This window comes from Hydractinia symbiolongicarpus, chromosome 2 (assembly GCF_029227915.1).
Source record: "Hydractinia symbiolongicarpus strain clone_291-10 chromosome 2, HSymV2.1, whole genome shotgun sequence".
NCBI classification, from domain to species: Eukaryota; Metazoa; Cnidaria; class Hydrozoa; order Anthoathecata; family Hydractiniidae; genus Hydractinia; species Hydractinia symbiolongicarpus.
The window spans coordinates 20,760,127-20,821,598 of record NC_079876.1 but is presented as its reverse complement, the minus strand read 5'-3'; the positions used below and the strand labels follow the sequence as shown (position 1 = coordinate 20,821,598).

Sequence of the window (61,472 nt, the reverse complement as noted above, 5' to 3'; positions counted from 1 at the left end):
TCTTCTTGTATTTTGTTTAGCTTAGCAGCTTGTCGGGCTGTAATCTTACCTTTTGGTATGTCAAAGCCTAAATTACGCAGCCTTCTCTTGCCTAATATATCTGATATCGTACCGGTGGCCCTTAGTCTTCCATTGTTTGTCAAAGGTTCGTTTTTACCTCTGTAGTATAATTCACCATCCTTAATTTCAAAAAGGTCTGTATGTAGCACCTCAGGTTTTGACAGGGATCCTTCAAATAATCTATCATACAACACGTCAACCATTTCCCACAAAACTCTGGTACGTTGAGTGGAACCTCCTCCGAATGATGTTTCTTCTTCACCCGGTGTGTTTATTTGTACTCGAGTACGGTCCCCGGTGGGTATGAGTGGAAAAGTTTCATCGGTACCTTCATCCGGTCTCCCATGGTCTCCAAAAGGGTCAATGTCTGCCATTTTTTATTATTTAGAGAATAGTTTTTCTTTTTAATAAGATAATAACTAAAATGGCCGAGCTTAATATTTATCCAACTCACGATTATTTGAGTGATCAAGAAGCTATTTAATTCTCAACTTGAAGATTTGATAAAATTACGAAATAAATTTGACAGCAAGTTGTATAAATACAACAAAGCACTAGACCGATTAACGATTGCACTCAGCATCTTGGAAAACTTGGTTGTTACCACCGGTATTGGTACGATAGTCCAGAGCGCTACCATTATTAGAATTCCCATTTATATAGGATTTTCCGGTATAGGGCCATCCAGCTCTGTTTCCCGTGAAATTATCTTGAATTCTGAACCGTTATCACATTGGAAAGTTTTCGGATAAGTTAATGGTCCTGCCTTGTAGATGTCCTCAATCATAGCGGCAACCTCTTTGGCTTTCTTACTCCTCAAAGGTCGGGCTACTTTGTATCTGGAGGCAGCATCGATTCCTGACAAAATGTACTTATATTTATTACCATACAGTATGTCACCAGGCATGTACAATAAATCGAATTGATGTAAATCATTAGGGGTGGTAACTTCATAATGTGGTCTTTCAACATGTTTTGGGGCGGGTAAATGTACTTGCCAAAATGCTTGTTTTGATAGCCACTTCTTAATCTCCTTTGGCTTGAAACCGAATCCTCTTAAATTCTGAACGGCCTTTTGTCCTTTCCATAAATTTTGAGGTTGATAGTAAGTCTCTTGAAGTTTTGACATGTTTTATTTATGCACACCTTTATTTATCTCCTTTTTGTTATTATGTAGCACGATAAAAGTTCTTAAAAGTATTTTTACTGATTATATATAAAGATGTCTGACGTGGCTACTTAAACTGATCTACATTGTGATACCACCAATGGTGGTGTACCCGACTACAAATTAATGAAACTCAAAGAGTTAAGGGAAGTGGCTAAATCCCGTGGGATTAAGTATATTTATGGAATGAATAAAGCTAAATTGCGTGAGGTGATTGCGAGGAATGATATTGATCCATCCTACACCATCGACCTAGATAGCAAAAAAGAATGGTATGGATACTGTTCCGAATGGAGGGTAAACAACAGAGAAGCATATCTAAGATCTCAAAAACGTTATAACGATAAGAGATCTTCCAAAAGGTGATTGGACCTAGAACGGATTTTGTTACTCGCTCGGGTAACAAATGTTATGAAGGTGATGCTCTCGCGTCCCGATTTTTTTTCCTAGGGGAGTACCCACCCGCATTTCCCTAGGGAAACGATCCATGGTGGCGCGATGTTGGTATCATAAACCGCGGTTTACCACCACCTACCCTGTGGAAAATTCCTGTGACCACCATGGTGGTTATGCGAAAGAAGCCCCTCGCGATCCTCGTCCGGTTTCACGATTATAAAACTATCTTAAAAGTTCATAAATCGTATATCACAAACCAATATGACTTCTCCGAGACCCACTAGACCCGTACCAGCGCCGGTTGAGATTGATGAGGGTGATGACTGGGACTTCATCCATCCGATGGGCAATGGATGGTCACCGGTTGAGATTTATGACGAGGACTCGGGATTATTCCATCCGATGGAAAATGGACCCGTACCAGCGCCTAGACCCGTTCCGGATCCAATCGAGCCGCATCAGCCGGCTATCCTAGACTATGACATTGATACCTTGGATGAATCGGAAAAATGTATAATTTGCTATTCGCAACGAAAGGAAGCGACAATTGTTCATGGGAACACCGGGCATTTTTGCTGCTGTCTATCATGTGCATATATACTGAAAGAGAGGAGATATAAATGCCCCATATGTCGCGCATCCATCGATCTTGTCATTAAACAATATAATTGATTTGTTGGGGGTCAGATTGTTTTTTTGTTACTCACGCGAGTAACAAAACCTGACGGTGGGGGGTTATCCGAGCTCGGATCTCGAAAAATTGAAAAAAAAAGATCTTAAAGGTCTATAAATCGTATATCACAAACCAATATGACTTTACAAAATACCGTTGTTGAATTGAGAGCTCTCGTTAGAGAAAGCGGCCTACATGGCTACTCAAGACTTAGAAAGGCTGAGCTGATCGAATTATTGACACCCACTACCGTGTCAGCACCGGTACCCGTGCTGAGACCCACCAGACCAGTACCGGCGCCGAGACCCACTAGACCCGTACCGGTGCTTAGACCCGTACCAGCGCCTAGACCCACTAGACCTGTGCCAACTCTTAGAAACGCACTTCTCCAAGGTCTTATTAATAGTGGAAAAGTTGTTCAAAATGTGGTAACCAACACTTTCAAGCGTGTGGTAAGCTCTTCTAAGACGGGAAAGAGAATGGTTTCTAATTTTATCGACTCGGGGAAAAAGTTTACAAAAGCTTTACCTAAAAATATTCCTGATGGACTTCAATCTGTGAAAAAAGGTGTCAATAAAATTATAAACTTGTTCCAATCAAACAAAAAAGAACTAGAAGGTGTAATCGATGAAGAACAGAAAAGACGCTATAATAATGTTTTGAAGGAACTAAATGAAAAACAGAAGAAGAGTGATGAGGAAAACCCATATACCCCTATTGAGGAAGCGTTTGTAGGTTCATACAAACGCTTCAAGATAAACTCGGATGGTAAGAAGAATGTCAGGGTATTTTTGAAAAAAGGTTCATCCTATCGTCAAGAGGTTGATGGGTGACGTGCTCGGGCAGAAGAAGTCATTGAAGACTCAGGCGACCTTGTGAGTGAGGTGGGTAAGGGATGATTTATCCAATGAGGATTTATCTAATCCTGAATCCATAGTAATGTATGTCGATAAAGCTTTCAACAGCTATATGGAGATGCTGCACGCCCACGATGACATTTCAGATGTTTTCTATCGGATGTGTAATAAGATAATCGAGCAGATTGAAACCCTTCTCTACCCACCAGCGGGTTCACAATCGAAAGGATCCTACATATGCATGTGAACTTTCATAAACTGAAATTAACCAGAGGTAGTTCTTACTTGCCGCTACCCAAGAATTTCAGTGGAAAGCGATCTGTGATTAACCCTCATAACGAGGATGATAATGAATGTTTCAGATGGGCTATTATCGCTACGCTTAACCACAATCTGATCAATAATCATCCTGAGCGTATCTCAATTCTTAAGAAGCATGACAAGTATAATTGGGATGGTCTAACTTTCCCAATGGCACTAAACAAGATAGATTTGTTTGAGAGGAGGAACCCTGACGTTGCCGTGCACGTCCTGACAAAGGATGGGAAAGAAGGTATCTACATGTGTCGCAAGTCGAAGCATCTGGATCGTAAGGAGACGGTTGTTTTGTTTTTACTGTGTGAGGGGGATAAGAGACATTATATCGCTGTTAAGAACTTGAGCGGTGTCCTGAGCAAGGCCAACTCGAAGCACAAAAATAGGGAGTATTATTGCTTGAATTGTCTAAATGGATTCTTAAGCGAACAGAAAAGGGATGAGCACTTTGAATATTGCAAGAATAACGATGCCGCTGAGATTCAACTCCCTGAGGAGGGTAGCACCTTAACCTTCACTGATGGTAAGTTTCAGCTCAAAGCTCCATTTATCATGTATGCCGCTTTCGAAGCTTTCACAAAAGAGTTGCCCGAAGAAGAGAGAAAATGTGGATCATCTACCGAGAAAGTTGGTAAACATGTTCCCACTGGTTTCTGTTGTTATAGCAAATATGCTCATGGTGAAGTGCCAGACCCTCTGAAGCTTTACCGAGGTGAGGACTGTGTTCCGCGCTTTGTTGATCATGTAGTTTCTGAGTCTAAAAGGTTATATAACATGTTTCCTCAGAAAGTAATGGATCCACTGACGGAGGAGGAGCGTGACAGTTTCAAGAGAGCCAGGGTGTGCCACATTTGCATGGAAGAATTTGATGACAAGGATGACATCAAGGTTAGGGATCACTGCCATTTCACCGGTAAGTTTCGCGGGGCTGCCCATCGAGAATGTAATATCCGATACAAAGTGCCTAATTATATTCCGGTTGTCTTCCATAACCTGAGTGGATATGACGCACATCTATTCATCAAAGAGCTTGCTAAACAGCGTGGAGAGGAAGATATAAGCGTCATTGCCGAAAATAAGGAGAAATATATCTCTTTCTCGACGGATGTTAAGGTTGGTGAATACATTGACAAAAATAGAGAGACTAAAGCCAAAAAGATAAAATTAAGATTCATCGATTCGGTTCGTTTCATGGCTAGTAGCCTGGAAAAGTTGGTAAACAATCTCTCTGATGATCAGTGTAAAAATCTTCGAAAATTCTTTAATGATGATGAGCAATTCAAAATAATGAGAAGAAAGGGTGTATACCCATATGAATATGTTGATTCATTCGATAGGTTTAATGAAACTAAGCTTCCGTTGAAAGATGACTTTTATAGCAAGTTGAACATGAATGGTATCAGTGATGCCGATTATGCGCATGCCCAGAAGGTGTGGAAGGACATGGAAGTTGAAAATATGGGTGCTTATCATGATATCTATCTCAAGACAGACGTTCTATTGCTTTCTGATGTTTTTGAGACTTTTAGGGAAACATGCTTGACAAACTATAAACTGGATCCTTCACATTTTTACACGGCTCCGGGATTAGCCTGGCAGGCCTGTCTGAAAAAGACAGATGTTGAGCTAGATTTGTTGTCCGATATGGATATGTTACTCTTCATAGAGAGGGGTATTAGGGGCGGTCTCTGTCAGGCTGTTCATAGACACGCCAAGGCCAATAACAAATATATGGGCGCTAGATATAAGGTGGATGAAGAGGACAGCTATCTACAATACCTAGATGCTAACAATCTGTATGGATGGGCTATGATTCAGAAGCTGCCGACAGGAGGGTTCAAGTGGATTGATGCTAGTAAATTTACTGTTAAACTCATTTCAAAGTTAGCTGCGGAAAATGGTGAAGAGGGTTACTTCCTTGAGGTTGATGCAAGATATCCACGGGAGCTTCATGACACACATAACGATCTTCCTTTCATGCCTGAGAGGAAGGTGATTAATGGCGTCGAAAAGCTGACACCGTGTCTTTCAGACAAGAAGAACTATGTCATTGATATCCGTGCGCTTGATCAAGCGTTGAAGCATGGTCTTGTTCTTGAGAAGGTTCATAGGGTACTGAGGTTTAAGCAAAGCGCATGGTTAAAGTCGTACATAGATTTTAATACCGATCTGCGTACCAAATCAACGAATGACTTCGAAAAGGACTTTTTCAAGCTGATGAACAATTCAGTCTTTGGTAAAACTATGGAGAATCAACGTAGACACAAAGACATACGCTTGGCTACCAAGAAAGAACAATATGAGAAGCTGGTGATGAAGCCCAACTTCAAGGCTGCTATCTGTTTCTCAGAAACACTGATGGGTGTTGAAATGCAGAGAATAAAAGTCGTACTGAACAAGCCAATCTACCTAGGACCGGCGATCCTCCATCTATCGAAGATGGTTATGTATGAGTTTCACTATGATTACATGAGACCTAAATATGGTGGGGATGTAAAGCTTTGCTACATGGATACAGATTCATTCGTGTACCACATCAAAACCAACTACTTCTACAGAGATATCGCTAATGATGTGTCGACTAGATTTGACACTTCAGGGTACGATAAAAAAAATGGTAGACCTCTACCATTGGGTTTGAATAAAAAGATCATAGGTCTGATGAAGGACGAGTTAGGTGGCAAGGTGATGACGGAGTTTGTCGCTCTTAGAGCGAAGAATTATGCTTATAAACAGCTATGTGGTAGGGAGGATAAGAGGTGCAAAGGAGTCAAGAAATGTGTGGTGAAGAAGACCATAGGGTTTGATGATTATAAGAGATGCTTGTTCGATGGTGTGAATATTTACAGAGAACAGATTACATTTCGATCCATTAAGCATGATATTCACACGGTAAAAACAAATAAACTCGCACTCAATGCAGATGATGACAAAAGAATAATAGTGGATGGTATTACTACGTACGCTAGAGGCCATTATAGACACAGTTGAATCCTATCACTGTAATGGGGGGGACACGGCAGGGTTGGGGGGTGGGGGATAGTAACCTGCGCATAGACCAATGGTAACATGCGCAGACACGTCGAACCACGTGAATTACGTGTAAAGCCTTTATTAGGCGGCAAGAGGCCATATAACGGCCTTTAGAGGGCTGTACACGTTGTTGACGGTGTTGTAAGACTATGGCGCATTGAAAAACGATTTGGGACGTCGTAGTCCAATGAGTGTGGAAGGAATAGACCGATGGTAACATGCGCTAACGCATGAAAGCACGTGTTTTACGTGTAAGGCCTTTATTAGGCCGCAAAAGGCCATAAAGCAGCAATTAGAGGTCTGTTGACAGTATTCTAAAGTCATGGATCGATGAAAAACGAATTGGGACGTCGTAGTACATTGAGAGTGGAAGTACTAGACCCATCGTAACGTGCGCGGGCACGTGGAACTATGTTATTTACATGTAAGACCTTCACTAGGCATCAAAGGCCATATAACAAACAGCCTTTGGAGGCCTGTGCACGCAGTTGACGGTTTTGTAAGGCTATGGCGCAATGAAAAACGACTTTGGACGACTTAGACCATTGAGAGTGGAAGGACTAGACCGATGGTAACCTGCCCTAACGCATGGAAGCACGTGTTTTACGTGTAAGGACTTTATTGGGCGGCAAAAGGCCATGTAACAGCCTTTAGAGGCCTGTACATGCAGTTGACGGTGTTGCAAGGGCATGGCTCGATGGAAAACGACTTGGGACGACGTAGTCCATTGAGGGTGGAAGGACTACACATCGTTCAACGTGCGCGGGCACGTGGAACTACGTGATTCACATGTAAGATTTTTATTAAGCATCAATAGGCCATACAACAGCCTTTAGAGGCCTGTGCACGCATTTGACGGTTTTGTAAGGCTATAGCGCAATGACAAAGGACTTTGGAGGTCGTAGTCTATTGAGTGTAGAAGAAATAGACCGATGGTTGTCTGTGCGAACTCATGCAACTACGTGTTTAACGTATAAGGCCTTTATTGGGCGGAAAAGTCAATATAACAGCATTTAGAAGCCTGTACACGTAGTTGACAGTGTTGTAATGCCATGACTTGATGGAGTACGACTTTGGACGAGGTAGACCATTGAGAGTGTGGAAGGAATAGACCGATGGTAACCTGCGCAGGCACGTGCAACTACTTGATTTACGTGTAAGACCTTTTTAGGCGTCAAAAGGCCTTATAACGGCCTTTGGAGGCCTGTACACGTTGTTGACGGTGTTGTAAGTCTATGGCCCATTGAAAAACGATTTGAGACGTCGTAGTCCAATGAGTTTGGAAGGAATAGACCGATGGTAACACGCGCTAACGCATAAAGGCACGTGTTTTACGTGTATGGCCTTTATTGAGAGGCAAAAGGCCATATAACAGCATTTAGTGGCCTGTACACGTAGTTGAGGGTGTTGTAAGGCCATGGCTCGATGGAAAAAGACTTTGGACGACGTAGACCTTTGAGAGTGGAAGGAATAGACCGATGGTAACCTGCGCAGGCACGTGCAACAACTTGATTTACGTGTAAGACCTTCTTTAAGCGTGAAAAGGCCATATAACAGCCTTTAGAGGCCTGTGCACGCAGTTGACGCTTTTGTAAGGCTATTGCGCAATGAAAAAGGACTTGGGACGTCCTAGTCCATTGAGTGTGGGAGGAATAGGCCGATGGTAACCTGCGCTAACGCATGGAAGCACGTGTTTTACGTGCAAGGATTTTATTGTGTAGGAAAAGGCCATGTAACAGCCTTTAGAGGCCTGTACATGCAGTTGACGGTGTTGCAAGGGCATGGCTCGATGGAAAACGACTTGGGACGACGTAGTCCATTGAGGGTGGAAGGACTACACATCGTTCAACGTGCGCAGGCACGTGGAACTACGTGATTCACATGTAAGATCTTTATTAGGCATCAAAAGGCGATATAACAGCCTTTAGAGGCCTGTGCACGCAGTTGACGGCTTTTAAGGCTATAGCGCAATGAAAAACGACTTTGGACGACGTAGACCATTGAGAGTGGAAGGAATTGACCGATGGTAACCTGCGCAGGCACGTGCAACTATGTGATTCACATGTAAGACCTTTACTAAGCATTAAAAGGCCATATAACAGCCTTTAGAGGCCTGTGCACGCAGTTGACGGTTTTGTAAGGCTGTACCACAATGAAAAACTATTTTGGACAACGTAGACTATTTAGTGTGGAAGGAATTGACCGATGGGTGTCTGTGCTAACTCATGCAACCACGTGTTTAACGTATAAGGCCTTTATTGGGAGGGAAAAGTCCCTATAACAGCATTGAGAGACCTGTACACGTAGTTGACGGTGTTGTAACGCCATTGGTCGATGTAAAATGACTTTGGACGACGTAGACAATTGAGAGTGGACGGAATAGACCGATGGTTGTCTGTGCTAACACATGCAACCACGTGTTTAACGTATAAGGCCTTTATTGGGCGGCAAAAGGCCATAAAGCAGCATTCAGTGGTCTGTACACGTATTTGACAGTGTTCTAACGTCATGGCTCGATGGAAAATGACTTTGGACGACGTAGACCATTGAGAGTGGAAGGAATTGACCGATGGTAACCTGCGCAGGCACGTGCTACTATGTGATTCACATGTAAGACCTTTACTAAGCATCAAAAGGCCAAATAACAGCCTTTAGAGGCCTGTGCACGCAGTTGACGGTGTTGTAAGTCTATGGCGCAATAAAAAACGACTTTGGACGACGTAGACCAATGAGAGTGGAAGGACTAGACCGATGGTAACCTGTGCTAACTCATGCAACCAGGTGTTTAACGTATAAGGCCTTTATTGGGCGGGAAAAGTCTATATAACAGCATTGAGAGACCTGTACACGTTGTTGAGGGTGTTGTAAGGCCATGGCTCGATGGAAAATGACTTTGGACGACGTAGACCATTGAGAGTAGACGGAATAGACTGGTGGTACCCTGCGCAGGCACATGGAACCACTTGATTTACGTGTTAGACATTTTTTAGGCGTCAAAAGGCCATATAACGGCCTTTAGAGGCCTATGCACGCAGTTGACGGTTTTGTAAGGCTATTACGCAATGAAAAAGGACTTGGGACGTCCTAGTCCATTGAGTGTGGGCGGAATAGGCCGATAGTAACCTGCGCAGGCACGTAGAGCCACTTGATTTACGTGTGAGACCCTTTTTAGGCGTCAAGAGGCCACATAACGGCCTTTAGAGGCCTGTACACGTAGATGACGGTGTTGTAAGACTATGTCGCAATGAAAAACGACTTTGGACGTCGTAGTCCAATGAGTGTGGAAGGAATAGACCGATGGCAACATGCGCTAACGCATGAAAGCACGTGTTTTACGTGTATTGCCTTTATTGAGAGGCAAAAGGCCATATAACAGCATTTAGAGACCTGTACACGTAGTTGACGGTGTTCTAAAGTCATGGCTCGATGGAAAAAGACTTTGGACGACGTAGACCATTGAGAGTGGAAGAACTAGACCGATGGTAACCTGCGCTAACTCATGCAACCAGGTGTTTAACGTATAAGGCCTTTATTGGGCGGGAAAAGTCTATATAACAGCATTGAGAGACCTGTACACGTTGTTGAGGGTGTTGTAAGGCCATGGCTCGATGGAAAATGACTTTGGACGACGTAGACCATTGAGAGTGGAAGGAATAGACCGATGGTAACCTGCGCAGGCACGTGCAACTATGTGATTCACATGTAAGACCTTTTTAGGCGTCAAAAGGACATATACCGGCCTTTAGAGGCCTGTACACGTTGTTGGCGGTGTTGTAAGTCTATGGCGCATTGAAAAACGATTTGGGACGTCGTAGTCCAATGAGTGTGGAAGGAATAGACCGATGGTAACCTGCGCTAACGCATGGAAGCACGTGTTTTATGTGTAAGGCGTTTATTAGGCCGCAAAGGCCATATAACAGCCTTTAGAGGCCTGTACACGTAGTTGACGGTGTTGCAAGGGCATGGCTCGATGGAAAACGACTTTGGACGACGTAGACCATTTAGAGTGAACGGAATAGACAGGTGGTAACCTGCGCAGGCACATGGAACCACTTGATTTACGTGTTAGACCTTTTTTAGGCGTCAAAAGGCCATATAACGGCCTTTAGAGGCCTGTGCACGCAGTTGACGGTTTTGTAAGGCTATTGCGCAATGAAAAAGGACTTGGGACGTCCTAGTCCATTGAGTGTGGGAGGAATAGGCCGATAGTAACCTGCGCAGGCACGTAGAGCCACTTGATTTACGTGTGAGACCCTTTTTAGGCGTCAAGAGGCCACATAACAGCCTTTAGAGGCCTGTACACGTAGATGACGGTGTTGTAAGACTATGTCGCAATGAAAAACGACTTTGGACGTCGTAGTCCAATGAGTGTGGAAGGAATAGACCGATGGCAACATGCGCTAACGCATGAAAGCACGTGTTTTACGTGTATTGCCTTTATTGAGAGGCAAAAGGCCATATAACAGCATTTAGAGACCTGTACACGTAGTTGACGGTGTTCTAAAGTCATGGCTCGATGGAAAAAGACTTTGGACGACGTAGACCATTGAGAGTGGAAGAACTAGACCGATGGTAACCTGCGCTAACTCATGCAACCAGGTGTTTAACGTATAAGGCCTTTATTGGGCGGGAAAAGTCTATATAACAGCATTGAGAGACCTGTACACGTTGTTGAGGGTGTTGTAAGGCCATGGCTCGATGGAAAATGACTTTGGACGACGTAGACCATTGAGAGTGGAAGGAATAGACCGATGGTAACCTGCGCAGGCACGTGCAACTATGTGATTCACATGTAAGACCTTTTTAGGCGTCAAAAGGACATATACCGGCCTTTAGAGGCCTGTACACGTTGTTGGCGGTGTTGTAAGTCTATGGCGCATTGAAAAACGATTTGGGACGTCGTAGTCCAATGAGTGTGGAAGGAATAGACCGATGGTAACCTGCGCTAACGCATGGAAGCACGTGTTTTATGTGTAAGGCGTTTATTAGGCCGCAAAGGCCATATAACAGCCTTTAGAGGCCTGTACACGTAGTTGACGGTGTTGCAAGGGCATGGCTCGATGGAAAACGACTTTGGACGACGTAGACCATTTAGAGTGAACGGAATAGACAGGTGGTAACCTGCGCAGGCACATGGAACCACTTGATTTACGTGTTAGACCTTTTTTAGGCGTCAAAAGGCCATATAACGGCCTTTAGAGGCCTGTGCACGCAGTTGACGGTTTTGTAAGGCTATTGCGCAATGAAAAAGGACTTGGGACGTCCTAGTCCATTGAGTGTGGGAGGAATAGGCCGATAGTAACCTGCGCAGGCACGTAGAGCCACTTGATTTACGTGTGAGACCCTTTTTAGGCGTCAAGAGGCCACATAACAGCCTTTAGAGGCCTGTACACGTAGATGACGGTGTTGTAAGACTATGTCGCAATGAAAAACGACTTTGGACGTCGTAGTCCAATGAGTGTGGAAGGAATAGACCGATGGCAACATGCGCTAACGCATGAAAGCACGTGTTTTACGTGTATGGCCTTTATTGAGAGGCAAAAGGCCATATAACAGCATTTAGAGACCTGTACACGTAGTTGACGGTGTTCTAAAGTCATGGCTCGATGGAAAAAGACTTTGGACGACGTAGACCATTGAGAGTGGAAGAACTAGACCGATGGTAACCTGTGCTAACGCATGGAAGCACGTGTTTTACGTGCAAGGCCTTTATTGGTCGGCAAAAGCCCATATAACAGCATTTAGTGGCCTGTACACGTAGTTGAGGGTGTTGTAAGGCCATGGCTCGATGGAAAAAGACTTTGGACGACGTAGACCATTGAGAGTGGAAGGAATAGACCGATGGTAACCTGCGCAGGCACGTGCAACAACTTGATTTACGTGTAAGACCTTTTTTAGGCGTCAAAAGGCCATATAACGGTCTTTAGAGGCGTGTACAGGTAGTTGACGGTGTTGTAAGTCTATGGCGCAATGCAAAACTACTTTGGACAACGTAGACTATTAAGTGTGGAAGGAATTGACCGACGGTAACCTGCGCACACGCATGGAAGCACGTGTTTTACGTGCAAGGCCTTTATTGGTCGACAAAATCCCATATACCAGCATTTAGAGACCTGTACACGTAGTTGACGGTGTTGTAATTCTATGGCACATTGAAAAACGACTTTGGACGACGTAGACCATTGAGAGTGGAAGGACTAGACCGATGGTAACCTGCGCTAACGCATGGAAGCACGTGTTTTACGTGTAAGGCGTTTATTAGGCCGCAAAAGGCCATATAACAGCCTTTAGAGGCCTGTACACGTAGTTGACGGTGTTGCAAGGGCATGGCTCGATGGAAAACGACTTTGGACGACGTTGACCAATTAGAGTGGACGGAATAGACAGGTGGTAACTTGCGCAGGCACATGGAACCACTTGATTTACGTGTAAGACCTTTTTAGGCGTCAAAAGGCCATATACCGGCCTTTAGAGGCCTGTACACGTTGTTGACGGTGTTGTAAGTCTATGGCGCATTGAAAAACGATTTGGGACGTCGTAGTCCAATGAGTGTGGAAGGAATAGACCGATGGTTGTCTGTGCGAACTCATGCAACTACGTGTTTCACGTATAAGGCCTTTATTGGGCGGGAAAAGTCCATATAACAGCATTTAGAGATCTGTACACGTAGTTGATGATGTTGTAAGGCCATGGCTCGATGGAAAACGACTTTGGACGACGTAGACCATTGAGAGTGGACGGAATAGACAGGTGGTAACCTGCGCAGGCACGTGGAACCACTTGATTTACGTGTAAGACCTTTTCTAGGCGTCAAAAGGCCATATAACGGCCTTTAGAGGCCTGTACACGTAGTTGCCGGTGTTGTAAGTCTATGGCGCTTTGGATAACGACTTTGGACGACGTAGACCATTGAGAGTGGAAGAACTAGACCGATGGTAACCTGTGCTAACGCATGGAAGCACGTGTTTTACGTGCAAGGCCTTTATTGGTCGGCAAAAGCCCATATAACAGCATTTAGTGGCCTGTACACGTAGTTGAGGGTGTTGTAAGGCCATGGCTCGATGGAAAAAGACTTTGGACGACGTAGACCATTGAGAGTGGAAGGAATAGACCGATGGTAACCTGCGCAGGCACGTGCAACAACTTGATTTACGTGTAAGACCTTTTTTAGGCGTCAAAAGGCCATATAACGGTCTTTAGAGGCGTGTACAGGTAGTTGACGGTGTTGTAAGTCTATGGCGCAATGCAAAACTACTTTGGACAACGTAGACTATTAAGTGTGGAAGGAATTGACCGACGGTAACCTGCGCAGACGCATGGGAGCACGTGTTTTACGTGCAAGGCCTTTATTGGTCGACAAAAGCCCATATACCAGCATTTAGAGACCTGTACTCGTAGTTGACGGTGTTGTAAGTCTATGGCGCATTGAAAAACGACTTTGGACGACATAGACCATTAAGAGTGGAAGGACTAGACCGATGGTATTCTGCGCAGGCACGTGCAACAACTTGATTTACGTGTAAGACCTTTTTTAGGCGTCAAAAGGCCATATAACGGTCTTTAGAGGCGTGTACAGGTAGTTGACGGTGTTGTAAGTCTATGGCGCAATGCAAAACTACTTTGGACAACGTAGACTATTAAGTGTGGAAGGAATTGACCGACGGTAACCTGCGCAGACGCATGGAAGCACGTGTTTTACGTGCAAGGCCTTTATTGGTCGACAAAAGCCCATATACCAGCATTTAGAGACCTGTACTCGTAGTTGACGGTGTTGTAAGTCTATGGCGCATTGAAAAACGACTTTGGACGACATAGACCATTAAGAGTGGAAGGACTAGACCGATGGTATTCTGCGCAGGCACGTGCAACAACTTGATTTACGTGTAAGACCTTTTTTAGGCGTCAAAAGGCCATATAACAGCCTTTAGAGGCTGGTACACCTTGTTGACGGTGTTGTAAGACTATGTCGCAATGAAAAACGACTTTGGACGACGTAGACCATTGCGTGTGGAAGGAATGGACCGACGGCAACCTGCGCTAACGCATGGAAGCACGTGTTTTACGTGTAAGGCGTTTATTAGGCCGCAAAAGGCCATATAACAGCCTTTAGAGGCCTGTACACGTAGTTGACGGTGTTGCAAGGGCATGGCTCGATGGAAAACGACTTTGGACGACGTAGTCCATTGAGAGTGGACGGAATAGAAAGGTGGTAACCTGCGCAGGCACGTGGAACCACTTGATTTACGTGTAAGACCTTTTCTAGGCGTCAGAAGGCCATATAACGGCCTTTAGAGGCCTGTACACGCATTTGACGGTTTGGTAAGGCTATAGCGCAATGAGAAAGGACTTTGAACGTCGTAGTCTATTGAGTGTAGAAGAAATAGACCGATGGTTGTCTGTGCGAACTCATGCAACTACGTGTTCAACGTATAAGGCCTTTATTGTGCGGGAAAAGTCCATATAACAGCATTTAGAAGCCTGTACATGTAGTTGACAGTGTTGCAATGCCATGACTCGATGGAGTACGACTTTGGACGAGGTAGACCATTGAGAGTGTGGAAGGAATAGACCGATGGTAACCTGTGCAGGCACGTGCAACTATGTGATTCACATGTAAGACCTTTACTAAGCATCAAAAGGCCAAATAACAGCCTTTAGAGGCCTGTGCACGCAGTTGACGGTGTTGTAAGTCTATGGCGCAATGAAAAACGACTTTGGACGACGTAGACCAATGAGAGTGGAAGGACTAGACCGATGGTAACCTGTGCTAACTCATGCAACCAGGTGTTTAACGTATAAGGCCTTTATTGGGCGGGAAAAGTCTATATAACAGCATTGAGAGACCTGTACACGTTGTTGAGGGTGTTGTAAGGCCATGGCTCGATGGAAAATGACTTTGGACGACGTAGACCATTGAGAGTAGACGGAATAGACCGGTGGTACCCTGCGCAGGCACATGGAACCACTTGATTTACGTGTTAGACCTTTTTTAGGCGTCAAAAGGCCATATAACGGCCTTTAGAGGCCTGTGCACGCAGTTGACGGTTTTGTAAGGCTATTGCGCAATGAAAAAGGACTTGGGACGTCCTAGTCCATTGAGTGTGGGAGGAATAGGCCGATAGTAACCTGCGCAGGCACGTAGAGCCACTTGATTTACGTGTGAGACCCTTTTTAGGCGTCAAGAGGCCACATAACGGCCATTAGAGGCCTGTACACGTAGATGACGGTGTTGTAAGACTATGTCGCAATGAAAAACGACTTTGGACGTCGTAGTCCAATGAGTGTGAAAGGAATAGACCGATGGTAACATGCGCTAACGCATGAATGCACGTGTTTTACGTGTAAGGCGTTTATTAGGCCGCAAAGGCCATATAACAGCCTTTAGAGGCCTGTACACGTAGTTGACGGTGTTGCAAGGGCATGGCTCGATGGAAAACGACTTTGGACGACGTAGACCATTTAGAGTGGACGGAATAGACAGGTGGTAACCTGCGCAGGCACGTGGAACCACTTGATTTACGTGTAAGACCTTTTCTAGGCGTCAAAAGGCCATATAACGGCCTTTAGAGGCCTGTACACGTAGTTGCCGGTGTTGAAAGTCTATGGCGCTTTGGATAACGACTTTGGACGACGTAGACCATTGAGAGTGGAAGAACTAGACCGATGGTAACCTGCGCTAACGCATGGAAGCACGTGTTTTACGTGCAAGGCCTTTATTGGTCGGCAAAAGCCCATATAACAGCATTTAGTGGCCTGTACACGTAGTTGATGGTGTTGTAAGGCCATGGCTCGATGTAAAAAGAGTTTGCACGACGTAGACCATTGAGAGTGGAAGGAATAGACCGATGGTAATCTGCGCAGGCACGTGCAACAACTTGATTTACGTGTAAGACCTTTTTTAGGCGTCAAAAGGCCATATAATGGCCTTTAGAGGCGTGTACAGGTAGTTGACGGTGTTGTAAGTCTGTGGCGCAATGAAAAACTACTTTGGACAACGTAGACTATTGAGTGTGGAAGGAATTGACCGACGGTAACCTGCGCACACGCATGGGAGCACGTGTTTTACGTGCAAGGCCTTTATTGGTCGACAAAATCCCATATACCAGCATTTAGAGACCTGTACACGTAGTTGACGGTGTTGTAATTCTATGGCACATTGAAAAACGACTTTGGACGACGTAGACCATTGAGAGTGGAAGGACTAGACCGATGGTAACCTGCGTTAACGCATGGAAGCACGTGTTTTACGTGTAAGGCGTTTATTAGGCCGCAAAAGGCCATATAACAGCCTTTAGAGGCCTGTACACGTAGTTGACGGTGTTGCAAGGGCACGGCTCGATGGAAAACGACTTTGGACGACGTTGACCAATTAGAGTGGACGGAATAGACAGGTGGTAACTTGCGCAGGCACGTGGAACCACTTGATTTACGTGTAAGACCTTTTTAGGCGTCAAAAGGCCATATACCGGCCTTTAGAGGCCTGTACACGTTGTTGACGGTGTTGTAAGTCTATGGCGCATTGAAAAACGATTTGGGACGTCGTAGTCCAATGAGTGTGGAAGGAATAGACCGATGGTTGTCTGTGCGAACTCATGCAACTACGTGTTTAACGTATAAGGCCTTTATTGGGCGGGAAAAGTCCATATAACAGCATTTAGAGATCTGTACACGTAGTTGATGATGTTGTAAGGCCATGGCTCGATGGAAAACGACTTTGGACGACGTAGACCATTGAGAGTGGACGGAATAGACAGGTGGTAACCTGCGCAGGCACGTGGAACCACTTGATTTACGTGTAAGACCTTTTCTAGGCGTCAAAAGGTCATATAACGGCCTTTAGAGGCCTGTACACGTAGTTGCCGGTGTTGTAAGTCTATGGCGCTTTGGATAACGACTTTGGACGACGTAGACCATTGAGAGTGGAAGAACTAGACCGATGGTAACCTGCGCTAACGCATGGAAGCACGTGTTTTACGTGCAAGGCCTTTATTGGTCGGCAAAAGCCCATATAACAGCATTTAGTGGCCTGTACACGTAGTTGAGGGTGTTGTAAGGCCATGGCTCGATGGAAAAAGACTTTGGACGACGTAGACCATTGAGAGTGGAAGGAATAGACCGATGGTAACCTGCGCAGGCACGTGCAACAACTTGATTTACGTGTAAGACCTTTTTTAGGCGTCAAAAGGCCATATAACGGTCTTTAGAGGCGTGTACAGGTAGTTGACGGTGTTGTAAGTCTATGGCGCAATGCAAAACTACTTTGGACAACGTAGACTATTAAGTGTGGAAGGAATTGACCGACGGTAACCTGCGCAGACGCATGGGAGCACGTGTTTTACGTGCAAGGCCTTTATTGGTCGACAAAAGCCCATATACCAGCATTTAGAGACCTGTACTCGTAGTTGACGGTGTTGTAAGTCTATGGCGCATTGAAAAACGACTTTGGACGACATAGACCATTAAGAGTGGAAGGACTAGACCGATGGTATTCTGCGCAGGCACGTGCAACAACTTGATTTACGTGTAAGACCTTTTTTAGGCGTCAAAAGGCCATATAACAGCCTTTAGAGGCTGGTACACCTTGTTGACGGTGTTGTAAGACTATGTCGCAATGAAAAACGACTTTGGACGACGTAGACCATTGCGTGTGGAAGGAATGGACCGACGCAACCTGCGCTAACGCATGGGAGCACGTGTTTTACGTGCAAGGCCTTTATTGGTCGGCAAAAGCCCATATAACAGCATTTAGAGACCTGTACACGTAGTTGACGGTGTTCTAAAGTCATGGCTCGATGGAAAAAGACTTTGGACGACGTAGACCATTGAGAGTTGAAGGAATAGACCGATGGTAACCTGCGCTAACGCATGGAAGCACGTGTTTTACGTGCAAGGCCTTTATTGGTCGGAAAAAGCCCATATAACAGCATTTAGTGGCCTGTACACGTAGTTGATGGTGTTGTAAGGCCATGGCTCGATGGAAAAAGACTTTGGACGACGTAGACCATTGAGAGTGGAAGGAATAGACCGATGGTAACCTGCGCAGGCACGTGCAACAACTTGATTTACGTGTAAGACCTTTTTTAGGCGTCAAAAGGCCATATAACGGTCTTTAGAGGCGTGTACAGGTAGTTGACGGTGTTGTAAGTCTATGGCGCAATGCAAAACTACTTTGGACAACGTAGACTATTAAGTGTGGAAGGAATTGACCGACGGTAACCTGCGCAGACGCATGGGAGCACGTGTTTTACGTGCAAGGCCTTTATTGGTCGACAAAAGCCCATATACCAGCATTTAGAGACCTGTACTCGTAGTTGACGGTGTTGTAAGTCTATGGCGCATTGAAAAACGACTTTGGACGACATAGACCATTAAGAGTGGAAGGACTAGACCGATGGTATTCTGCGCAGGCACGTGCAACAACTTGATTTACGTGTAAGACCTTTTTTAGGCGTCAAAAGGCCATATAACAGCCTTTAGAGGCTGGTACACCTTGTTGACGGTGTTGTAAGACTATGTCGCAATGAAAAACGACTTTGGACGACGTAGACCATTGCGTGTGGAAGGAATGGACCGACGCAACCTGCGCTAACGCATGGGAGCACGTGTTTTACGTGCAAGGCCTTTATTGGTCGGCAAAAGCCCATATAACAGCATTTAGAGACCTGTACACGTAGTTGACGGTGTTCTAAAGTCATGGCTCGATGGAAAAAGACTTTGGACGACGTAGACCATTGAGAGTTGAAGGAATAGACCGATGGTAACCTGCGCATGCACGTGCAACTATGTGATTCACATGTAAGACCTTTTTAGGCGTCAAAAGGCCATATACCGGCCTTTAGAGGCCTGTACACGTTGTTGACGTTGTTGTAAGTCTATGGCGCATTAAAAAACAATTTGGGACGTCGTAGTCCAATGAGTGTGGAAGGAATAGACCGATGCTAACCTGCGCTAACGCATGGAAGCACGTGTTTTACGTGTAAGGCGTTTATTAGGCCGCAAAAGGCCATATAACAGCCTTTAGAGGCCTGTACACGTAGTTGACGGTGTTGCAAGGGCATGGCTCGATGGAAAACGACTTTGGACGACGTAGTCCATTGAGAGTGGACGGAATAGACATGTGGTAACCTGCGCAGGCACGTGGAACTATGTGATTCACATGTAAGACCTTTACTAAGCATCAAAAGGCCTTATAACGGCCTTTTAGAGGCCTGTACACGTTGTTGACGGTGTTGTAAGTCTATGGCCCATTGAAAAACGATTTGAGACGTCGTAGTCCAATGAGTTTGGAAGGAATAGACCGATGGTAACACGCGCTAACGCATAAAGGCACGTGTTTTACGTGTATGGCCTTTATTGAGAGGCAAAAGGCCATATAACAGCATTTAGTGGCCTGTACACGTAGTTGAGGGTGTTGTAAGGCCATGGCTCGATGGAAAAAGACTTTGGACGACGTAGACCATTGAGAGTGGAAGGAATAGACCGATGGTAACCTGCGCAGGCACGTGCAACAACTTGATTTACGTGTAAGACCTTTTTTAGGCGTCAAAAGGCCATATAACAGCCTTTAGAGGCCTGTGCACGCAGTTGACGGTTTTGTAAGGCTATAGCACAATGAAAAAGTACTTTGGACAACGTAGACTATTTAGTGTGGACGGAATTGACCGATGGTTGTCTGTGCTAACTCATGCAACCACGTGTTTAACGTATAAGGCCTTTATTGGGCGGGAAAAGTCTATATAACAGCATTGAGAGACCTGTACACGTAGTTGCGGGTGTTGTAAGGCCATGGCTCGATAAAAAATGACTTTGGACGACGTAGACCATTGAGAGTGGACGGAATAGACCGGTGGTACCCTGCGCAGGCACGTGGAACCACTTGATTTACGTGTTAGACCTTTTTTAGGCGTCAAAAGGCCATATAATGGCCTTTAGAGGCCTGTGCTCGCAGTTGACGGTTTTGTAAGGCTATTGCGCAATGAAAAAGGACTTTGGACAACGTAGACTATTTAGTGTGGACGGAATTGACCGATGGTTGTCTGTGCTAACTCATGCAACCACGTGTTTAACGTATAAGGCCTTTATTGGGCGGGAAAAGTCTATATAACAGCATTGAGAGACCTGTACACGTAGTTGCGGGTGTTGTAAGGCCATGGCTCGATAAAAAATGACTTTGGACGACGTAGACCATTGAGAGTGGACGGAATAGACCGGTGGTACCCTGCGCAGGCACGTGGAACCACTTGATTTACGTGTTAGACCTTTTTTAGGCGTCAAAAGGCCATATAATGGCCTTTAGAGGCCTGTGCTCGCAGTTGACGGTTTTGTAAGGCTATTGCGCAATGAAAAAGGACTTGGGACGTCCTAGTCCATTGAGTGTGGGAGGAATAGGCCGATGGTAACCTGCGCTAACGCATGGAAGCACGTGTTTTACGTGCAAGGATTTTATTGTGTAGGAAAAGGCCATGTAACAGCCTTTAGAGGCCTGTACATGCAGTTGACGGTGTTGCAAGGGCATGGCTCGATGGAAAACGACTTGGGACGACGTAGTCCATTGAGGGTGGAAGGACTACACATCGTTCAACGTGCGCAGGCACGTGGAACTACGTGATTCACATGTAAGATCTTTATTAGGCATCAAAAGGCGATATAACAGCCTTTAGAGGCCTGTGCACGCAGTTGACGGCTTTTAAGGCTATAGCGCAATGAAAAACGACTTTGGACGACGTAGACCATTGAGAGTGGAAGGAATTGACTGATGGTAACCTGTGCAGGCACGTGCAACTATGTGATTCACATGTAAGACCTTTACTAAGCATTAAAAGGCCATATAACAGCCTTTAGAGGCCTGTGCACGCAGTTGACAGTTTTGTAAGGCTGTACCACAATGAAAAACTACTTTGGACAACGTAGACTATTTAGTGTGGAACGGAATAGACCGATGGTTGTCTGTGCTAACTCATGCAACCACGTGTTTAACGTATAAGGCCTTTATTGGGCGGCAAAAGGCCATAAAGCAGCATTCAGTGGTCTGTACACGTATTTGACAGTGTTCTAACGTCATGGCTCGATGGAAAACCAATTGGGACGTCGTAATACAATGAGAGTGGAAAGACTAGACCCATCGTAACGTGCGCGGGCACGTGGAACTATGTGATTCACCTGTAAGACCTTTACTAGGCATCAAAAGGCCATATAACAGCCTTTAGAGGCCTGTGCACGCAGTTGACGGTGTTGTAAGTCTATGGCGCAATAAAAAACGACTTTGGACGACGTAGACCATTGAGAGTGGAAGGACTAGGCCGATGGTAACCTGTGCTAACTCATGCAACTAGGTGTTTAACGTATAAGGCCTTTATTGGGCGGGAAAAGTCTATATAACAGCATTGAGAGACCTGTACACGTAGTTGAGGGTGTTGTAAGGCCATGGCTTGATGGAAAATGACTTTGGACGACGTAGACCATTGAGAGTAGACGGAATAGACCGGTGGTACCCTGCGCAGGCACATGGAACCACTTGATTTACGTGTTAGACCTTTTTTAGGCGTCAAAAGGTCATATAACGGCCTTTAGAGGCCTGTGCACGCAGTTGACGGTTTTGTAAGGCTATTGCGCAATGAAAAAGGACTTGGGACGTCCTAGTCCATTGAGTGTGGGAGGAATAGGCCGATGGTAACCTGCGCAGGCACGTAGAGCCACTTGATTTACGTGTGAGACCCTTTTTAGGCGTCAAGAGGCCACATAACGGCCTTTAGAGGCCTGTACACGTAGATGACGGTGTTGTAAGACTATGTCGCAATGAAAAACGACTTTGGACGTCGTAGTCCAATGAGTGTGGAAGGAATATACCGATGGTAACATGCGCTAACGCATGAAAGCACGTGTTTTACGTGTATGGCCTTTATTGAGAGGCAAAAGGCCATATAACAGCATTTAGAGACCTGTACACGTAGTTGACGGTGTTCTAAAGTCATGGCTCGATGGAAAAAGACTTTGGACGACGTAGACCATTGAGAGTGGAAGGAATAGACCGATGGTAACCTGCGCAGGCACGTGCAACTATGTGATTCACATGTAAGACCTTTTTAGGCGTCAAAAGGACATATACCGGCATTTAGAGGCCTGTACACGTTGTTGGCGGTGTTGTAAGTCTATGGCGCATTGAAAAACGATTTGGGACGTCGTAGTCCAATGAGTGTGGAAGGAATAGACCGATGGTAACCTGCGCTAACGCATGGAAGCACGTGTTTTACGTGTAAGGCGTTTATTAGGCCGCAAAGGCCATATAACAGCCTTTAGAGGCCTGTACACGTAGTTGACGGTGTTGCAAGGGCATGGCTCGATGGAAAACGACTTTGGACGACGTAGACCATTTAGAGTGGACGGAATAGACAGGTGGTAACCTGCGCAGGCACGTCGAACCACTTGATTTACGTGTAAGACCTTTTCTAGGCGTCAAAAGGCCATATAACGGCCTTTAGAGGCCTGTACACGTAGTTGCCGGTGTTGAAAGTCTATGGCGCTTTGGATAACGACTTTGGACGACGTAGACCATTGAGAGTGGAAGAACTAGACCGATGGTAACCTGCGCTAACGCATGGAAGCACGTGTTTTACGTGCAAGGCCTTTATTGGTCGGCAAAAGCCCATATAACAGCATTTAGTGGCCTGTACACGTAGTTAAGGGTGTTGTAAAGTCATGGCTCGATGGAAAAAGACTTTGGACGACGTAGACTATTGAGAGTGGAAGGAATAGACCGATGGTAACCTGCGCAGGCACGTGCAACTATGTGATTCACATGTAAGACCTTTTTAGGCGTCAAAAGGACATATACCGGCCTTTAGAGGCCTGTACACGTTGTTGGCGGTGTTGTAAGTCTATGGCGCATTGAAAAACGATTTGGGACGTCGTAGTCCAATGAGTGTGGAAGGAATAGACCGATGGTAACCTGCGCTAACGCATGGAAGCACGTGTTTTACGTGTAAGGCGTTTATTAGGCCGCAAAGGCCATATAACAGCCTTTAGAGGCCTGTACACGTAGTTGACGGTGTTGCAAGGGCATGGCTCGATGGAAAACGACTTTGGACGACGTAGACCATTTAGAGTGGACGGAATAGACAGGTGGTAACCTGCGCAGGCACGTTGAACCACTTGATTTACGTGTAAGACCTTTTCTAGGCGTCAAAAGGCCATATAACGGCCTTTAGAGGCTTGTACACGTAGTTGCCGGTGTTGTAAGTCTATGGCGCTTTGGATAACGACTTTGGACGACGTAGACCATTGAGAGTGGAAGAACTAGACCGATGGTAACCTGCGCGAACGCATGGAAGCACGTGTTTTACGTGCAAGGCCTTTATTGGTCGGCAAAAGCCCATATAACAGCATTTAGTGGCCTGTACACGTAGTTGACGGTGTTGCAAGGGCATGGCTCGATGGAAAACGACTTTGGACGACGTAGACCATTGAGAGTGTGGACGGAATAGACCGGTGGTACCCTGCGCAGGCACGTGGAACCACTTGATTTACGTGTTAGACCTTTTTTAGGCGTCAAAAGGATATATAACGGCCTTTAGAGGCCTGTGCACGCAGTTGACGGTTTTGTAAGGCTATTGCGCAATGAAAAAGGACTTGGGACGTCCTAGTCCATTGAGTGTGGGAGGAATAGGCCAATGGTAACCTGCGCTAACGCATGGAAGCACGTGTTTTACGTGCAAGGATTTTATTGTGTGGGAAAAGGCCATGTAACAGCCTTTAGAGGCCTGTACATGCAGTTGACGGTGTTGCAAGGGCATGGCTCGATGGAAAACGACTTGGGACGACGTAGTCCATTGAGGGTGGAAGGACTACACATCGTTCAACGTGCGCGGGCACGTGGAACTACGTGATTTACATGTAAGATCTTTATTAGGCATCAAAAGGCGATATAACAGCCTTTAGAGGCCTGTGCACGCAGTTGACGGCTTTTAAGGCTATAGCGCAATGAAAAACGACTTTGGACGACGTAGACCATTGAGAGTGGAAGGAATTGACCGATGGTAACCTGCGCAGGCACGTGCAACTATGTGATTCACATGTAAGACCTTTACTAAGCATTAAAAGGCCATATAACAGCCTTTAGAGGCCTGTGCGCGCAGTTGACGGTTTTGTAAGGCTGTAGCACAATGAAAAACTACTTTGGACAACGTAGACTATTTAGTGTGGAAGGAATTGACCGATGGTTGTCTGTGCTAACTCATGCATCCACGTGTTTAACGTATAAGGTCTTTATTGGGCGGGAAAAGTCCATATAACCGCATTGAGAGACCTGTACTCGTAGTTGACGGTGTTGTAAGGCCATGGCTCGATGTAAAATGACTTTTGACGACGTAAACCATTGAGAGTGGACGGACTAGACCGATGGTAACCTGCACCAACGCATGGAAGCACGTGTTTTACGTGTAAGGACTTTATTGGGCGGCTAAAGGCCATAAAGCAGCATTCAGTGGTCTGTACACGTATTTGACAGTGTTCTAACGTCATGGCTCGATGGAAAACCAATTGGGACGTCGTAATACAATGAGAGTGGCAAGACTAGACCCATCGTAACGTGCGCGGGCACGTGGAACTATGTGATTCACCTGTGAGACCTTTACTAGGCATCAAAAGGCCATATAACAGCCTTTAGAGGCCTGTGCACGCAGTTGACGGTGTTGTAAGTCTATGGCGCAATGAAAAACGACTTTGGACGACGTAGACCATTGAGAGTGGAAGGACTAGACCGATGGTAACCTGTGCTAACTCATGCAACCAGGTGTTTAACGTATAAGGCCTTTATTGGGCGGGAAAAGTCTATATAACAGCATTGAGAAACCTGTACACGTAGTTGAGGGTGTTGTAAGGCCATGGCTCGATGGAAAATGACTTTGGACGACGTAGACCATTGAGAGTGGAAGGAATAGACCGATGGTAACCTGCGCAGGCACGCGCAACTATGTGATTCACATGTAAGACCTTTACTAAGCATCAAAAGGCCATATAACAGCCTTTAGAGGCCTGTGCACGCAGTTGTCGGTTTTGTAAGGCATATAGCACAATGAAAAAGTACTTTGGACAACGTAGACTATTTAGTGTGGACGGAATTGACCGATGGTTGTCTGTGCTAACTCATGCAACCACGTGTTTAACGTGTATGGCCTTTATTGAGAGGCAAAAGGCCATATAACAGCATTTAGAGATCTGTACACGTAGTTGATGGTGTTGTAAGGCCATGGCTCAATGGAAAACGACTTTGGGCGACGTAGACCATTGAGAGTGGACGGAATAGACAGGTGGTAACCTGCGCAGGCACGTGGAACCACTTGATTTACGTGTAAGACCTTTTCTAGGCGTCAAAAGGCCATATAACGGCCTTTAGAGGCCTGTACACGTACTTGCCGGTGTTGTAAGTCAATGGCGCTTTGGATAACGACTTTGGACGACGTAGACCATTGAGAGTGGAAGAACTAGACCGATGGTAACCTGCCCTAACGCATGGAAGCACGTGTTTTACGTGCAAGGCCTTTATTGGTCGGCAAAAGCTCATATAACAGCATTTAGTGGCCTGTACACGTAGTTGAGGGTGTTGTAAGGCCATGGCTCGATGGAAAATGACTTTGGACGACGTAGACCATTGAGAGTGGAAGGAATAGACCGATGGTAACCTGCGCAGGCACGCGCAACTATGTGATTCACATGAAAGACCTTTACTAAGCATCAAAAGGCCATATAACAGCCTTTAGAGGCCTGTGCACGCAGTTGTCGGTTTTGTAAGGCATATAGCACAATGAAAAAGGACTTGGGACGTCCTATTTCATTGAGTGTGGGAGGAATAGACCGATGGTAACCTGCGCTAACGCATGGAAGGACGTGTTTAACGTGCAAGGACTTTATTGAACGGCAATAGGCCATAAAGCAGCATTTAGAGATCTGTACACGTAGTTGATGGTGTTGTAAGGCCATGGCTCAATGGAAAACGACTTTGGGCGACGTAGACCATTGAGAGTGGACGGAATAGACAGGTGGTAACCTGCGCAGGCACGTGGAACCACTTGATTTACGTGTAAGACCTTTTCTAGGCGTCAAAAGGCCATATAACGGCCTTTAGAGGCCTGTACACGTAGTTGCCGGTGTTGTAAGTCAATGGCGCTTTGGATAACGACTTTGGACGACGTAGACCATTGAGAGTGTGGACGGAATAGACCGGTGGTACCCTGCGCAGGCACGTGGAACCACTTGATTTACGTGTTAGACCTTTTTTAGGCGTCAAAAGGATATATAACGGCCTTTAGAGGCCTGTGCACGCAGTTGACGGTTTTGTAAGGCTATTGCGCAATGAAAAAGGACTTGGGACGTCCTAGTCCATTGAGTGTGGGAGGAATAGGCCGATGGTAACCTGCGCTAACGCATGGAAGCACGTGTTTTACGTGCAAGGATTTTATTGTGTGGGAAAAGGCCATGTAACAGCCTTTAGAGGCCTGTACATGCAGTTGACGGTGTTGCAAGGGCATGGCTCGATGGAAAACGACTTGGGACGACGTAGTCCATTGAGGGTGGAAGGACTACACATCGTTCAACGTGCGCGGGCACGTGGAACTACGTGATTTACATGTAAGATCTTTATTAGGCATCAAAAGGCGATATAACAGCCTTTAGAGGCCTGTGCACGCAGTTGACGGCTTTTAAGGCTATAGCGCAATGAAAAACGACTTTGGACGACGTAGACCATTGAGAGTGGAAGGAATTGACCGATGGTAACCTGCGCAGGCACGTGCAACTATGTGATTCACATGTAAGACCTTTACTAAGCATTAAAAGGCCATATAACAGCCTTTAGAGGCCTGTGCGCGCAGTTGACGGTTTTGTAAGGCTGTAGCACAATGAAAAACTACTTTGGACAACGTAGACTATTTAGTGTGGAAGGAATTGACCGATGGTTGTCTGTGCTAACTCATGCATCCACGTGTTTAACGTATAAGGTCTTTATTGGGCGGGAAAAGTCCATATAACCGCATTGAGAGACCTGTACTCGTAGTTGACGGTGTTGTAAGGCCATGGCTCGATGTAAAATGACTTTTGACGACGTAAACCATTGAGAGTGGACGGACTAGACCGATGGTAACCTGCACCAACGCATGGAAGCACGTGTTTTACGTGTAAGGACTTTATTGGGCGGCAAAAGGCCATAAAGCAGCATTCAGTGGTCTGTACACGTATTTGACAGTGTTCTAACGTCATGGCTCGATGGAAAACCAATTGGGACGTCGTAATACAATGAGAGTGGCAAGACTAGACCCATCGTAACGTGCGCGGGCACGTGGAACTATGTGATTCACCTGTGAGACCTTTACTAGGCATCAAAAGGCCATATAACAGCCTTTAGAGGCCTGTGCACGCAGTTGACGGTGTTGTAAGTCTATGGCGCAATGAAAAACGACTTTGGACGACGTAGACCATTGAGAGTGGAAGGACTAGACCGATGGTAACCTGTGCTAACTCATGCAACCAGGTGTTTAACGTATGAGGCCTTTATTGGGCGGGAAAAGTCTATATAACAGCATTGAGAAACCTGTACACGTAGTTGAGGGTGTTGTAAGGCCATGGCTCGATGGAAAATGACTTTGGACGACGTAGACCATTGAGAGTGGAAGGAATAGACCGATGGTAACCTGCGCAGGCACGCGCAACTATGTGATTCACATGTAAGACCTTTACTAAGCATCAAAAGGCCATATAACAGCCTTTAGAGGCCTGTGCACGCAGTTGTCGGTTTTGTAAGGCATATAGCACAATGAAAAAGTACTTTGGACAACGTAGACTATTTAGTGTGGACGGAATTGACCGATGGTTGTCTGTGCTAACTCATGCAACCACGTGTTTAACGTGTATGGCCTTTATTGAGAGGCAAAAGGCCATATAACAGCATTTAGAGATCTGTACACGTAGTTGATGGTGTTGTAAGGCCATGGCTCAATGGAAAACGACTTTGGGCGACGTAGACCATTGAGAGTGGACGGAATAGACAGGTGGTAACCTGCGCAGGCACGTGGAACCACTTGATTTACGTGTAAGACCTTTTCTAGGCGTCAAAAGGCCATATAACGGCCTTTAGAGGCCTGTACACGTACTTGCCGGTGTTGTAAGTCAATGGCGCTTTGGATAACGACTTTGGACGACGTAGACCATTGAGAGTGGAAGAACTAGACCGATGGTAACCTGCCCTAACGCATGGAAGCACGTGTTTTACGTGCAAGGCCTTTATTGGTCGGCAAAAGCTCATATAACAGCATTTAGTGGCCTGTACACGTAGTTGAGGGTGTTGTAAGGCCATGGCTCGATGGAAAATGACTTTGGACGACGTAGACCATTGAGAGTGGAAGGAATAGACCGATGGTAACCTGCGCAGGCACGCGCAACTATGTGATTCACATGAAAGACCTTTACTAAGCATCAAAAGGCCATATAACAGCCTTTAGAGGCCTGTGCACGCAGTTGTCGGTTTTGTAAGGCATATAGCACAATGAAAAAGGACTTGGGACGTCCTATTTCATTGAGTGTGGGAGGAATAGACCGATGGTAACCTGCGCTAACGCATGGAAGGACGTGTTTAACGTGCAAGGACTTTATTGAACGGCAATAGGCCATAAAGCAGCATTTAGAGATCTGTACACGTAGTTGATGGTGTTGTAAGGCCATGGCTCAATGGAAAACGACTTTGGGCGACGTAGACCATTGAGAGTGGACGGAATAGACAGGTGGTAACCTGCGCAGGCACGTGGAACCACTTGATTTACGTGTAAGACCTTTTCTAGGCGTCAAAAGGCCATATAACGGCCTTTAGAGGCCTGTACACGTAGTTGCCGGTGTTGTAAGTCAATGGCGCTTTGGATAACGACTTTGGACGACGTAGACCATTGAGAGTGTGGACGGAATAGACCGGTGGTACCCTGCGCAGGCACGTGGAACCACTTGATTTACGTGTTAGACCTTTTTTAGGCGTCAAAAGGATATATAACGGCCTTTAGAGGCCTGTGCACGCAGTTGACGGTTTTGTAAGGCTATTGCGCAATGAAAAAGGACTTGGGACGTCCTAGTCCATTGAGTGTGGGAGGAATAGGCCGATGGTAACCTGCGCTAACGCATGGAAGCACGTGTTTTACGTGCAAGGATTTTATTGTGTGGGAAAAGGCCATGTAACAGCCTTTAGAGGCCTGTACATGCAGTTGACGGTGTTGCAAGGGCATGGCTCGATGGAAAACGACTTGGGACGACGTAGTCCATTGAGGGTGGAAGGACTACACATCGTTCAACGTGCGCGGGCACGTGGAACTACGTGATTTACATGTAAGATCTTTATTAGGCATCAAAAGGCGATATAACAGCCTTTAGAGGCCTGTGCACGCAGTTGACGGCTTTTAAGGCTATAGCGCAATGAAAAACGACTTTGGACGACGTAGACCATTGAGAGTGGAAGGAATTGACCGATGGTAACCTGCGCAGGCACGTGCAACTATGTGATTCACATGTAAGACCTTTACTAAGCATTAAAAGGCCATATAACAGCCTTTAGAGGCCTGTGCGCGCAGTTGACGGTTTTGTAAGGCTGTAGCACAATGAAAAACTACTTTGGACAACGTAGACTATTTAGTGTGGAAGGAATTGACCGATGGTTGTCTGTGCTAACTCATGCATCCACGTGTTTAACGTATAAGGTCTTTATTGGGCGGGAAAAGTCCATATAACCGCATTGAGAGACCTGTACTCGTAGTTGACGGTGTTGTAAGGCCATGGCTCGATGTAAAATGACTTTTGACGACGTAAACCATTGAGAGTGGACGGACTAGACCGATGGTAACCTGCACCAACGCATGGAAGCACGTGTTTTACGTGTAAGGACTTTATTGGGCGGCAAAAGGCCATAAAGCAGCATTCAGTGGTCTGTACACGTATTTGACAGTGTTCTAACGTCATGGCTCGATGGAAAACCAATTGGGACGTCGTAATACAATGAGAGTGGCAAGACTAGACCCATCGTAACGTGCGCGGGCACGTGGAACTATGTGATTCACCTGTGAGACCTTTACTAGGCATCAAAAGGCCATATAACAGCCTTTAGAGGCCTGTGCACGCAGTTGTCGGTTTTGTAAGGCATATAGCACAATGAAAAAGTACTTTGGACAACGTAGACTATTTAGTGTGGACGGAATTGACCGATGGTTGTCTGTGCTAACTCATGCAACCACGTGTTTAACGTGTATGGCCTTTATTGAGAGGCAAAAGGCCATATAACAGCATTTAGAGATCTGTACACGTAGTTGATGGTGTTGTAAGGCCATGGCTCAATGGAAAACGACTTTGGGCGACGTAGACCATTGAGAGTGGACGGAATAGACAGGTGGTAACCTGCGCAGGCACGTGGAACCACTTGATTTACGTGTAAGACCTTTTCTAGGCGTCAAAAGGCCATATAACGGCCTTTAGAGGCCTGTACACGTACTTGCCGGTGTTGTAAGTCAATGGCGCTTTGGATAACGACTTTGGACGACGTAGACCATTGAGAGTGGAAGAACTAGACCGATGGTAACCTGCCCTAACGCATGGAAGCACGTGTTTTACGTGCAAGGCCTTTATTGGTCGGCAAAAGCTCATATAACAGCATTTAGTGGCCTGTACACGTAGTTGAGGGTGTTGTAAGGCCATGGCTCGATGGAAAATGACTTTGGACGACGTAGACCATTGAGAGTGGAAGGAATAGACCGATGGTAACCTGCGCAGGCACGCGCAACTATGTGATTCACATGAAAGACCTTTACTAAGCATCAAAAGGCCATATAACAGCCTTTAGAGGCCTGTGCACGCAGTTGTCGGTTTTGTAAGGCATATAGCACAATGAAAAAGGACTTGGGACGTCCTATTTCATTGAGTGTGGGAGGAATAGACCGATGGTAACCTGCGCTAACGCATGGAAGGACGTGTTTAACGTGCAAGGACTTTATTGAACGGCAATAGGCCATAAAGCAGCATTTAGAGATCTGTACACGTAGTTGATGGTGTTGTAAGGCCATGGCTCAATGGAAAACGACTTTGGGCGACGTAGACCATTGAGAGTGGTCGGAATAGACAGGTGGTAACCTGCGCAGGCACGTGGAACCACTTGATTTACGTGTAAGACCTTTTCTAGGCGTCAAAAGGCCATATAACGGCCTTTAGAGGCCTGTACACGTAGTTGCCGCTGTTGTAAGTCAATGGCGCTTTGGATAACGACTTTGGACGACGTAGACCATTGAGAGTGAGGAACTAGACCGATGGTAACCTGCCCTAACGCATGGAAGCACGTGTTTTACGTGCAAGGCCTTTATTGGTCGGCAAAAGCTCATATAACAGCATTTAGTGGCCTGTACACGTAGTTGAGGGTGTTGTAAGGCCATGGCTCGATGGAAAATGACTTTGGACGACGTAGACCATTAAGAGTGGATGAAATAGACCGATGGTAACCTGCGCTAAAACATGGAAGCACGTGTTTTACGTGCAAGGCGTTTATTAGGCAACAAAAGGCCATATAACAGCCTTTAGAGGCCTGTACACGTTGTTGACGGTGTTGTAAGTCTATGGCGCATTGAAAAACGATTTGGGACGTCGTAGTCCAATGAGTGTGGAAGGAATAGACTGATGATAAACTTTGCAGGCACGTGGAACCACGTTTCTTACGTGTAAGACTTTCTTTAGGCGTCAAAAGGCTATATAACAGCCGTTAGAAGAAACCTATACACGCAGTTGGCGGTATTGCAAGGCTATGGCGCAATGGAAAATGACTTTGGACGTCGTAGTCTATTGAGAGTGGAAGGACTAGACTCATGGTAACGTGCGCGGGCCCGTGGAACCTCGTGTATTACGAGCACGGCCTTTACTAGGCTGCAAAAGTCGATATAACAGTGTTTAGAGGCATGTACACGTAGTTGACAGTGTTGTAAGGCCATGGCTCGATGGAAAACGACTTGGAACGTCGTAGTCCATTGAGAGTGGAAGGAATAGAACGATTGTAACCTGCGCTAGAAAATGGATACACGTGTTTGACGTGTAAGGCTTTTATTAGGCTGCAAAAAGCCATATAACAGCATTTAGAGGCCTTTACACGTAGTTGACAGCGTTGAAAGGCCATCGCTCGATGGAAAACGACTTGGAACGTCGTAGTCCATTGAGAGTGGAAGGAATAGAAGGATTGTAACCTGCGCTAGAAAATGGATACACGTGTTTTACGTGTAAGGCTTTTATTAGGCTGCAAAAAGCCATATAACAGCATTTAGAGGCCTTTACACGTAGTTGACAGTGTTGTAAGGCCATGGCTCGGTGTGAAACGACTTGGGACATCGTAGTCCATTGAGTGTGGAAGGAATAGACCGATGGTAAGCTGCGCTAACGCATGGAAGCACGTGTTCTACGTGAAAGGCCTTTATTGTGCGGCAAAAGGCCATAAAACAGTTTTTAGATCCATATGCACGTAGTTGACAGTGTTGTAAAGCCATGGCTCGATGGAGTACTGTTTGGGATGTCGTAGTCCATTGAGAGTGGAAGGAATAGAACGATTGTAACCAGCGCTAGAAAATGGATACACGTGTTTTACGTGTAAGGCTTTTATTAGGCTGCAAAAGGCCATATAACAGCATTTAGAGGCCTCTACACGTAGTTGACAGTGTTGTAATGTCATGGCTCGATGGAGTACGACTTGGGACGTCGAAGTCCATTGAGAGTGGAAGGAATAGACCGATGGTAACCTGGGCAGGCACGTCGAACTACGTGATTTACATGTAAGACCTTTTACAGCCGTCAAAAGGCCATATAACAGCCTTTAGAGGCATGTACACGTAGTTGACAGTGTTGTAAGGCCATGGCTCGATGGAAAACGACTTGAGACGTCGTAGTCCATTGAGAGTAGAAGGACTAGACCCATGGTAACGTTCGCTAGCACATGGAATCTCGTGTTTTACGTGTAAGACCTTTATTACGCTGCAAAAAGCCATAAAACAGCCATTAAAGGTCTGCGCACGTAGTTGACGGTGTTGCAAAGCTATGACACATTGGAAAGTGACTTAGCACGTAGTAGTCCATTGAGAGTGGAAGGAATAAACCAATGGTAACCTGCTCTAACGCATGGAAGACGTGTTTTACGTGTAAGGCCTATATTGGGCGGCAAAAGGCCATAAAGCAGCATTTAGAGGTCTGTACACGTAGCTGATAGTGTTCTAACGTCATGGCTCGATGGAAAACGAATTGGGACGTCGTAGTACATTGAGAGTGGAAGGACTACACCCATCGTAACGTGCGCGGGCACTTGGAACTATGTGATTCACCTGTAAGACCTTTACTAGGCATCAAAAGGCCATATAACAGCCTTTAGAGGCCTGTGCACGCAGTTGACTGTTTTGTAAGGCTATAGCGCAATGAAAAAGGACTTGGGACGTCCTAGTCCATCGAGAGTAGAAGGACTAGACCCATGGTAACGTTCGCTAGCACATGGAATCTCGTGTTTTACGTGTAAGACCTTTATTACGCTGCAAAAAGCCATAAAACAGCCATTAAAGGTCTGCGCACGTAGTTGACGGTGTTGCAAAGCTATGACACATTGGAAAGTGACTTAGCACGTAGTAGTCCATTGAGAGTGGAAGGAATAAACCAATGGTAACCTGCTCTAACGCATGGAAGACGTGTTTTACGTGTAAGGCCTATATTGGGCGGCAAAAGGCCATATGACAGCATTCAGAGGCCTGTACATGTAGTTCACAGTGTTGTTGGACCATGGCTCGGTGAGAAACGACTTGGGACATCGTAGTCCATTGAGTGTGGAAGGAATAGACCGATGGTAAGATGCGCTAACGCATGGAAGCACGTGTTCTACGTGTAAAGCCTTTATTACGCTGCAAAAAGCCATAAAACAGCCATTAGAGGTCTGTACACGTAGTTGTCAGTGTTCTAAAGTCATGGCTCGATGGAGAACGAATTGGGACGTCGTAGTAAAAGAGCGTGGAAGGACTAGACCCATCGTAATGTGGGAACGCATGAAAGCACGTGTTTTACGTGTAAGGCCTTTATTAGGCCGCAAAATGCTATATAACAGCCTTTAGAGGCCTGTACACGTTGTTGATGGTGTTGTAAGTCTATGGCGCATTGAAAAACGATTTGGGACGTCGTAGTCCAATGAGTGTGGAAGGAATAGACCGATGGTAACCTGCGCAGGCACGTGCAACAACTTGATTTACGTGTAAGACCTTTTTTAGGGGTCAAAAGGCCATATAACGGTCTTTAGAGGCGTGTACAGGTACTTGACGGTGTTGTAAGTCTATGGCGCAATGCAAAACTACTTTGGACAACGTAGACTATTAAGTGTGGAAGTAATTGACCGACGGTAACCTGCGCAGACGCATGGGAGCACATGTTTTACGTGCAAGGCCTTTATTGGTCGACAAAAGCCCATATACCAGCATTTAGAGACCTGTACTCGTAGTTGACGGTGTTGTAAGTCTATGGCGCATTGAAAAACGACTTTGGACGACGTAGACCACTAAGAGTGTAAGGACTAGACCGATGGTAACCTGCGCTAACGCATGGGAGCACATGTTTTACGTGCAAGGCCTTTATTGGTCGACAAAAGCCCATATACCAGCATTTAGAGACCTGTACTCGTAGTTGACGGTGTTGTAAGTCTATGGCGCATTGAAAAACGACTTTGGACGACGTAGACCACTAAGAGTGTAAGGACTAGACCGATGGTAACCTGCGCTAACGCATGGAAGCACGTGTTTTACGTGTAAGGCGTTTATTAGGCCGCAAAAGGCCATATAACAGCCTTTAGAGGCCTGTACACGTAGTTGACGGTGTTGCAAGGGCATGGCTCGATGGAAAAAGACTTTGGACGACGTAGACCATTGAGAGTGGAGGGAATAGACCGATGGTTGTGTGTGCAAACTCATGCAACCATGTGTTTAACGTATAAGGCCTTTATTGGACGGGCAAAGTTCATATAACAGCATTTAGAGATCTGTACAGCCAGTTGACGGTTTTGTAAGGCTATAGCGCAATGAAAAACGACTTGGGACGTCCTAGTCCATTGAGTGTGGGAGCAATAGACCGATGTTAACCTGCGCTAACGCGTGGAAGCACGTGTTTTACGTGCAAGGACTTTATTGGGTGGCAAAAGGCCATAAAGCAGCATTTAGAGGTCTGTACACGTAGCTGATAGTGTTCTAACGTCATGGCTCAATGGAAAACGAATTGGGACGTCGTAGTACATTGAGAGTGAAAGGACTACACCCATCGTAACGTGCGCGGGCACTTGGAACTATGTGATTCACCTGTAAGACCTTTACTAGGCATCAAAAGGCCATATAACAGCCTTTAGAGGCCTGTGCACGCAGTTGACAGTGTTGTAAGGCCATGGCTCGATGGAAAACGACTTGAGACGTCGTAGTCCATTGAGAGTAGAAGGACTAGACCCATGGTAACGTTCGCTAGCACATGGAATCTCGTGTTTTACGTGTAAGACCTTTATTACGCTGCAAAAAGCCATAAAACAGCCATTAGAGGTCTGCGCACGTAGTTGACGGTGTTGCAAAGCTATGACACATTGGAAAGTGACTTAGCACGTAGTAGTCCATTGAGAGTGGAAGGAATAAACCAATGGTAACCTGCTCTAACGCATGGAAGACGTGTTTTACGTGTAAGGCCTATATTGGGCGGCAAAAGGCCATATGACAGCATTCAGAGGCCTGTACATGTAGTTCACAGTGTTGTTGGACCATGGCTCGGTGAGAAACGACTTGGGACATCGTAGTCCATTGAGTGTGGAAGCAATAGACCGATTGTAAGATGCGCTAACGCATGGAAGCACGTGTTCTACGTGTAAAGCCTTTATTACGCTGCAAAAAGCCATAAAACAGCCATTAGAGGTCTGTACACGTAGTTGACAGTGTTCTAAAGTCATGGCTCGATGGAGAACGAATTGTGACGTCGTAGTAAAAGAGCGTGGAAGGACTGGACCCATCGTAACGTGCGAACGCATGAAAGCACGTGTTTTACGTGTAAGGCCTTTATTAGGCCGCAAAAGGCTTTATAACAGCCTTTAGAGGCCTGTACACGTTGTTGACGGTGTTGTAAGTCTATGGCGCATTGAAAAACGATTTGGGAGGTCGTAGTCCAATGAGTGTGGAAGGAATAGACCGATGGTATCATGCGCTAACGCATGAAAGCACGTGTTTTACGTGTAAGGCCTTTATTAGGCCGCAAAAGGCTATATAACAGCCTTTAGAGGCCTGTACTCGTAATTGACGGTTTTGTAAGGCTATAGCGCAATGAAAAAGGACTTGGGACGTTCTAGTCCATTGAGTGTGGGAGCAATAGACCGATGTTAACCTGCGCTAACGCGTGGAAGCACGTGTTTTACGTGCAAGGACTTTATTGGGTGGCAAAAGGCCATAAAGCAGCATTTAGAGGTCTGTACACGTAGTTGATAGTGTTCTAACGTCATGGCTCGATGGAAAACGAATTGGGACGTCGTAGTACATTGAGAGTGGAAGGACTACACCCATCGTAACGTGCGCGGGGACTTGAAACTATGTGATTCACCTGTAAGACTTTTACTAGGCATCAAAAGGCCATATAACCGCAAAAGGCTATATAACAGCCTTTAGAGGCCTGTACTCGTAATTGACGGTTTTGTAAGGCTTTAGCGCAATGAAAAAGAACTTGGGACGTTCTAGTCCATTGAGTGTGGGAGCAATAGACCGATGTTAACCTGCGCTAACGCGTGGAAGCACGTGTTTTACGTGCAAGGACTTTATTGGGTGGCAAAAGGCCATAAAGCAGCATTTAGAGGTCTGTACACGTAGTTGATAGTGTTCTAACGTCATGGCTCGATGGAAAACGAATTGGGACGTCGTAGTACATTTAGAGTGGAAGGACTACACCCATCGTAACGTGCGCGGGCACTTGGAACTATGTGATTCACCTGTAAGACTTTTACTAGGCATCAAAAGGCCATATACCAGCATTTAGAGACCTGTACTCGTAGTTGACGGTGTTGTAAGTCTATGGCGCATTGAAAAACGACTTTGGACGACGTAGACCACTAAGAGTGTAAGGACTAGACCGATGGTAACCTGCGCTAACGCATGGAAGCACGTGTTTTACGTGTAAGGCGTTTATTAGGCCGCAAAAGGCCATATAACAGCCTTTAGAGGCCTGTACACGTAGTTGACGGTGTTGTAAGGGCATGGCTCGATGGAAAAAGACTTTGGACGACGTAGACCATTGAGAGTGGAGGGAATAGACCGATGGTTGTGTGTGCAAACTCATGCAACCATGTGTTTAACGTATAAGGCCTTTATTGGACGGGCAAAGTTCATATAACAGCATTTAGAGATCTGTACAGCCAGTTGACGGTTTTGTAAGGCTATAGCGCAATGAAAAACGACTTGGGACGTCCTAGTCCATTGAGTGTGGGAGCAATAGACCGATGTTAACATGCGCTAACGCGTGGAAGCACGTGTTTTACGTGCAAGGACTTTATTGGGTGGCAAAAGGCCATAAAGCAGCATTTAGAGGTCTGTACACGTAGCTGATAGTGTTCTAACGTCATGGCTCGATGGAAAACGAATTGGGACGTCGTAGTACATTGAGAGTGAAAGGACTACACCCATCGTAACGTGCGCGGGCACTTGGAACTATGTGATTCACCTGTAAGACCTTTACTAGGCATCAAAAGGCCATATAACAGCCTTTAGAGGCCTGTGCACGCAGTTGACAGTGTTGTAAGGCCATGGCTCGATGGAAAACGACTTGAGACGTCGTAGTCCATTGAGAGTAGAAGGACTAGACCCATGGTAACGTTCGCTAGCACATGGAATCTCGTGTTTTACGTGTAAGACCTTTATTACGCTGCAAAAAGCCATAAAACAGCCATTAGAGGTCTGCGCACGTAGTTGACGGTGTTGCAAAGCTATGAAACATTGGAAAGTGACTTAGCACGTAGTAGTCCATTGAGAGTGGAAGGAATAAACCAATGGTAACCTGCTCTAACGCATGGAAGACGTGTTTTACGTGTAAGGCCTATATTGGGCGGCAAAAGGCCATATGACAGCATTCAGAGGCCTGTACATGTAGTTCACAGTGTTGTTGGACCATGGCTCGGTGAGAAACGACTTGGGACATCGTAGTCCATTGAGTGTGGAAGCAATAGACCGATTGTAAGATGCGCTAACGCATGGAAGCACGTGTTCTACGTGTAAAGCCTTTATTACGCTGCAAAAAGCCATAAAACAGCCATTAGAGGTCTGTACACGTAGTTGACAGTGTTCTAAAGTCATGGCTCGATGGAGAACGAATTGTGACGTCGTAGTAAAAGAGCGTGGAAGGACTGGACCCATCGTAACGTGCGAACGCATTAAAGCACGTGTTTTACGTGCAAGGCCTTTATTAGGCCGCAAAAGGCTTTATAACAGCCTTTAGAGGCCTGTACACGTTGTTGACGGTGTTGTAAGTCTATGGCGCATTGAAAAACGATTTGGGAGGTCGTAGTCCAATGAGTGTGGAAGGAATAGACCGATGGTATCATGCGCTAACGCATGAAAGCACGTGTTTTACGTGTAAGGCCTTTATTAGGCCGCAAAAGGCTATATAACAGCCTTTAGAGGCCTGTACTCGTAATTGACGGTTTTGTAAGGCTATAGCGCAATGAAAAAGGACTTGGGACGTTCTAGTCCATTGAGTGTGGGAGCAATAGACCGATGTTAACCTGCGCTAACGCGTGGAAGCACGTGTTTTACGTGCAAGGACTTTATTGGGTGGCAAAAGGCCATAAAGCAGCATTTAGAGGTCTGTACACGTAGTTGATAGTGTTCTAACGTCATGGCTCGATGGAAAACGAATTGGGACGTCGTAGTACATTGAGAGTGGAAGGACTACACCCATCGTAACGTGCGCGGGGACTTGAAACTATGTGATTCACCTGTAAGACTTTTACTAGGCATCAAAAGGCCATATAACCGCAAAAGGCTATATAACAGCCTTTAGAGGCCTGTACTCGTAATTGACGGTTTTGTAAGGCTTTAGCGCAATGAAAAAGAACTTGGGACGTTCTAGTCCATTGAGTGTGGGAGCAATAGACCGATGTTAACCTGCGCTAACGCGTGGAAGCACGTGTTTTACGTGCAAGGACTTTATTGGGTGGCAAAAGGCCATAAAGCAGCATTTAGAGGTCTGTACACGTAGTTGATAGTGTTCTAACGTCATGGCTCGATGGAAAACGAATTGGGACGTCGTAGTACATTTAGAGTGGAAGGACTACACCCATCGTAACGTGCGCGGGCACTTGGAACTATGTGATTCACCTGTAAGACTTTTACTAGGCATCAAAAGGCCATATAACAGCCTTTAGAGGCCTGTACACGTTGTTGACGGTGTTGTATGTCTATGGCGCATTGAAAAACGATTTGGGACGTCGTAGTCCAATGAGTGTGGAAGGAATAGACCGATGGTAACCTGCGCAGGCACGTGCAACAACTTGATTTACGTGTAAGACCTTTTTTAGGCGTCAAAAGGCCATATAACGGTCTTTAGAGGCGTGTACAGGTAGTTGACGGTGTTGTAAGTCTATGGCGCAATGCAAAACTACTTTGGACAACGTAGACTATAAGTGTGGAAGTAATTGACCGACGGTAACCTGCGCAGACGCATGGGAGCACATGTTTTACGTGCAAGGCCTTTATTGGTCGACAAAAGCCCATATACCAGCATTTAGAGACCTGTACTCGTAGTTGACGGTGTTGTAAGTCTATGGCGCATTGAAAAACGACTTTGGACGACGTAGACCACTAAGAGTGTAAGGACTAGACCGATGGTAACCTGCGCTAGAAAATGGATACACGTGTTTTACGTGTAAGGCTTTTATTAGGCTGCAAAAAGCCATATAACAGCATTTAGAGGCCTTTACACGTAGTTGACAGTGTTGTAAGGCCATGGCTCGATGGAAAACGACTTGGAACGTCGTAGTCCATTGAGAGTGGAAGGAATAGAACGATTGTAACCTGCGCTAGAAAATGGATACACGTGTTTTACGTGTAAGGCTTTTATTAGGCTGCAAAAAGCCATATAACAGCATTTAGAGGCCTTTACACGTAGTTGACAGTGTTGTAAGGCCATGGCTCGGTGAGAAACCACTTGGGACATCGTAGTCCATTGAGTGTGGAAGGAATAGACCGATGGTAAGCTGCGCTAACGCATGGAAGCACGTGTTCTACGTGAAAGGCCTTTATTGGGCGCCAAAAGGCCATAAAATAGTTTTTAGATCCATATGCACGTAGTTGACAGTGTTGTAAAGCCATGGCTCGATGGAGTACTGTTTGGGATGTCGTAGTCCATTGCGAGTGGAAGGAATAGAACGATTGTAACCAGCGCTAGAAAATGGATACACGTGTTTTACGTGTAAGGCTTTTATTAGGCTGCAAAAGGCCATATAACAGCATTTAGAGGCCTCTACACGTAGTTGACAGTGTTGTAATGTCATGGCTCGATGGAGTACGACTTGGGACCTTGAAGTCCATTGAGAGTGGAAGGAATAGACCGATGGTAAACTGCGCAGGCACGTCGAACTACGTGATTTACATGTAAGACCTTTTACAGCCGTCAAAAGGCCATATAACAGCCTTTAGAGGCATGTACACGTAGTTGACAGTGTTGAAAGGCCATGGCTCGATGGAAAACGACTTGAGACGTCGTAGTCCATTGAGAGTAGAAGGACTAGACCCATGGTAACGTTCGCTAGCACATGGAATCTCGTGTTTTACGTGTAAGACCTTTATTACGCTGCAAAAAGCCATAAAACAGCCATTAGAGGTCTGCGCACGTAGTTGACGGTGTTGTAAGGCCATGGCTCGGTGAGAAACGACTTGGGACATCGTAGTCCATTGAGTGTGGAAGGAATAGACCGATGGTAAGCTGCTCTAACGCATGGAAGACGTGTTTTACGTGTAAGGCTTTTATTAGGCTGCAAAAGGCCATATAACAGCATTTAGAGGCCTCTACACGTAGTTGACAGTGTTGTAATGTCATGGCTCGATGGAGTACGACTTGGGACGTTGAAGTCCATTGAGAGTGGAAGGAATAGACCGATGGTAACCTGCGCAGGCACGTCGAACTACGTGATTTACATGTAAGACCTTTTACAGCCGTCAAAAGGCCATATAACAGCCTTTAGAGGCATGTACACGTAGTTGACAGTGTTGAAAGGCCATGGCTCGATGGAAAACGACTTGAGACGTGGTAGTCCATTGAGAGTAGAAGGACTAGACCCATGGTAACGTTCGCTAGCACATGGAATCTCGTGTTTTACGTGTAAGACCTTTATTACGCTGCAAAAAGCCACAAAACAGCCTTTAGAGGTCTGCGCACGTAGTTGACGGTGTTGTAAGGCCATGGCTCGGTGAGAAACGACTTGGGACATCGTAGTCCATTGAGTGTGGAAGGAATAGACCGATGGTAAGCTGCTCTAACGCATGGAAGACGTGTTTTACGTGTAAGGCTTTTATTAGGCTGCAAAAGGCTATATAACAGCCTTTAGAGGCCTGTACACGTTGTTGACGGTGTTGTAAGTCTATGGCGCATTGAAAAACGATTTGGGAGGTCGTAGTCCAATGAGTGTGGAAGGAATAGACCGATGGTATCATGCGCTAACGCATGAAAGCACGTGTTTTACGTGTAAGGCCTTTATTAGGCCGCAAAAGGCTATATAACAGCCTTTAGAGGCCTGTACTCGTAATTGACGGTTTTGTAAGGCTATAGCGCAATGAAAAAGGACTTGGGACGTTCTAGTCCATTGAGTGTGGGAGCAATAGACCGATGTTAACCTGCGCTAACGCGTGGAAGCACGTGTTTTACGTGCAAGGACTTTATTGGGTGGCAAAAGGCCATAAAGCAGCATTTAGAGGTCTGTACACGTAGTTGATAGTGTTCTAACGTCATGGCTCGATGGAAAACGAATTGGGACGTCGTAGTACATTGAGAGTGGAAGGACTACACCCATCGTAACGTGCGCGGGGACTTGAAACTATGTGATTCACCTGTAAGACTTTTACTAGGCATCAAAAGGCCATATAACCGCAAAAGGCTATATAACAGCCTTTAGAGGCCTGTACTCGTAATTGACGGTTTTGTAAGGCTTTAGCGCAATGAAAAAGAACTTGGGACGTTCTAGTCCATTGAGTGTGGGAGCAATAGACCGATGTTAACCTGCGCTAACGCGTGGAAGCACGTGTTTTACGTGCAAGGACTTTATTGGGTGGCAAAAGGCCATAAAGCAGCATTTAGAGGTCTGTACACGTAGTTGATAGTGTTCTAACGTCATGGCTCGATGGAAAACGAATTGGGACGTCGTAGTACATTTAGAGTGGAAGGACTACACCCATCGTAACGTGCGCGGGCACTTGGAACTATGTGATTCACCTGTAAGACTTTTACTAGGCATCAAAAGGCCATATAACAGCCTTTAGAGGCCTGTACACGTTGTTGACGGTGTTGTATGTCTATGGCGCATTGAAAAACGATTTGGGACGTCGTAGTCCAATGAGTGTGGAAGGAATAGACCGATGGTAACCTGCGCAGGCACGTGCAACAACTTGATTTACGTGTAAGACCTTTTTTAGGCGTCAAAAGGCCATATAACGGTCTTTAGAGGCGTGTACAGGTAGTTGACGGTGTTGTAAGTCTATGGCGCAATGCAAAACTACTTTGGACAACGTAGACTATAAGTGTGGAAGTAATTGACCGACGGTAACCTGCGCAGACGCATGGGAGCACATGTTTTACGTGCAAGGCCTTTATTGGTCGACAAAAGCCCATATACCAGCATTTAGAGACCTGTACTCGTAGTTGACGGTGTTGTAAGTCTATGGCGCATTGAAAAACGACTTTGGACGACGTAGACCACTAAGAGTGTAAGGACTAGACCGATGGTAACCTGCGCTAGAAAATGGATACACGTGTTTTACGTGTAAGGCTTTTATTAGGCTGCAAAAAGCCATATAACAGCATTTAGAGGCCTTTACACGTAGTTGACAGTGTTGTAAGGCCATGGCTCGATGGAAAACGACTTGGAACGTCGTAGTCCATTGAGAGTGGAAGGAATAGAACGATTGTAACCTGCGCTAGAAAATGGATACACGTGTTTTACGTGTAAGGCTTTTATTAGGCTGCAAAAAGCCATATAACAGCATTTAGAGGCCTTTACACGTAGTTGACAGTGTTGTAAGGCCATGGCTCGGTGAGAAACCACTTGGGACATCGTAGTCCATTGAGTGTGGAAGGAATAGACCGATGGTAAGCTGCGCTAACGCATGGAAGCACGTGTTCTACGTGAAAGGCCTTTATTGGGCGCCAAAAGGCCATAAAATAGTTTTTAGATCCATATGCACGTAGTTGACAGTGTTGTAAAGCCATGGCTCGATGGAGTACTGTTTGGGATGTCGTAGTCCATTGCGAGTGGAAGGAATAGAACGATTGTAACCAGCGCTAGAAAATGGATACACGTGTTTTACGTGTAAGGCTTTTATTAGGCTGCAAAAGGCCATATAACAGCATTTAGAGGCCTCTACACGTAGTTGACAGTGTTGTAATGTCATGGCTCGATGGAGTACGACTTGGGACGTTGAAGTCCATTGAGAATGGAAGGAATAGACCGATGGTAACCTGCGCAGGCACGTCGAACTACGTGATTTACATGTAAGACCTTTTACAGCCGTCAAAAGGCCATATAACAGCCTTTAGAGGCATGTACACGTAGTTGACAGTGTTGAAAGGCCATGGCTCGATGGAAAACGACTTGAGACGTCGTAGTCCATTGAGAGTAGAAGGACTAGACCCATGGTAACGTTCGCTAGCACATGGAATCTCGTGTTTTACGTGTAAGACCTTTATTACGCTGCAAAAAGCCATAAAACAGCCATTAGAGGTCTGCGCACGTAGTTGACGGTGTTGTAAGGCCATGGCTCGGTGAGAAACGACTTGGGACATCGTAGTCCATTGAGTGTGGAAGGAATAGACCGATGGTAAGCTGCTCTAACGCATGGAAGACGTGTTTTACGTGTAAGGCTTTTATTAGGCTGCAAAAGGCCATATAACAGCATTTAGAGGCCTCTACACGTAGTTGACAGTGTTGTAATGTCATGGCTCGATGGAGTACGACTTGGGACGTTGAAGTCCATTGAGAGTGGAAGGAATAGACCGATGGTAACCTGCGCAGGCACGTCGAACTACGTGATTTACATGTAAGACCTTTTACAGCCGTCAAAAGGCCATATAACAGCCTTTAGAGGCATGTACACGTAGTTGACAGTGTTGAAAGGCCATGGCTCGATGGAAAACGACTTGAGACGTGGTAGTCCATTGAGAGTAGAAGGACTAGACCCATGGTAACGTTCGCTAGCACATGGAATCTCGTGTTTTACGTGTAAGACCTTTATTACGCTGCAAAAAGCCATAAAACAGCCTTTAGAGGTCTGCGCACGTAGTTGACGGTGTTGTAAGGCCATGGCTCGATGGAGTACTGCTTGGGATGTCGTAGTCCATTGAGAGTGGAAGGAATAGAACGATTGTAACCAGCGCTAGAAAATGGATACACGTGTTTTACGTGTAAGGCTTTTATTAGGCTGCAAAAGGCCATATAACAGCATTTACAGGCCTCTACACGTAGTTGACAGTGTTGTAATGACATGGCTCGATGGAAAACGACTTGGGACGTCGAAGTCCATTGAGAGAGGAAGGAATAGACCGATGGTAAGCAGCGCTTACGCATGGAAGCACGTGTTCTACGTGAAAGGCATTTATTGGGCGGCAAAAAGCCATAAAACAGTTTTTAGATCCATATGCACGTAGTTGACAGTGTTGTAAAGCCATGGCTCGATGGAGTACTGCTTGGGATGTCGTAGTCCATTGAGAGTGGAAGGAATAGAACGATTGTAACCAGCGCTAGAAAATGGATACACGTGTTTTACGTGTAAGGCTTTTATTAGGCTGCAAAAGGCCATATAACAGCATTTACAGGCCTCTACACGTAGTTGACAGTGTTGTAATGACATGGCTCGATGGAAAACGACTTGGGACGTCGAAGTCCATTGAGAGAGGAAGGAATAGACCGATGGTAACCTGCGTAGGCACGTCGAACTACGTGATTTACATGTAAGACCTTTTACAGCCGTCAAAAGGCCTTAAAACAGCCTTTAGAGGCACGTACACGTAGTTGACAGTGTTGTAAGGCAATGGCTCGATGGAAAACGACTTGGGACGTCGTAGTCCATTGAGAGTGGAAGGACTAGACCCATGGTAGCGTTCGCTGGCACCTGGAAGAACGTGTTTTACGTGTAAGACCTTTATAACGCTGAAAAAGGCCATAAAACAGCCATTAGAGGTCTGTACACGTAGTTGACGGTGTTGTAAGGCCATGGCTCGATGGAAAACGACTTGGGACGTCGTAGACCATTGAGAGTGGAAGGACTAGACCCATGCTAACGTGCGGGGGCACGTGGAAGTACGTGATTCACGTGTAAGACCTTTTTTAGGAGTCAAAAGGCCATAAAACAGCCGTTAGAGGCCTGTACAAGCAGTTGGCAGTATTGTATGGTCATGGCGCAATGGAAAACGACTTAGGGCGTCGTAGACCATTGAGAGTGGAAGGTATAGACCGATGGTAACCTGCTCTAAGGCATGGAAGCACGTGTTTTACGTGTAAGGCCTTTATTGGGCGGCAAAAGGCCATGTAACAGCTTTTAGACGCCTGTGAACGCAGTTGACGGTATTGTAAGGCTATGACGCAATGAAAAAACGACTTGGGACGTCGTAGACCATTGCGTGTGGATGGAATAGACCGATAGTAACCTGCGCTAGCGCATGGAAGAACGTGTTCTACGTGTAAGGCCTTTATTGGGCGGCAAAAGGCGATATAACAGCAATTAGAGGCCTTTAAAGGTAGTGGACAGTGTTGTAAGGCCACGGCTCGATGTAGAAAGACTTAGGACGTCGTAGTCCATTGAGAGTTGAGGGACTGGACCCATGGTAACGTTCGCTAGCACATGGAACCACGTGTTTCACGTGTAAGACCTTTATTACGCTGTCAAAGGCCATAAACAGCCATTAGAGGTCTGTGCACGTAGTTGACGGTGTTGCAAAGCTATGACGGATTAGAAAATGACTTGGCACGCCGTAGTCCATTAAGTGTGGAAGGGATAGGCCAATGGTTATCTGTGCTAACTCATGGAACCACGTGTTTAATGTATAATGCCTTTATTGGGCGGCAAAATTCCATATAACAGCATTTAGAGGCCTGTACACGCAGTTCACAGTGTTGTTGGACCATGGCTCGGTGAGAAACGACTTGGGATATCCTAGTCCATTGAGAGTGGAAGGACTAGACCCATGGTAACGTTTGCTAGCACATGGAACCACGTGTTTTACGTGTAAGACCTTTATTACGCTGCAAAAGGCCATAAAACAGCCATTAGAGGTCTGCGCACGTAGTTGACGGTGTTGCAAAGCTATGACACATTGGAAAGTGACTTAGCACGTAGTAGTCCATTGAGAGTGGAAGGAATAAACCAATGGTAGCCTGCTCTAACGCATGGAAGCACGTGTTTTACGTGTAAGGCCTTTATTGGGCGGCAAAAGGCCATATGACAGGATTCAGAGGCCTGTACACGTAGTTGACAGTGTTGTAAGGCCATGGCTCGATGGAGAACGACATGGGGGACGTCGTAGTCCATTGAGAGTGGAAGGAATAGACCCATGGTGACGTTCGCTAGCACATGGAGTCACGTGTTTCACGTGTAAGACCTTTATAACGCTGAAAAAGGCCATAAAACAGTTTTTAGATCCATATGCACGTAGTTGACGGTGTTGTAAAGCCATGGCTCGATGAAGTACTGCATGGGACGTCGAAGTCCGTTGCGAGCTGAAGGAATAGAACGATTGTAACCTGCGCTAGAAAATGGATACGCGTGTTTTACGTGTAAGGCTTTTATTAGGCTGCAAAAGGCCATATAACAGCATTTAGAGGCCTCTACACGTAGTTGACAGTGTTGTAATGTCATGGCTCGATGGAGTACGACTTGGGACGTCGAAGTCCATTGAGAGTGGAAGGAATAGACCGATGGTAACCTGCGTAGGCACGTCGAACTACGTGATTTACATGTAAGACCTTTTACAGCCGTCAAAAGGCCATAAAACAGCCTTTAGAGGCACGTACACGTAGTTGACAGTGTTGTAAGGCAATGGCTCGATGGAAAACGACTTGGGACGTCGTAGTCCATTGAGAGTGGAAGGACTAGACCCATGGTAGCGTTCGCTGGCACCTGGAAGAACGTGTTTTACGTGTAAGGCATTTATTAGGCTGCAAAAGGCCCTATAACAGCATTTAGAAGCCTCTACCCGTAGTTGACAGTGTTGTAAAGTCATGGCTCGATGGAGTACGACTTAAGACGTCGAAGTCCATTGAGAGTGGAAGGAATAGACCGATGGTAACCTGCGCAGGCACGTCGAACTACGTGATTTACATGTAAGACCTTTTACAGCCGTTAAAAGGCCATATAACAGCCTTTTGAGGCATGTACACGTAGTTGACAGTGTTGTAAGGCCATGGCTCGATGGAAAACGACTTGGGACGTCGCAGTCCATTGAGAGTGGAAGGACTAGACCAATGGTAACGTTCGCTGGCACATGGAAGCACGTGTTTTACGTGTAAGACCTTTATAACGCTGAAAAAGGCCATAAAACAGCCATTAGATGTCTGTACCCGTAGTTGACAGTGTTGTAAGGCCATGGCTCGGTGAGAAACGACTTGGGACATCGTAGTCCATTGAGTGTGGAAGGAATAGACCGATGGTAAGCTGCGCTCACGCATGGAAGCACGTGTTCTACGTGAAAGGCCTTTATTGGGCGACAAAAGGCCATAAAACAGTTTTTAGATCCATATGCACGTAGTTGACAGTGTTGTAAGGCCATGGCTCGGTGGAAAACGACTTGGGACGTCGTAGACCATTGAGAGTGGAAGGACTAGACCCATGCTAACGTGCGGGCGCACGTGGAAGTACGTGATTCACGTGTAAGACCTTTTTTAGGAGTCAAAAGGCCATAAAACAGCCGTTAGAGGCCTGTACACGTAGTTGACAGTGTTGTAAGGCCATGGTCGGTGAGAAACGACTTGAGACGTCGTAGTCCATTGAGAGTGGAAGGACTAGACCCATGGTAACGTTCGCTAGCACATGGAACCACGTGTTTTACGTGTAAGACCTTTATTACGCTGCAAAAGGCCATAAAACAGTTTTTAGATCCATATGCACGTAGTTGACGGTGTTGTAAAGCCATGGCTCGATGAAGTACTGCATGGGACGTCGAAGTCCGTTGCGAGCTGAAGGAATAGAACGATTGTAACCTGCGCCAGAAAATGGATACACGTGTTTTACGTGTAAGGCTTTTATTAGGCTGCAAAAGGCCCTATAACAGCATTTAGAGGCCTCTACACGTAGTTGACAGTGTTGTAAAGTCATGGCTCGATGGGGTACGACTTAAGACGTCGAAGTCCATTGAGAGTGGAAGGAATAGACCGATGGTAACCTGCGCAGGCACGTCGAACTACGTGATTTACATGTAAGACCTTTTACAGCCGTCAAAAGGCCATATAACAGCCTTTTGAGGCATGTACACGTAGTTGACAGTGTTGTAAGGCCATGGCTCGATGGAAAACAACTTGGGACGTCGCAGTCCATTGAGAGTGGAAGGACTAGACCAATGGTAACGTTCGCTGGCACATGGAAGCACGTGTTTTACGTGTAAGACCTTTATAACGCTGAAAAAGGCCATAAAACAGCCATTAGATGTCTGTACCCGTAGTTGACAGTGTTGTAAGGCCATGGCTCGGTGAGAAACGACTTGGGACATCGTAGTCCATTGAGTGTGGAAGGAATAGACCGATGGTAAGCTGCGCTCACGCATGGAAGCACGTGTTCTACGTGAAAGGCCTTTATTGGGCGACAAAAGGCCATAAAACAGTTTTTAGATCCATATGCACGTAGTTGACAGTGTTGTAAGGCCATGGCTCGGTGGAAAACGACTTGGGACGTCGTAGACCATTGAGAGTGGAAGGACTAGACCCATGCTAACGTGCGGGCGCACGTGGAAGTACGTGATTCACGTGTAAGACCTTTTTTAGGTGTCAAAAGGCCATAAAACAGCCGTTAGAGGCCTGTACACGTAGTTGACAGTGTTGTAAGGCCATGGTCGGTGAGAAACGACTTGAGACGTCGTAGTCCATTGAGAGTGGAAGGACTAGACCCATGGTAACGTTCGCTAGCACATGGAATCACGTGTTTCACGTGTAAGACCTTTATTACGCTGCAAAAAGCCGTAAAACAACCATTAGAGGTCTGCGCACGTAGTTGACGGTGTTACAATGCTATGACACATTGGAAAGTGACTTAGCACGTAGTAGTCCATTGAGAGTGGAAGGAATAAACCAATGGTAACCTGCTCTAACGCATGGAAGACGTGTTTTACATGTAAGGCCTATATTGGGCGGCAAAAGGCCATATGACAGCATTCAGAGGCCTGTACATGTAGTTCACAGTGTTGTTGGACCATGGCTCGGTGAGAAACGACTTGGGACATCGTAGTCCATTGAGTGTGGAAGGAATAGACCGATGGTAAGCTGCGCTAACGCATGGAAGCACGTGTTCTACGTGTAAGGCCTTTATTGGGCGGCAAAAGGCCATATAACAGTTTTTAGATCCATATGCACGTAGTTGACGGTGTTGTAAAGCCATGGCTCGATGGAGTACTGCTTGGGATGTTGTAGTCTATTGAGAGTGGAAGGAATAGAACGATTGTAACCAGCGCTAGAAAATGGATACACGTGTTTTACGTGTAAGGCTTTTATTAGGCTGCAAAAGGCCCTATAACAGCATTTAGAGGCCTCTACACGTAGTTGACAGTGTTGTAAAGTCATGGCTCGATGGAGTACGACTTGGGACGTCAAAGTCCATTGAGAGTGGAAGGAATAGACCGATGGTAACCTGCGCAGGCACGTCGAACTACGTGATTTACATGTAAGACCTTTTACAGCCGTCAAAAGGCCATATAACAGCCTTTTGAGGCATGTACACGTAGTTGACAGTGTTGTAAGGCCATGGCTCGATGGAAAACGACTTGGGACGTCGTATTCCATTGAGAGTGGAAGGACTAGACCAATGGTAACGTTCGCTGGCACATGGAAGCACGTGTTTTACGTGTAAGACCTTTATAACGCTGAAAAAGGCCATAAAACAGCCATTAGTTGTCTGTACCCGTAGTTGACGGTGTTGTAAGGCCATGGCTCGATGGAAAACGACTTGGGACGTCGTAGTCCATTGAGAGTGGAATGAATAGACCGATGGTAACCTGCGCAGGCACGTCGAACTACGTGATTTACATGTAAGACCTTTTACAGCCGTCAAAAGGCCATATAACAGCCTTTAGAGGCATGTACATGTAGTTGACAGTGTTGTAAGGCCATGGCTCGGTGGAAAACGACTTGGGACGTCGTAGACCATTGAGAGTGGAAGGACTAGACCCATGCTAACGTGCGGGCGCACGTGGAAGTACGTGATTCACGTGTAAGACCTTTTTTAGGTGTCAAAAGGCCATAAAACAGCCGTTAGAGGCCTGTACACGTAGTTGACAGTGTTGTAAGGCCATGGTCGGTGAGAAACGACTTGAGACGTCGTAGTCCATTGAGAGTGGAAGGACTAGACCCATGGTAACGTTCGCTAGCACATGGAATCACGTGTTTCACGTGTAAGACCTTTATTACGCTGCAAAAAGCCGTAAAACAACCATTAGAGGTCTGCGCACGTAGTTGACGGTGTTACAATGCTATGACACATTGGAAAGTGACTTAGCACGTAGTAGTCCATTGAGAGTGGAAGGAATAAACCAATGGTAACCTGCTCTAACGCATGGAAGACGTGTTTTACATGTAAGGCCTATATTGGGCGGCAAAAGGCCATATGACAGCATTCAGAGGCCTGTACATGTAGTTCACAGTGTTGTTGGACCATGGCTCGGTGAGAAACGACTTGGGACATCGTAGTCCATTGAGTGTGGAAGGAATAGACCGATGGTAAGCTGCGCTAACGCATGGAAGCACGTGTTCTACGTGTAAGGCCTTTATTGGGCGGCAAAAGGCCATATAACAGTTTTTAGATCCATATGCACGTAGTTGACGGTGTTGTAAAGCCATGGCTCGATGGAGTACTGCTTGGGATGTTGTAGTCTATTGAGAGTGGAAGGAATAGAACGATTGTAACCAGCGCTAGAAAATGGATACACGTGTTTTACGTGTAAGGCTTTTATTAGGCTGCAAAAGGCCCTATAACAGCATTTAGAGGCCTCTACACGTAGTTGACAGTGTTGTAAAGTCATGGCTCGATGGAGTACGACTTGGGACGTCAAAGTCCATTGAGAGTGGAAGGAATAGACCGATGGTAACCTGCGCAGGCACGTCGAACTACGTGATTTACATGTAAGACCTTTTACAGCCGTCAAAAGGCCATATAACAGCCTTTTGAGGCATGTACACGTAGTTGACAGTGTTGTAAGGCCATGGCTCGATGGAAAACGACTTGGGACGTCGTATTCCATTGAGAGTGGAAGGACTAGACCAATGGTAACGTTCGCTGGCACATGGAAGCACGTGTTTTACGTGTAAGACCTTTATAACGCTGAAAAAGGCCATAAAACAGCCATTAGTTGTCTGTACCCGTAGTTGACGGTGTTGTAAGGCCATGGCTCGATGGAAAACGACTTGGGACGTCGTAGTCCATTGAGAGTGGAATGAATAGACCGATGGTAACCTGCGCAGGCACGTCGAACTACGTGATTTACATGTAAGACCTTTTACAGCCGTCAAAAGGCCATATAACAGCCTTTAGAGGCATGTACATGTAGTTGACAGTGTTGTAAGGCCATGGCTCGGTAAGAAACGACTTGGGACATCGTAGTCCATTGAGTGTGGAAGGAATAGACCGATGGTAAGCTGCGTTAACGCATGGAAGCACGTGTTCTACGTGAAAGGCCTTTATTGGGCGGCAAAAGGCCATATAACAGTTTTTAGATCCATATGCACGTAGTTGACGGTGTTGTAAAGCCATGGCTCGATGGAGTACTGCTTGGGATGTTGTAGTCCATTGAGAGTGGAAGGAATAGAACGTTCGTAACCAGCGCTAGAAAATGGATACACGTGTTTTACGTGTAAGGCTTTTATTAGGCTGCAAAAGGCCCTATAACAGCATTTAGAGGCCTCTACACGTAGTTGACAGTGTTGTAATGTCATGGCTCGATGGAGTACGACTTGGGACGTCAAAGTCCATTGAGAGTGGAAGGAATAGACCGATGGTAACCTGTGCAGGCACGTCGAACTACGTGATTTACATGTAAGACCTTTTACAGCCGTCAAAAGGCCATATAACAGCCTTTAGAGGCATGTACACGTAGTTGACAGTGTTGTAAGGTCATGGCTCGGTGAGAAACGACTTGGGACATCGTAGTCCATTAAGTGTGGAAGGAATAGACCGATGGTAAGCTGCGCTAACGCATGGAAGCACGTGTTCTACGTGTAAGGCATTTATTGGGCGGCAAAAGGCCATATAACAGTTTTTAGATCCATATGCACGTAGTTGACGGTGTTGTAAAGCCATGGCTCGATGGAGTACTGCTTGGGATGTCGTAGTCCATTGAGAGTGGAAGGAATAGAACGATTGTAACCAGCGCTAGAAAATCGATACACGTGTTTTACGTGTAAGGCTTTTATTAGGCTGCAAAAGGCCCTATAACAGCATTTAGAGGCCTCTACACGTAGTTGACAGTGTTGTAATGTCATGGCTCGATGGAGTACGACTTGGGACGTCGAAGTCCATTGAGAGTGGAATGAATAGACCGATGGTAACCTGCGCAGGCACGTCGAACTACGTGATTTACATGTAAGACCTTTTACAGCTGTCAAAAGGCCATATAACGACCTTTAGAGGCATGTACACGTTGACAGTGGCAAGTAGTAGTCCATTGGGAGTGGAAGGAATAAAGCAATGGTAACCTGCTCTAACGCATGAAAGCACGTGTTTTACGTGTAAGGCCTTTATTGGGCGGCAAAAGGCCATATGACAGCATTCAGAGGCCTGTACACGTAGTTCACATTGTTGTTGGACCATGGCTCGGTGAGAAACGACTTGGGATATCGTAGTCCATTGAGTGTGGAAGGAATAGACCGATGGTAAGCTGTGCTAACGCATGGAAGCACGTGTTCTACGTGTAAGGCCTTTATTGGGCGGCAAAAGGCCATAAAACAGCCATTAGATGTCTGCGCACGTAGTTGACGGTGTTGCAAAGCTATGACACATTGGAAAGTGACTTAGCACGTAGTAGTCCATTGAGAGTGGAAGGAATAAACCAATGGTAACCTGTTCTAACGCATGGAAGACGTGTTTTACGTGTAAGGCCTATATTGGACGGCAAAAGGCCATATGACAGCAATCAGAGGCCTGTACACGTAGTCCACAGTGTTGTTGGACCATGGCTCGGTGAGAAACGACTTGGAACATCGTAGTCCATTGAGTGTGAAAGGAATAGACCGATGGTAAGCTGCGCTAACGCATGGAAGCACGTGTTCTACGTGAAAGGCCTTTGTTGGGCGGCAAAAGGCCATATAACAGCCATTAGAGGTCTGCGCACGTAGTTGACGGTGTTGCAAAGCTATGACACATTGGAAAGTGACTTAGCAGGTAGTAGACCATTGAGAGTGGAAGGAATAAACCAATGGTAACCTGTTCTAACGCATGGAAGACGTGTTTTACGTGTAAGGCCTATATTGGACGGCAAAAGGCCATATGACAGCAATCAGAGGCCTGTACACGTAGTCCACAGTGTTGTTGGACCATGGCTCGGTGAGAAACGACTTGGAACATCGTAGTCCATTGAGTGTGGAAGGAATAGACCGATGGTAAGCTGCGCTAACGCATGGAAGCACGTGTTCTACGTGTAAGGCATTTATTGGGCGGCAAAAGGCCATATAACAGTTTTTAGATCCATATGCACGTAGTTGACGGTGTTGTAAAGCCATGGCTCGATGGAGTACTGCTTGGGACGTCGTAGTCCATTGAAAGTGGAAGGAATAGAACGATTGTAACCTCCGCTAGAAAAAGGATTGACGTGTTTTACGTGTAAGGCCTTTATTGGGCGGCAGAAGGACATATGACAGCATTCAGAGGCCTGTCACGTAGTTGACAGTTTTGTAAGTCCATGGCTCGATGGAAAACGACTTTGGACGTCGTAGTCTATTGAGAGTGGAAAGACTAGACCCATGGCAACGTGAGCGGGCACATGGAACCTCGTGTTTTACGAGTACGGCCCTTATTGGGCGGCAAAAGTCGATATAACAGTCTTTAGAGGTATGTACACGTAGTTGACGGAGTTGTAATGTCATGACTCGATGGAATACGACTTGGGACGTCGTAGACCATTAAGAGTGGAAGGACTAGACCCATGTTAACGTGCTGGGGTACGTGAAAATACGTGATTCACGTGTAAGACCTTTTTTAGGAGTCAAAAGAACATAAAACAGCCGTTAGAGGCCTGTACAAGCAGTTGGCAGTTTTGTATGGCTATGGCGCAATGGAAAATGACTTGGGACGTCGTAGTCCGTTGTGTGTGGAGAGAATGGACCGATGGTAACCTGCACTAGCGCATAGAAGAACGTGATTTACGTGTAAGGCCTTTATAAGGCGGCACAAGGACATATAACAGCATTTAGAGGCCTTTGCTCGCAGTTGGCGGGATTGTAAGGCTATGGCGCAATGGAAAGCGTCTTGGGACGCCGTAGTCCATTGCGTGTGGAAGGAATAGACCAATGGTAACTTGCGCTAGCGCATGGAAGAACGTGTTTTACGTGTAAGGCCTTTATTGGGCGGCAAAAGACGATGTAACAGCATTTAGAGGCCTGTAAACGTAGTTCACAGTGTTGTAAGGCCATGGCTCGGTCAGAAGCGGCTAGGGACGTCGTTATCCGTTGAAAGTGGAAGGAATAGACCGATGGTAAACTGTGCAGGCACGTGGAACCATGTGATTTACGTGTAAGACCTTTTATAGGCGTCAAAGGCCATATAACAGCCGTTAGAAACCTGCACACGCAGTTGGCGGTATTAAAAGACTATGGCGAAATGGAAAATGACTAGGGACGTCTTATTCCATTGCGTGTGGACGGAATAGACCGATGGTAACCTGCGCTAGAGCATGGAAGAACGTGTTTTACCTGTAAGGCCTTTATTGGGCGGCACAAGGCCATATAACAGCATTTGGAGGCCTGCACACGTAGCTGACGGAGTTGTAAAATCATGAATCGATAAAATACGACTTGGGACGTCGTAGACCGTTGAGAGTGGAAGGACTAGACCCATGCTAACGTGCGGGGGCACGTGGAAGTTCGTAATTCACGTGTAAGACCTTTATTAGGCGTCAAGGCGCCATATAACAGCCTTCAGAGGCCTGTACACGTAGTTGACGGTATTTTAAGGCTATGGCGAAATGGAAAACGACTTGGGACGTCGTAGTCCATTGCGTGTGGATGGAATAGACCCATGGTAACCTGCGCTAACTTATGGAAGCACGTGTTTTACGTGTAAGATCTTTATTGGGCGGCAAGAGGACATATAACAGCATTTAGAGGCCTGTACATGTAGTTGACGGTGTTGTGAATCTATGGCGCAATGAAAAACGACTTAGAACGTCGTAGTCCATTAAGTGTGGAAGGAATAGACCAATGGTGAATTGCGCTAACGTATGGAACTACGTGTTTTACGTATAAGACCTTTATTGGGCGGCAGAAGGCCATATAACAGCATTTAGAGGCCTGTACACGTAGTTGACGGTGTTTTAAGGCCATGGATCGATGGAGTACGACTTGGGATGTCGTTGTCTGATGAGATTGGAAGGAATGGACCGATGGTAAACTGTGCAGGCGCGTGGAACCACTAGATTTAAGTGTAAGACCTTTTCTGGGCGTCAAAAGGCCATATAACGGCCTTTAGAGGCCTGTACACGTAGTTGACGGTGTTGTAAATCTATGACGCAATGAAAAACGACTTTGGACGACGTAGACCATTGAGAGTGGAAGGACTAGACCGATGGTTACCTGCTCTGGCACGTGGAACCACTTGACTCACATGTAAGGCCTGTATTAGTCATCAAAAGACCATATAACAGCATTCAGAGGCCTGAACACGCAGTTGACAGTGTTGTAGGTCTATGGCGCAATGAAAAACGACTTAGGGCGTCGTAGACCATTGAGAGTGGAAGGTATAGACCGATGGTAACCTGCTCTAAGGCATGGAAGCACGTGTTTTACGTGTAAGGCCTTCATTGGGCGGCAAAAGTCCATGTAACAGCTGTTAGAGACCTGTACACGCAGTTGACGGAGTTGTAAGGCTATGGCGCAATGGAAAACGCCTTGGGACGTCGTAGTACATTGCGTGTGGATTGAATAGACCGATGGTAGCCTGTGTTAACTTATGGAAGCACGTGTTTTACGTGTAAGGCCTCTATTGGGCGGCAAGAGGACATATAACAGCATTTAGAGGCCTGTATACGTAGTTCACAGTGTTGTAAGGCCATGGCTCGTTGAGAAGCGGCTAGGGACGTCGTAGTCCTTTGAGGGTGGAAGGAATAGACCAATATTATTCTGCGCTAGGAATTGGATACACGTGTTATACGTGTAATGCCTGTATTAGGCTGCAAAAGGCCATATAACAGCATTAACAGGCCTGCACACGTAGTTGAAAGAGTTGTAAGGCCATGGATAGATGGAGTACGACTTGGGACGTCGTTGTCCGTTGAGAGTGGAAGGAATAGATAGATGGTAAACATTACAGGCACGTGGAACCACGTGATTTACGTGTAAGACCTTCTTTAGGCGTCAAAAGGCCATATAACAGCCGTTAGAAGAAACCTGTACACGCAGTTGGCGGTATTGTAAGGCTATGGCGCAATGGAAAATGACTAAGGACGTCGTAGTCCATTGCGTGTGGACGGAATAGACCGATGGTAACCTGCGCTAGCGCATGGAAGAACGTGTTTTCCGTGTAAGGCCATTATTTAGCGGCACAAGGCCATATAACAGCATTTAGAGGCCTGTACACTTAGTTAACAGTGTTGTAAGGCCATGGCTCGATGGAAAAAGACTTTGGACGTCGTAGTCCATTGAGAGTGGAAGGACTAGACTCATGGTAACGTGCGCGGGCACGTGGAACCTCGTGTATTACGAGCAGGGCCTTTACTAGGCTGCAAAAGTCGATATAACAGTCTTTAGAGGCATGTACACGCAGTTGACGGTGTTGTAAAGCCATGGCTCGATGGAGTACGACTTGGGCCGTCGCAGTCGTTGAGAGTGGAAGAAGTAGACCGATGGTAACCTGCGCTAGGAAATGGATACAAGGGTTTTACGTGTAATGACTTTATTAGGCTGCAAAATGCCAAATAACAGCATTTAGAGGACTGCACACGTAGTTGAAAGTGTTGTAAGATCATGGCTCGATGGAGTACGACTTGGGACGTCGTGTTCCGTTGAGAGTGGAAGGAATAGACCGATGGTAACCTGTGCAGGCACGTGAAGCCACTTCACTTACGTGTAAGACCTTTTTTAGGCTTCAAAAGGCCATATAACAGCCGTTAGAGACCTGTACACGCAGTTGGCGGTATTGTAAGGTCAAGGTTTGATGGACTACGACTTGGCACGTCGTAGACCATTGAGTGTGGAGGGAATAGACCGATGGTGACCTGTTCTAAGGCATGGAAGCACGTGTTTTACGTGTAAGGACTTTATTGGGCGCCAAAAGGTCATAAAACAGCCTTTAGAGGTCAGTGCACGTAGTTGACGGTGTTGTAATGCTATGACGCATTGGAAAATGAATTGGCTCATTGTAATCCATTAAGTGTGGAAGGAATAGACCAATGATTATCTATGCTAACGCATGGAACCACGTGTTTAACGGATAAGCTCTTTATTGGGTGGCAAAAGTCCATATAACAGCATTTAGAGGCCTGTACACGTAGTTCACAGTGTTGTTGGACAATGGCTCGGTGAGAAAAGACTTTGGATATCGTATTCCATTGACAGTGGAAGGACTAGACCCATGGTAACGTTAGCTAGCACATGGTACCACGCTTTTTACGTGTAGGGCCTTTATTTCGCTGCAAAATGCCATAATACAGCATTTAGAGAAACGTGCACGTAGTTGACGGTGTTGCAAAGCTATGACACATTGGAAAGTGACTTGGCACGTAGTAGTCCATTGGGAGTGGAAGGAATAAAGCAATGGTAACCTGCTCTAACGCATGGAAGCACGTGTTTTACGTGTAAGGCCTTTATTGGGCGGCAAATGGCCATATAACAGCATTTAGAGGCCTGTACACGTAGTTGACGGTGTTTTAAGGCCATGGATCGATGGAGTACGACTTGGGATGTCGTTGTCTGATAAGATTGGAAGGAATGGACCGATGGTAAACTGTGCAGGCGCGTGGAACCACTTGATTTAAGTGTAAGACCTTTTCTGTGCGTCAAAAGGCCATATAACGGCCTTTAGAGGCCTGTACACGTAGTTGACGGTGTTGTAAATCTATGACGCAATGAAAAACGACTTTGGACGACGTAGACCATTGAGAGTGGAAGGTATAGACCGATGGTTACCTGCTCAGGCACGTGGAACCACTTGACTCACATGTAAGGCCTGTATTAGTCATCAAAAGACCATATAACAGCATTCAGAGGCCTGAACACGCAGTTGACGGTGTTGTAGGTCTATGGCGCAATGAAAAACGACTTAGGGCGTCGTAGACCATTGAGAGTGGAAGGTATAGACCGATGGTAACCTGCTCTAAGGCATGGAAGCACGTGTTTTACGTGTAAGGCCTTCATTAAGCGGCAAAAGTCCATGTAACAGCCGTTAGAGACCTGTACACGCAGTTGACGGTGTTGTAAGGCTATGGCGCAATGGAAAACAACTTAGGACGTCGTAGTACATTGCGTGTGGATTGAATAGACCGATGGTAGCCTGCGTTAACTTATGGAAGCCAGTGTTTTACGTGTAAGGCCTCTATTGGGCGGCAAGAGGACATATAACAGCATTTAGAGGCCTGTACACGTAGTTCACAGTGTTGTAAGGCCATGGCTCGTTGAGAAGCGGCTAGGGACGTCGTAGTCCTTTGAGGGTGGAAGGAATAGACCAATGGTATTCTGCGCTAGGAATTGGATACACGTGTTATACGTGTAATGCCTGTATTAGGCTGCAAAAGGCCATATAACAGCATTAACAGGCCTGCACACGTAGTTGAAAGAGTTGTAAGGCCATGGATAGATGGAGTACGACTTGGGACGTCGTTGTCCGTTGAGAGTGGAAGAAATAGAATGATGGTAAACTTTACAGGCACGTGGAACCACGTGATTTACGTGTAAGACCTTCTTTTGGCGTCAAAAGGCCATATAACAGCCGTTAGAAGAAGCCTGTACACGCAGTTGGCGGTATTGTAAGGCTATGGCGCAATGGAAAATGACTAAGGACGTCGTAGTCCATTGCGTGTGGACGGAATAGACCGATGGGAACCTGCGGTAGCGCATGGAAGAACGTGTTTTCCGTGTAAGGCCATTATTTAGCGGCACAAGGCCATATAACAGCATTTAGAGGCCTGTACACTTAGTTGACTGTGTTGTAAGGCCATGGCTCGATGGAAAAAGACTTTGGACGTCGTAGTCCATTGAAAGTGGAAGGACTAGACTCATGGTAACGTGCGCGGGCACGTGGAACCTCGTGTATTACGAGCAGGGCCTTTACTAGGCTGCAAAAGTCGATATAACAGTCTTTAGAGGTATGTACACGCAGTTGACGGTGTTGTAAAGCCATGGCTCGATGGAGTACGACTTGGGCCATCGCAGTCGTTGAGAGTGGAAGAAGTAGACCGATGGTAACCTGCGCTAGGAAGTGGATACAAGGGTTTTACTTGTAATGACTTTATTAGGCTGCAAAATGCCATATAACAGCATTTAGAAGACTGCACACGTAATTGAAAGTGTTGCAAGGCCATGGATCGATGGAGTACGACTTGGGACGTCGTGTTCCGTTGAGAGTGGAGGTTATAGACCGATGGTAACCTGCGCTGACTTATGGAAGCACGTGATTCACGTGTAAGACCTTTTTTAAGCGTCAAAAGCCATATAACAGCTTTTAGAGGCCTGTTCACGCAGTTGACGGTGTTGTATAGCTATGGCGCAATGAAAAACAACTTAGGGTGTCGTAGACCATTGAGAGTGGAAGGAATAGACCAATGGTAAACTTCGCTAGCCCATGGAAACACGTGTCATACGTGTAAGGCCTTTATTACGCCGCAAAAGGTCATAAAACAGCCTTTAGAGGTCAGTGCACGTAGTTGACGGTGTTGTAATGCTATGACGCATTGGAAAATGAATTGCCTCATTGTAATCCATTAAGTGTGGAAGGAATAGACCAATGATTATCTATGCTAACGCATGGAACCACGTGTTTAACGGATAAGCTCTTTATTGGGTGGCAAAAGTCCATATAACAGCATTAACAGGCCTGTACACGTAGTTCACAGTGTTGTTCGACAATGGCTCGGTGAGAAAAGACTTTGGATATCGTATTCCATTGACAGTGGAAGGACTAGACCCATGGTAACGTTCGCTAGCACATGGTACCACGCTTTTTACGTGTAGGGCCTTTATTTCGCTGCAAAATGCCATAATACAGCATTTAGAGAAACGTGCACGTAGTTGACGGTGTTGCAAAGCTATGACACATTGGAAAGTGACTTAGCACGTAGTAGTCCATTGAGAGTGGAA

The 61,472-nt window shown here is 46.0% G+C and overlaps 2 long non-coding RNA genes across 3 annotated transcripts; both read right to left on the bottom strand.

Moving 5' to 3' along the window:
- Positions 1–10,118: 10,118 nt before the first annotated feature.
- On the bottom strand, positions 10,119–19,457 carry LOC130630124 (uncharacterized). Of its 2 annotated transcripts, none has more exons than XR_008982038.1 (3): positions 19,265–19,457; positions 11,262–11,442; positions 10,119–10,352 (listed from the first exon to the last, which is right to left on the bottom strand). It is a non-coding gene; the product is annotated as an uncharacterized LOC130630124 (long non-coding RNA). The 2 variants fall into 2 exon arrangements; XR_008982037.1 differs by lacking the exon at positions 19,265–19,457 and adding an exon at positions 12,352–12,745.
- A 3,127-nt stretch (positions 19,458–22,584) lies between these two features.
- Positions 22,585–24,860, bottom strand: LOC130630123 (uncharacterized). The gene is made up of 3 exons (XR_008982036.1): positions 24,540–24,860; positions 23,267–23,447; positions 22,585–22,721 (listed from the first exon to the last, which is right to left on the bottom strand). It is a non-coding gene; the product is annotated as an uncharacterized LOC130630123 (long non-coding RNA).
- Positions 24,861–61,472: the final 36,612 nt, after the last annotated feature.